This window comes from Diceros bicornis, assembly GCF_020826845.1.
Source record: "Diceros bicornis minor isolate mBicDic1 chromosome 13 unlocalized genomic scaffold, mDicBic1.mat.cur SUPER_13_unloc_1, whole genome shotgun sequence".
Classification (NCBI taxonomy): Eukaryota; Metazoa; Chordata; class Mammalia; order Perissodactyla; family Rhinocerotidae; genus Diceros; species Diceros bicornis.
The window spans coordinates 974,519-1,046,607 of record NW_026690866.1 but is presented as its reverse complement, the minus strand read 5'-3'; positions in this window follow the sequence as shown (position 1 = coordinate 1,046,607).

Here is a 72,089-nt window from a genome sequence, read left to right as displayed (position 1 = left end):
GGAAAGAATTGTAGCTTTATTTTGTGAGATTGATCTGCAAGGAGATGGGGCACGTGTCTGTCTCAGATCTGTCTCCCTGATCCAGGGCTTGGGTTACAATTTATGGGATGAAGGGTAGGGTGGTCTGATGTGTGGAGGTAGATGATTGGAAGTAAGGAGAAGTGAGGTAATTGATGATCTGCGCAAGCAAAGTCAAGCTTCATGGCTCTTCATCAGATGTGTGTTCACAAATTGGCAGTGTTACCATGATCTGAGGATGGAGCTTTTAGCTCGATGTCAAAAAGGTCACTTATCAAGCATTTGCGCAGGCCCGGTTGATGGGTTGGTGGTCTCAACTGGCCTGAACTGGACGAGGGGTGTCAGTTCCTGAAAGAAAATGCGGAACTACTCTGTTGATAAGATGGGGTCAGCTGAACTGGTCCTGGAGGGCCCATGGTTGTGTTGGTATATGCATATATATGCATATGCATGAGATTATCAGGATGTGTGTTAAATGTAGAGTATACACAAAGCCAGAATCTAGTTAAAAAGATCAAAACAGATTTTAATCAGTAATATACCACTGCAGTAGGGAAGAGGGAACAGGGCTGAATTCAATTTGATTTGTACAGAGGTGACGGGGCATTTGAAAGGGAGAATGAGGGAGCAGGCAGAGGGGTGAGCAGGGGCTCAGTAGAGTCAGGGAGGGAACAGCTACAGAGTGTTGGTCAGTGCAGTGTGATCTGGCCAGTTGTGTCTGCTAGTTGGAAATGATCAAAGTTTAACTTCTCTCCTCTCACAGAGTCTGGGAGACTGACACCCTGTCCTCCTCTCAAGGAATGGCTCTCAGAACCTTGAGAAATGCAGTTATAGGAGACACATACACAACTCAAAAAGACAGAGGAAAGATTCACAGTTGTAAGCACTTTTGGGTAAATGCTCTAAGAAAGGGATGTCAGGGGCCAATGATCGAGTGTTGGCCAGAACAAACAGTCAATTCTTTTGGCTGCCTTGAGCTTTCTCAGGCAGGCACTATAAGGGGGCAGGGGTCATCGTAGGGATGTGGATTTGAGCTGTTAGAAACTATGTCAGTGTTTAATTCTTTAATGTGTGTGTGTGGGGTGAAACCATTTGTGCTGAGAGGCTGTAGTTATTATAGGCCAAGATCAAGGCCTAGTGAAGAAGAGGGCTCAAAGGAGCCTGGCTTGAGTTTGGTCAAGTAAAGGAAACTATATATACGAATAATATATGTATTTTTTGAATAACATAAATCATTATATTGAATAATATAATACATTGAGTTAAATAATATAAATATATATTTAATGAATATATATTGAATGTGTATAAGTATGTGCATATATATTTGAATTAAAAAATATAAATATATATATGATTTAAAGGAATATTCAGACATAATAACAGAAATTTCCAGAATTGATAAAATTCTTCTACTCTAGCTTCAGGCAGCTGAATACATCTCAAGCAGAATTAAAAAAATAAATCTAGAGTCAGATCCATCCAGGGAAACCAAAGAACACCAAATACAAAAGAAGATATTCAAAGCCCCGCAGAGGGACAGAACACTTATGGAGACTTACATTTAGACCCATGATACGTGTCTTAACAACGGAAGGCAAGAGAGAGTTGGATTAATTCTTCAGGGTACAGAGAGACGATCACTTTCAGTGTATACCCAATCAAACCATATCTCAAGAACTGGGGTGAATTAAAGATATTTTTATGCAAACATTTACTAAGAGTATTACCACCAACAAATGCTCATTAAGGAACATCGAAGGAATGTACTTTAAGGGAGCCAGCCACCTGGTGTATTGGTTTAAGTTCACCACGCACCACTTTGGTTGCCTGGGTTCATGGGTTTGGATCTCAGGTGTGGACCTACAGCACTCATCAGCCACGCCGTGGTGGTGACCCACATGCAAAATAGCAGAAGATAGGAAAAGATGTTAGCCCAGGGCTAATCTTCCTCAAAGAAAAAATTTAAAAAGTGAAAAAGAATGTACTTTAAGAAGAAATTGATAGAAGAAGAAATGCTAAGATGTAAAAATGGATCGTGAGGATAAAAAAGGGTAAACGTCTGAATAAATCATTGAAAGCATGACTTTACCAAACAATAATAATATTGACAGGGTATAACTGATGGAGTTAAAAACTAATGACAAGGGAACTTCTGGTTTAGAGGAGACTAGGACAGGAAAACACTCTTGCTGCAAAACTGGACAAAGCCAGATAAATTATAAATATATTTTTAGAGCATCAGAGAACTTCAGAACCAACCAACTAAAATTCCAGAAAGAAGAAAACTCTTTTATGTGAGCAGGGATTTTTATCTTTCTTTCCCCTGCAGGCATTTTCTGATTCTAGGTGCTTGCCGAGACTCTGGCTTGCTCAGTCAGAGCCTCGGCTAGGGAAAAGAGAAACTAGCCAAACTTCTAGTTTGGTGTGGCAGAGGAAACCTGAAGGCTCTCAGACACACAACTGCTCTTCCTCACAGCACCTGTGTTAAGTTTTGGTGCCACACAGGAATCTGGGGAAATAGGCCAAAAGCTTCCACAAAGCAAAGCGAAACCTCCAGAAGTGGTGGAAGTGGCCTAAGTCAAACATACTGCTAGTGTGACCTTTTGGGAATTTGCCATATTGTGAACAATGTAAGGTAGGAGGCTGGAGAGCTACGCTGAGATGTCTGACGGGCGTAGCTAAGTTTTCTGTGGGCTCCCAAACCTGAGGAGACAGATCTACCAGACTTAGGACCAGACCCCTGTGCGGGGGAGGGGAGCACCGCAAACAGGAACAGGGGGAAAGTGGAAGGCCTGGGTTTACTAAAACTGAGACCCAGACCCAACTCTGATCAAGGTCTGATTGGACTCAAGTGCTCCAACTTCACTCTGTTTCCCAATGAAGGAAGATAAGGTCATGTGAAACCTCTCGAGTTATGTTACACGGACGTTACAAAGACACTCGTGGGAGGCTGGAGAAGGCAAACCACAGACTGGGAGAAGACCTTTGCAAATCACATATCTGACAGGACTATAAAGAACGCTCAAAACTCGGCAATAAGAAAATTCAAGTTTAAAATGGTCACAGATTTGGACACTTCACCAAAGAAGATACGCAGATGGCAAATAAGCACATGAAAAGATGCTCAAGGTCGTTAATCATGAGAAAAAGGCACATAAAAACCACATTGAGATCCTGCTATGTACATACTGGAATGACTAGAATTAAAGAGGTTGAGCATACCAAGTGTTAATGAGGATGGAAAGTAACTGGAACACCCTTACATTGCTGGTGGGAACACAAAGTGGTTCAGCCTCTTTGGAAAACAGTTTTAAAGTGGAGTTTATTATGCTGCTGTAACAAATTAGCACAAATTTCATGGCTTAAATCAACTCAGATTTATTGTTTTACAGTACTGTAGGTTAGCAGTCTGACACGGGTCTCTTTGGGCTATAATCAAGGTGTTGGCAGAGCTAGGTTCTTTTGGGGGGACTTTAAAGCTTAATCCATTTCCTAGCCTTTTCAAGCTTCTAGAGACCACCACATTCCTTAGCCTATGCCCCCCTCCTCCACCCTCAAAACCAAGAACTCGGCATCTCTCTGGCCCTGCTTCCCTTGGATCTTTTTCTACTCTACTGCTTCTCTTTCCCTTTTAAGGGCCTTTGTGATGCACTGGGCCCACCTGGATAATCCAGGATCCTCTCCCTATTTTCAAGTCAGTTGATCAGTAACCTTAATTCTGTCTGCAAATTTAATTCACCTTTGCCAAGTAAACCAATGTATTCCCAGGTTCAGGGATTAGGACATCTTTGTGGGCCATGACTTTGCTACCACAAAGAGTTTTTAAAATAAAGTTAAACATGCACATACCATATGACCCAGCAATTCCACTTCTATGTGCTTACCCAGGAGAAGAAGACATGTTCATGCAAAAACTTGTTTGCCTTCTCAAATCATAAAGATTTATAGCAGCTTTATTCATAGTCAAAAAAGACAAAACTGAAAATAACTCAAATGTCCTTCAACTGGTGGATGGATAAACTGGTAAATTCATACAATGGATACTACATTCAGCAATAAAACAGAAGGAACTGCTGATACAGTCAACAACATGAACACTCAAATAAATGTATCATGCTAAATGAAAGAAACCAGACTCAAAAGGCCAAATACTGTAGGATTCCATTTATATGATATTCCAGAAAAGACAAACCATAGAGAAAGACAACAGATCATTAGCCACCAGGGGTTAAGGTTGGGGGAAGAGTTGACTAGAAAAGAGCAGCTCAAGGGAGTTCTGGGTGCTGGAACTGTTCTGTATCTCAATTTTGGTAGTTGCACAGCTCCATGCGTTTGTCAAAAGAGGAAAACAAATACTTCATTCCTCACCCATCAGATTGGCAAAAATTTAAAAATCTGACAATGCCAATCTGACCATTCCCAGGGCAAGGATGACTCAAACACTGTTGGAGGGAATGGAAATTGTTAAAACTTCAGAGGATGATTTGGCTGCAGCTCATCAAGAGGCTGATGCACATCAGCCTCTGGCCCAACAATCCAATCACAGGCAGGTGTCCATTCTAGGGAGTTCACACGTGTGCTCGAGGAGACACACACAAGGATGGTCATTAAACATGGCAGGGGAATAAATTAATTGTGGTTAGTAGTTACTTAAAAAAGAAAGGAAAGAAATGCATATGGGAAATAATCGACCCTGCTGGCTATGTATATGATATGAGAAGGTAACTCATTGATTTGTCTACTTAATAGTACGCAGCACAGAGAGCACTGTACTAGGAATCTGGAGACAAGCATCTGAGCATTTAGTTCCAACTCTGCCACTAAAGTAGCAGTCTGACTGTGGACGACTTAACTCAAGAAACCTCACGTTCCATTTCCTGGAAATTGAAGAGGTTAGGCTCTAAACCACTAAAATTATTTCCAACTCAACAATTCTATGATTCAATAAGTCAACAATCAAAAATTATATTCCAAAGTACCTATGTTGAGAAACTGTTTTTCCCAGACACCCTGAAATCAGAAAGTATCAGAGAAATAAAACATCTTATTATATTGATACATAAAATGGTCCAAATGTCTTGGAATGTCTATGACCAGGTTTTTAATCAAGATCATAACTCAGAAAGAGTGTAAAAGCAACTAAACCTGCCATATCGACTTGGGTCACCCTCAGGTAAAATTTATATATCCTCTCCCATTTTAACATTCCAAAAGAAGTTCCCCATACCAATGAGTCCATCTTGTCAAGTTCAGGTCTGTCTAGCCAAAAGTCATTCATGTGTATGGTAAGATTCACTTGATTTTTTAACAAAAATAAATTGATGAATGGCTTTTTGTATTTTTGCCTGTTTCATCTATAAAGAGCTTACATTATAATTTAATAGCTTCAGCCTGCTACAATAATTTAAAGAGCCTTTTGAAACTTGTAACATGCCACGTCCAACAGGATCTAGTAAAAAAATCAGTAGTTCAGAATCCAAAAAAGCTCATTTAAAAGTTTCATTACCGCCAATACTTACACTTCAAAGACGCCAATAACCAACATGTCATTTCTTCCTACTGCAGAATTTAATAGGTTATCAACTTCTGGTATCACCCAAAAGCATAATTAGGATGCTATCATTAAAATGTATTTTTTAATAAGAAATATTAAAACTAATGATTAAACTATTGAACTAAATGATTAACTAAATATGAAAACTAATGACAACTAACGATCTGTTGTCTTTCCCTATGGTTTATCTTTTCTAGAATATTATATAAATGACATCTTACCGTATTTGACCTTTTGACCTTTCCCCTTGTCAGTCAAATCAAAATTTCAAACTTCTTGTTCTATGGGCTTTCCAAATCTAAATTCTTACAATTCTAAATGAGTACGGAGACAAAACAGACACTACATACAGCTTCCAAAATCCTCCTCTTTATCCGATTTTAATTTTAGCACCGACTGCCAAGAAAATCTTTTCAACTGAAACCAAAATTCCATACACATTATGTCAATCATCAATTGATCAGTCATCAGTCTATGTTAACAGAAGGTGAGTTAGTATTAGGAAGCTACACAATTTGCACCAAAGATTGTTTAAAGCTCCTTTCATTAAATGCAGTTTACAACAATTCACAGGCTTCAAAGTTCACCTTGCAAATATAGAGTCAATTATCAGAAACCATGAATGCGATCAGGCTTTTCAATAAAGGTGGTCCCAAGGATGTAGGAACCGTTCATTTGTTTAATGAAGGCAATGAGGAGCCCAATAGCCTGAGCGGAGTCAGGCAGAGGAGCGCTGACCACAGGCCCTCTTCCGGAGGAAAGCGTTCACCCAAAGATGTCGCGACCTGGCCTAGACGGGGTCCCGGGGGGCGCGAACTCAAGGGCGGGCGCACAGGGCAGGCGACTCCCTGCCGCCCCCTGCACCACGGATGGGTGTGACCCCGCTGAGGTGGGGCCCCGCCAAGGCACAGGGACAGGCTGGCCAAGCGGCGCTCTTCTGCTCCTCCAAGGGACAGAGGTTGGGCTCCCCCGCCTGGAGCAGCCCGCCAGCAGCCCCGGCCCCCGGTCCCATCCGCCGCCCCGGACGCCGCGCTCCCGCCATACGCGGCGGCGATCTCCACGCCGAGCCCGCTGCCCACCGCCTACCTCAGCGCCGCTCCTGCCCAGCGCTCCTCCACACTGCAGAAAGGAGAGCTCCCCGCGCTGAAAATCCTGGAGGAAGGATCCAGAAACTGCCCGAGCCCCCCACACAAACTCCAGTGGCCACCACTTCCGCATCAGGGGCTCCGCCCCCAGTGCTTGCGCCCCGGGGCTCTCCAGCTCGGCGGCCCCTCTGCCACTCTGAGCACCGGTCCTGCGCTTGCTCGGGACTCTGAGGATACAATGGGAACCCTTGGGGGGGGCACTGGGAGGGGTGTCGGGGATTGGGGACCGAGGTGTCCATGAGATGGAGAGCAGGAGCCGGCTGACGCTGTGCAGCCCTTGACTCTGCTCTCCCTGGATGACCTTCAGCTCCTGGAGAAGTTCTGCCTTCCCTTGAGGTGGCTTCTCCTGTGCTGAGAAGCCCGTTACACGATCTAACATCTGTTTATAAAAGAACAATGACATCCTTAACACCCAATGTGTTGTGTCTCCAGAAGAATTCTCTGCTTCCCCAGAAGATGATACAGGGAGCAGCTGGGACCGGGTTCTGACCAAGGAAGGAAGGATGCTGAGGGCCCAGCTGACTCCCCTCCACTGGCTCCTTCCCCTGATCCATGGCCCTGATGGGGCAACAGTGCTGGGGACTCCTGCAGGTGACAACTCTCAAGTGTTTGCCCACGGTATTACATTTCTTATGGTTTAGTGGTTAAAACAGGGGGCCAGCTGTCAGTTTTTCAGACGATTTCATTTGCAGAAATGTCTTTGGACAAAGAAGTTTGTTTTCTTCGTCTCTGATTTTTAAAATCAATAACAATAATTAAAACACTTATTTTCTTAATCTCATTGGCATGCAAAAACAAAAAAGTCACTTGGATTTCACAAAATTGGCCACATTTTCATTAAGACTTTGGAAGTATTGCTGATTGAATTAAAGAAAGCATTTGGGAAGAACAATTACCTTCAGATAGTATCTGCCCAGATAAATGTACAAACAGAGTTATGAGCCGTTTTGAGGGGCCTGGCAAATCCAGTTTGCGTTTTACAATGGATCGTCCAGAGTACAGGTTAAATTAGTAATTTTCTGAGGAGTTTTCGAGTAAATGTTCATGTCGGCTTCATCAAATAGGTCTGGTGATTTAAATGAATGTTGAGCTAAAGATAAAAGTTTTCAAGAGACTGAGAAATATTAGGTAAATGTACTTAAAAAAGGGTGCAAATTAAAGTAAATCTGCCATTATCCTCTTTACAACAGATTCAGAGTAACATTATTGTCAAGGTATAAGAAGGAATAGAAATGTTTTATAAAAACAATTCTTCACTTCTAAAGGACCTAACGTGACATTCTAGAAGTCTCCATAGTCTTTCACTCATCTAGATTTAAATTGTTCAATTAATACTTTAAAGACTAATGAATCTGAGGGCAAAATATTCAAGGTCATTGTTTGTTTTTCATTGTTGCAAAGTAGATGGGTATGAACTGTGGCTGAAATTCATGGTCTTGAAGAAGAAAAATATATAGAACTTATCTATCACTCTCACAGTGTGTCCTGACTTAATCCTACACATATCCCCAGAATAAAGCCTCAAGGAATTCCATTATGTTATTAGAAATGACATCTTTCTTTCACCATGAATATTCTCTAATTAATTCTCTAGCTAGTAATTATGTTCCTGATGCAAATAGGCAAGTAAAAGAATCCATGCTTGATTAAATTGGGCTCATAACATGTATACATGGGAGACACATGAGAAATGGAGTCTCTCAAAAGAATGGCAGAGATGCTCCTCTTAAATACTATCTTCAGATAAGACAAAGGAGGATGTTGGGGGTGGGGTTTGGGATGTGAGACTGGAGAAGACAATTCTCATGGAGAGGGACATGTAAATGTTTGTCTGAACCAACTCCCCTGCACTGGGCTCTGGTCCTGAAGGGACGACAGGGAGGTGACCAGGAACAGGCCTCCCAGTGGTGGTGCCTTCCCAGGGGTAGCATGGGGATGCTGGGGGAAGGGGGATGGTGTGTGACATGGCACCAGCGGTGGAGGCAGCAATGCAGAGGTCAGGGATCTCTCTCGCTCTCTCACTCTCTCTCTCTCTCTCTGTGTCTCTCTCTCTCAGGGACCTGAGAAGAGGAAGTTGGCAGAGCCCGCGCCCCTCGCCTACCTCTCTCATGGGCCCTTCTTTCTCTGGCCGCTCGCTATGGAAGCCCTGCGGCCTTGGGTTTAACCCATGAGGCCAAGGGCACGTGCACAGCCAGCGGGCCTAGGGGGGGCCTTGGGGGTCCTCAGTGAAAGCCCCACCTGCCCGCGAGGCCTTGACACGGTGACACCACCTGAAAATAAAGCTAACACATATAAGCATATGTAGTTTTAAAAGGAAAAGCACACAACTAAAAGAATTGATATCATTAAATACACTATTCTATTTGTTTATGTGTCAAATTACTGATAGGAAATAGCCCGGTGTAGTGATAGTAGATTTGATCAATTTCATAGAGAATTCTTTTAACGGTTGCTCATAGCTTGTGTTTTACATCATTGATTAGGGTAATATTTTCATCTTTTCCTTTCCTAGTGTCTCCATCAATCAGCCTTGAAGTGGAACTGAGTACATGCTTTTCAGAAGCGGCATCATTCTCTACTCAGCCAGAGCATTGGGCCTGACAATAGCTGGATCCAGCAGAAAACTGGGCACTCTAGGAGATGTCATGTGGAGATGTGCCTGGCTGGACTAATAGTCACGTGGATATGATTTTTAAAAAAATCTCTCAGAGCTTTCCCAAAATCAAATAATATTCTTAAGTTGCTTTAGTAGACGAGACATTAGTTAGTGTCTTTTTAATTTCCACAGAAGCTTTTTGTATGTTACTAAAGAAACTAAACATTATGTCTTTTTTCTTGTTACCAAAATGGACTTGGTATTAAAAACAAGAAACCTACAAGAAAGGAAACACTCATATGGAATAGAAATTGTGGGTCCCAATTGCTACTTTTTTATATAAAATCATGTTTTATTTATTTACAATTTCTCTCAACTGTGCTTTTGAAAATAACTTAGTATTAGAAATTACCAGTAAGAAGAGGGTGTGCTCCCTTGAGTGTGGTCCAGTAGAAGTCAGGTGACTCAGACCTGAGTTCTAGGCCCAGGTCTGTTTCTGGTTAGTGTGTGACAACGTACTTAGGCTCTCTGGAACGTAGTATTCCTTTCTGTAAAATTAAAGAGTTTGATGATTTTTGAGAACTTTTCTAAATATTAAATGACTTCTCTTTTATATTTTTTATAATTTTATTTATTTATTTTTCCCCCAAAGCTCCAGTAGATAGCTGTATGTCATAGCTGCACATCCTTGATGTATGTGGGACACTGCCTCAGCATGGCCGGAGAAGTGGTGCGTCGGTGCGTGCCCGGGATCCGAACCCGGGCCTCCAGCAGCGGAGCGCGTGCAGTTAACCACTAAGCCACAGGGCCAGGCCTGACTTCTCTTTTAAAAAACAAAAAGATCCTTCTCAAACTTATACATTATCAAAAATGTTTTCTGAACTTTCACTTACCAAGAACAACTGATGTCCCTTCAATTATATTGATTGAAAATAAAGATCATAAAAGTATAAATTTGGTAATCTAATAAATGAATTAGCATAAAAATGAGCCAGGAAAAAATTTATGATCAATCAAGATATTACACTATGAAAATATTACTGTTTGTTACAGTACATAAAATGATGACACTGAAATAGTATCTTTTTGCTGTCTGTAAGTTTATATTGTTACTCATATATCACCATTAATCCTATTATGTTTTACAGGTAATAAAATGTCTTGAAAGGAGAGAACAATAAAGCAGCAGCCCTGCATTACACACGAATGTTGTGTTCTCCCTGGAGGGAAAATGGGGATACAACATTGGTCAAGTACTTCATTTTGTAATCCACTGGTGCCTTTCAAACATATAGCTATTATTGTAAGAGTAAAGATGTTCTTTTTTTTTAAATAATTTTATTTATTTATTTATTTTCCCCGCAAAGCCCCAGTAGATAGTTGTATGTCATAGTTGCACATCCTTCTAGTTGCTGTATTTGGGACGCGGTGTCAGCATGGCCAGAGAACTGGCATGTCAGTGCATGCCTGGGATCCAAACCCGGGCCGCCAGCAGCAGAGTGTGCACACTTAACCACTAAGCCACGGGGCCAGCCCAAGAGTAAAGATATTCTTAAGAATAGTGCCACAAAACAGGTTTTCCCAGCTACTTTTTGTCAGAGCTGAGACAGACATTAGGCTGGGGCACTTGAAGAGGCATGGTGGACTCTGCTGAGGGTGATTTAATTACTGTGAGATGATTAGCCAATAGCGAATAAGACAGAGAAAGATTAAAAAGAGGTAAAGGGAAATAAAGTTGGAAATAATTAAGAAAAATAGTGCCTTCAAAATATCCTCTCATTATTTTTATAGCTTTTTTTTTTTGAGGCATGACTAGGATAGTATGTTAGATTTTTATAAACCCTTTTCTCCTGGGCTTATATTACTGAGATCTTCATTATTTATGATAATGCCAAAGAAAGCCTGGACAAAAGTATTCTGTACTATCAACAAGCACAAAACATGTACAACATTGCTCTATATATTAAGAGTCCAGCTGTAATAGTCAAGACATATATTCACGTGTGTAAAATTATAATGATTTTCTTATTTTCTCTGGCTGTGAACCATGTTAAAATATATAGTAATAAGCAGAAAACCTGAAGAACTAGGTGATTTAAAACACCTGTTGTTACAGCTAGGCCATTCAAGGGTGAAATTAATTTCAATTTCACACTTCTCCTTTCCTTGTAGCCAGTGAAGTGTCTGGAAGACAGAAAACACATAAAATTAATTGAGAGTTAACAGTATTTGGAGGCAGTTGAGGTTAAGCACTCAACAATGATGTCCCTTACTTCAGGAGCCATTGACTGTTTGTCATAAGTTTACTTTATACATGGGTTCTATTCTTAGATTATTTCTGTATGTTTCTTAGAAGAGAGACAGGGCAGGAGAATTAACTATCAATCTACTGTGCGCCAGTTCCTTTACTGTATTCCCTTATGCAATTCTTACAGTAATCCTTTAAAGTAACTGTTATAATTCATATTTAACTGATAAAGAAAACCATGTTTACAAAACTGATCAAGGGTAAGAGGGAAGATGTGAACATCAGTCCGTTGGGTTATGCCTCATATTCTCTCCATTGTGATAAAAATGGTGCTTCAACATGGGTTCTCACCATCTGGTTATTTAATACCGGCTCCTGCCAACAGCAGTGGATGAGATGAGATGAGAAGTTTGTTTCCAAAGTTATTCTATTATATTTAAACTCTACTATTTATGAGTAGGATGTCAAGACATGTTTTAGAGGCATAGAGAGCAACTGATTAGTTCACCTACACATTTTTCAGGTTTACTATAACTTTCGTGTGCCACATTGTATCAACTTTACCAACTTTAGTGCTTCACTGTTCTGTTTTATAAAACTCAGAATTTCACTTTTCATGTAAAGCACTTTGCTGCTCTCTTAGTCACTAAATGGCAGTTCTGTATCTCTGTAAATTACCACTGCAGCAGGAAATGAGAGATCTTAAGCCAGTTTGCTCTGCACAAATGATGGACATAGGAGGACTTCTGCTCCATCAAGACTGCCTGTGTTATTCCGTGGCTGTAACGGGGATGTCCAGGACTGCTTAGTCAGAGGCACGAACCAGAGTCAGAAAGCATCCTCTTAAGTTCTTCTTCACATGTGAGTTCAGGCACCTGTCTTCTCACCTGAGCACATTGGAGTTTATTGAATGTGTTCAGACTCTTACTCTCTCCCTGTACTTAATAAGTCTGGGAGCTCCATACCCCTAGAAAAAACATATGACTCATAAAGCCTTTTCTCAACTAAACAGAGTTGAGGGCTATGGTGTTGCCCGAGAGTCTGAGGCTTAAAGAAAATACAGCCGGTGCTCAGGCGGAAGGAAAGAGCATCAGCTACTCCTGGAGGGCTTTTACTGATGCTCCTATGGAATGAGCAATTTCAAAATAAAACCACATGGCTTAAACCTCACTAACTGATTATTTTATTTTCAAGTAATATGCTCTGAAAATCTGCTATGTCTAAAAAGCTATTTCGTAAAACTGAAACAGTTCTGTTTTTTATTCTCTGGTATTTGAAATACTATTAAAACTGTAAATCCTTTAACATTCTACAATATACAAATAGGCAAATATCAATTATATTCTCTAAAAATGTCTGCTCCCATGTTAAAGTTTAATATATAGCAGCAAAACTGGTTACCACCCAATTTTTAACTCATATTTTGCTTTTGAAATTACATATAAAATTTGTGTTTTGAAGTATTTTCCTAAAACTCAGCATCTTTCTGATATAAATAGACTAGTTGCAAGGTAACTAGAATGAAGTTTGATCTTTAAAACTTTAGCTTTGTGTAAGAATTGATAACAAGAGGCAATTGGGTCTCTCCACGTTATGATATTTATTAATTGTGAATAGCCACATCTATTACAAAGTGGTGAATAATAAAAAGAAATCAAACAATATCAGCACTCTCTTACCCCACACGTACAGTTTATATGCAAATAAATTCTCATAGGTCAGAAAAATGCCTATGATTTCAGATAACCGGTAAAATACTATCTCATTCCAGTTTTAACCTCATTTGAAATTGACTTAAAACTCTTCTCTTAGATTCCTGCTCTGATCAGTGCCCCCTGGTCCCCTCAATGCCTCATTGGATTGCAAACTTATCTGAGGAATTGAATATTCTTTTCCATTTCTTCTCTTTAAGGTATCTGTGATAGTGCTTTTTATGCAATGACCACTTGGTACAATTCAGTATTAGTTTCAGAAACATCTTTAGTTAGGAACAAATCAAGGAAACAGATGTGAGGAATGTGGGGATGCCTAGCTGATGGTGCTTCAGGGATTCCTCACGTGAGTCTTGTCATAGAATAGTTTAAAGAATAAAGCAGCATTAGTCAGTTCAAAAGTGTGGGGTGAACATAATTCTAAATAATGATGGAGACGTAAAAACAAGAAGCCACTTGAATTTCGTTGAAAGGTGTTAGACACATCAAAGGGCTGGGAAAAAACATTGTTTAATGTAAGTTCTTTCTAAACTCTAAGGCAACAAGTAATATGAATTTACATGATAATTATAAACCACAAAACAACAATTCACAAGACAAGTAAACAACTAAAGTAGAAACCAGAGTAAGAAAAATAGAGGTTAAAGCAGAGATGGAGAGAGATGGTTGGGGTCAGAAACCATGGCTTAGTCATCCTTGAAGTCTCCCTCAGACTCTGATCATTCCTAGCGCTCAGTAAAGAGTTTGACCCCATGAGCCTGGGGAGGGCCAAAGTGAGAGGTGGTTGGGAGGGGAGACAATGCAAGGATACCCTTGTGGAGGCACTGACATTGAAAATCAGTGACATTTTTGCCAAGGTGTTTACCATATTCAAGATTATTCTGGAAAGTTAAGGATTTTTCTGGAATGTACATTTTCATTTTATGGAAACTCCAACTAGCCCAGAGAAAGATTTAGACATTTTAGCTTTAGAAATAAAGAGAGGGGCCAGCCCGGTGGTGCAGCAGTTAAGTGAGCACGCTCCGCTACGGCAGCCCCGGGTTCAGAGGTTTGGATCCCGGGCGCACACCAATGCACCGCTTGTCGAGCCATGTTGTGGCGGCATCCCATATAATGTGGAGGAAGATGGGCACAATTGTTAGCCCAGGACCAATCTTCCTCGGCAAAAAGAGGAGGATTGGCATTGTAAGTTAGCTCAGGTTTGATCTTTCTCATAACACAAAAAAAAGAAAGAAAGAAATAATGAGAAACTTTTTTGTCAGTTTTAATAATGAAAACCAATTAGCAACTGGGAAACAGTTACAATTTGAGACGAGAATGTGAAGAAAGAATTAGACGTCACATGTTGTTGCTTTCCTCTGGGGCAGTAAGACTTGCAAGGGGAATGAAGTTCCATCTTTGCTCTATTGAGTTTGAGAAGGTGTAAAATTCATTTGTGCTGGGCAACACTGTTGACCTGTGGAGAAAAACAAATGGTTCAAGCAGTTGATCTAAAGGAATAACTGAACTCATAAAAGTTTTTAGCTTATAAAGTGTGCTTCCACTCTATTTAACTTTACTGGACATCCATTGACCTCTATGTGCAAGGTATTTGTGGTAGGTATCGAAGGAAATATAAAGAATTATACGGTTCCAAGCTCCTCCACATACATGAAATTGTTTGCAAGATATAATTTGATTCTGCCAAGGTATTTAGTGTATGTTGTATTACAGAACCTTAAAAAAAATGAGAATGTTATCGAGAAATTGTAATTAAGGACAGCTTCTTAGGAGAGGTAGACTAGATCAAGTCCTCAAAGGGACCACTTTTGAGCAGGTGGAGGGAAGAAAGAGTGAGGATTTCAGATGGGAGAAGAGAGGAAAGGTACTGAAGCAGAAAGGAACATGGCATTTGGGCATGGGAGTGGGGAGGCCATGACAGGCACAGTCTTCCCGTGACTGAGAGGCAGCTCAGTTTCCTCCTGCAGGAACCCAGCACTGCTTCCCACCTCCTGGCCTCCTCCACCTGCAGACTCCGTGGTTGAGCCAAGGCCTATCTTTTTTGTGTGTGTGAGGAGATCAGCACTGTGCTAACATCTGCCAATCCTCCTCTTTTTTTGCTGAGGGAGACTGGCCCTGGGCTAACATCCATGCCCACTTTCCTCCACTTTGTATGGGATGCTGCCACAGAATGGCCTGCCAAGCGCTACGTTGGTGCGCACCCGAGATCCTAACCGGCGAGGCCCGGGCCACCGCATTGGACCACGCATGCTTAACAGCTTGCGCCACCGGGCCGGCCAAGACCTATCTTATCTGGATCGCTGCCTAGTCTTCCAACAGGTCCCTTTCCTTCAGTCTTAATTTCTTCTAATCTTTCCTTCACAATGCCTCCAGAGTTACCTTCTAGAATCCAAATTTGCTTAAATCTGATATCTGCTTAGACTCCTTCAATGACTGCTCAGAGCATCCGAGAGAACATTCAGACTCCTGAGCTGGACATGCAGGCTTTCTCTTGCTGTCGTCATCTTTAGCCTCATCACCCACTGTGTCCTACATGTTCGCTTTGTTCCAGCCTTAAAAATACCCCCATTTTCTGAAAGCTTTAGCATCCTTTATATCTGTCTTTTTATATGTGTTTCTTCTGCACTCCTACCTCCTTTATTAATCAACTTAATTCCTATTTCTTGATCTAAACTCATATCAAATATTCCTTCCTCTTGGAGACATTTCCTGAGAGGTCTCCATCTAGAGACCCATTTTGATGTCCCCACTCTGGGACCCTGTACTTATTTCCTTTTCCATAACTGTTGTTTTATTCTTGTCTCATAGACAGTGAGCTCCTTAAATCTGAGACGATCCTTCTTCTTGATGAATAAATGGCCAGCAACAGGATACATTGGAGCATATGAGGAAGCCATTTGGTGTAAAACTAATTGGGCCTGACCTTGTTTTTTTTTTCTTTTCCCCAAAAGGGGCCTGTAGCCTCTGTTCATCCATTGTATATCCGCTTTAAGCAATTAACGTGTCCCAAAGACAAAAGCAATGCCCTTAAGGTGTAAATGCAACTTCCCCCACATTAGCATTTCCTTAAGGATAAGCATTTCTCCATAGACTAGGATTTGATTGCTGCGATCATTCCGTGACCACCAAACTTGAGACAACAGCCACGCCCATGGAGACAGCACACCTGATACCCATAGTGTCCATCAATCCACGTGCCAACAGGTCAATGTCGTGGCTATTGTAAAAGGGACATTGCAATCACATGTGGTACATGCTCTTTGATGGTATATAACCACACTATACACCCCACTTCTTTGCAGTGCTCCATTTCTTTGTGAAAAGACTCTCCTGGGCTATATGATCCTCAAAGCTTGGCTCATAATAAACTCACCCCAATTTTGATTTATTGGTTGGTTATGGATTATTTGTGACGATATTCTATTTGTCCCTCCAGTATCTAAACACCGTACCTGACACCTTTGGTGCACTCAGAAAATGTTTGATGAGTGAATAAGTATGTGTGAGACCACACAGGCTGGATCAGAAGGGGCTTTTCAGGGAGTGGTAGAAAATTCGCTCACATTCCTACCATAGTGGTTGAGGCTGTGGGCTTTGGACTAGTTTGTCTGGGCATCAATCCCAGTTATTCCACTTTTAACTGGAGAACCTGTGGAAATATTTACTCTCTGAACCTTAGTTTCCTCATCTATCAAAAGGGGCTACTGAAAACTCCTGTCTTGTAGCGTTTTAGTGAGATTTACATGCATCAACTTATGTAAAGTACTTAGAAGAGCTCCTGGCACATAGTAGGCACTTAAATGTTAGCTGTTATGTTATCATTATTGCTCTTATATATAAGCAATATTCTGGTTTTGAAAAGATGCTTTCATAATATAGTTGCTCCTCATTATTTGTGGATTCCGTGTTTGCACACTTGCCCACTAGCTAAAATGTACTGGCAGCCCCCAAATGAACACTCTCAGGGCTTTCATGTCCATTTGCAGATATGCACAAAGTGGTGAGAAATTTGATTCACTCGACGTGCACATTCCCAGCTGAGGGGGAACAAGGTGCTGCTCTGCCCTCTTGTTTCAGCCCACATTGTAAACAAGTGTCCTTCTTGCAGTCTATTTAGTGCCTCATTTCTTATCTTTTTGTGCATTATGTTGGTGACCTTGCCATTTAATATGTCCCCCATGTGTAGTGCTGCAATGTTGCCTGGTGTTCCTCAGGGCAAGAGGCTGTGACGTGCCTTTACTGAGAAAGTATGTGTGTTCGACAAGCTACTATCAGACACGAGTTACAGTGCTGTTGGTGTGAGTTCAATGTTAATATATCAACAATATATATTAAGTAAGGTGACTTTAAAGAGAACACACAGAGAACAAGGTAATGTACTGATGAGTTGAAGAAAATGTGACTAAGGCTTACAGAAACCTAACACTGCATTTCCCGTAGGAGCAGTGGGTCATATTCACCGATTCAGTGTACACAATGACCTTATAGAATGTCACACTGTGCAGAAAGAGAACTGACTGTATCTTATGTAATCCTCACATACTCCTTTATAGCAGGCAGGGTACGGAACAGGGTGTCCACATTTTACTATTAAAGTAAGGCTATTAAAGACATTGTGAACCAAGTGGAGAATTTAAAATGTCTTGTGTTCAGCATAAGAGTCATGAGTTTTTGAGCGAGGAAGATCTATGATGCACTGATGTTTAAGGAACAGTTACCTGGCAAGAGAATGTAGTATTGAGAGGAAGAGGGAGAACTGATCTGGAAAGGAGAACCAGCTGTTAAAATCTCCACGTATTCCCATTGCTAGGTGAGGAGATTCGGAGCTAAGGTGCTGATGTGATAAAGGAAAAGTAGCAGCCAAAGGATAAAATAATGGATTTGGTAACCATATATAGGGTGCAAATCAGGCTGTGGTTCTCAAAGTGGAGTCCTTGGACCAGCAGCATCAGTATCACCTGGGAACTGGGCTGAAATGCAAATTGTCAGGTGCTGCTGCAGACCTGCTGAACTGGCAAGTCTGGGGTGGGGCCTGGCAATCTGGGTTTCAACAAGGCCTCCAGGTGCTTCTGGTGCCCATCAAGTTTAAGAACCAATGAATTAGGGGCCGGCCCCGTGGCTTGGCGGTTAAGTGCGCACGCTCTGCTGCTGGTGGATCAGGTTCGGTTCCTGGGCGCGCACCAAGGCACCACTTCTCCTGCCATGCTGTGGCCAAGTCCCACATACAGCAACTAGAAGGATGTGCAGCTACGACACACAACTATCTACTGGGGCTTTGGGGGGAAAAATAAATACATAAAATCTTCAAAAAAAAAAAGAACCAATGAATTAGAAAAACGATTCCAACACATCACTATGTCCAGGTAAGCTGCAAGGCAGGAGGTGGTATTTGTTTGGAGGATAAGATGCATTTTATTTTTATTTTTTTGTGTGAGGACGATCAGCCCTGAGCTAACATCCATGCTAATCCCCCTCATTTTGCTGTGGAAGACCAGCTCTGAGCTAACATCCGCTGCCAATCCTCCTCCTTTTATTTTCCCCCAAAGCCCCAGTAGATAGTTGTATGTCATAGTTGCACATCCTTCTAGTTGCTGTATGTGGGATGCGGCCTCAGCGTGCTCGGAGAAGCCGTGCGTCGGTGCGCGCCCGGGATCCGAACCCGGGCCGCAGGTAGCTGAGCGTGTGCACTTAACTGATAAGCCACGGGGCCGGCCCAAGGTGCATTTTAAGTTTCAGGAAATGGTAGTTCAGCATCTATTTCATCGTAAGGATTCCAGAGATGCCATTTTAGCTCTCTGGTGTGAAGCTCTTTTGTCCACAATATGTTCTCCTTTAGAGAGCCCTTGATAAGTTATTTACCACTTCCCACATGTTCTGAGAGTCTCTTCTTTCTTGAAATCCCCTTTCAGACTTGAAAACGTACTTTATTTTTGTGCATAATCTCCTCTATTTAAAATCTGGATTTCTCTTCCTGTAGGATCCTGTGTGGCACATGTAGCCTTACTGTAAATTTGGAATGCCATTGATTTGTTCCAACACCTTAGAATGTTTTAGAACTTAGAACCTGATGAATAGAGAATTTATATGCTTCTGTTTAGGATTCATATTTTTCAGATGTCTAGAGGTATCCCAACTTGCCAGTAATGTGGCTTTAGGTTTAGCAGAACTTGAAAATCTGAATATACTAGAAAACGAATTACATCTCTCATACTAACATTTACAAAATAAATGATCACAATGTTAACTTCCCAATAAGCACTTTCTATATTCTAGGCTCTATATTATGCTTACATAATAAACATGATAAAGTTTCAAAGAGGAGCCAATTAACTTTTGAGCAAAAGCTTGACTTGAGTGTATATTGGCTTCATTTTGACAGTTGTAGCCTTAATATTATAGTAATGTTTTCTTTTTCTGGGAATCAGATAATCTTGTTGTTGGGGGAAGAGGGAGAATCTCCCTCTGCCCTTTCCCTTAAGGTTCTTATGGCTGGCCAAATAATTAACAAGCCAGGTTAGCAGGAGAAAATAATAACAAGTTTAATAACATGTATACATGGGAGAAACTCAGAAATGAGCAACGCATCCCTCTGTCTAAGCTGCCTGCTTAAGTATTGCAGTTAAAGGCGAGGAACGTGTTGGGGGTGGGTAGTGGTCTGGGACCTCAGAGGGCAAGAGGCAACTCACATGGAGATAGAAATGCAAATGTTTGCCTGACAACTCCTCTCAGGGTCATCTATAGATAATGTGGAGGGAGAGATAAAGTTTTTGATATAAGGGGCTTGGTGTCTTTCCTTTTGTAACCGCTATCCTACATTATCTTTACAGCCATCATGATAATAACTCCTTCCTGAAACAGATCTTTTGTTTTAAATTCTTTAGGTAGTCTGGGAGGGGAAACTCAAATATTCTTCCTGAGCTCTCTGAGTCCTTATTGTCTTCAGCTCGAAATAATCTGCATACCAGAGTGGTGTCTCCTGGGGTAACTTGCCCTGAGCACCATCAGTTCCCTCCTCTGAAACTTTCCTAGAAGTTTCACAGTCCTTTTGAAAATTAAAGACGTTTCATAGTCCAAAAGCTGAGTTGGTAGATTGTTTCATCTCACTGAGCACATTTCTTAGTCCTGATAATAGATAGTTCAATTAAGTACATTTTAGAAGGTGGTGATGCAGGTGGGCTCTCAAGGTTACACCTATATCGTGGAAGCAAGCAATCAAGTATTTAATGGAAGCATTTCTATGTAAACGAAAGAAAAACAAGGTTAATGGTTGGAGCAAGTTGTAAAGCAGTTTCTGAGTTTAGAGGACAGCCAGATAAGATTTTTAGATGTCAGCGTCAAAGCAGCTTTTGCAGTTTAAAATGTCTCTGATGATGTCATCGGGTAATCTCTTAAGTTTATAGCAAGTCCATCAGCTTCAGTTTGAAAGGCTTCAGGAAAAAGGGCAGGTTCAGTTTTCAGCGATTCCAAATGAAAATGATGGAAAAAATAAAAAACGTTAGTTTGGACATCTGTAGCTAGATATTTTAGGAGACTAGAAGAAATCAGGATCCAGTCAAGTCAACAATATAAAACAAAAACCTTAAAAGACAATTAACAAAACCAGGATCTAATATCCGCAAATCTACACTATAGTTTTTACAGAAATATAATTTTTCTTTCTAAAATCACCCTCATTTTTATCAAAGATGGACAAATTAAAACTAAGTAGTTTGCAAAATAAGTCTAGTTCCAATAGAGTTGGCCCAATTATTTACATAAGTACAGCAAGAATGGCAATTGATCACATAGGCTCTTTTAAATCTGCTTTGCTGGAACTTTTTATAAGGAATCTCAGATTGAACTTTAAAGGCCTCTCCAGGCCAGGAAAGCCAAGCCAAAATTTTGTTATCAGACTTTGCCTGTAATACCTACAGATTTGGGTGAACTCCTCTCTTCCGAGGTTCCCCCAAAATATTTCGAGGTTCCTTGTGCTTGCCAGATAAGTGACATTCTTTACTTATCCTGGTAAGCGCTGCTTGGAACATAAGGTACCAGGGCAATGTTTCCACGTGGCTTTATTCCATAAAGTCCAATCTTCATTCCTCAAAAGCTGTATGGTTATATCGCAAATATGATGTTCCAGTCACAGCCTTGGTAATAGAACCAGTGTTTCCAATTGTGTCCTGTTATAAGGAGAAGAGATTCTTATTGAACTTATGCAAATAACTATATTGCCATGAAAACAACAATACTCACTAAGAGTTTCCAAATTCGAGGGATCAGATAGAGAGAAAGATAAATATTTCAATTTTACTTACAAAAATATTATTTACCAAATTGTTATAAGTCATAGCTAGCTCAGGAGAAAAGAGAAAAAGTTTTCCTTAAATCTAAAAAAACAAAATATTAAAAATTCAGCAATACTTCAAATGAAAAATAATAAAAATTATAATCATCCTTATCAGTTCATTCAGTCCTGTGTAATCCATTCTTGATCCCAATCTTTTTGTGAGCAGTTTCATGAAGTTATCAGTCTTTCCATCAGCTTTCTGTAATTTCTTACCAAGTTCAGTTTTATTATCAGAAAGTTTGTCAGAAACCTGTACTCCAGTGTAAATGTCAGAGTCCTTTCCATGAATTTTTCTGAAGTTGAAACATTTTGCAAGGGCATTAGAGCAAAGAAATAAGTCTGTAAACAAGACCTCAAAATGGCAATTGACAGAGGAATTTTGTTAATTTTGTGACATACAACACTTTAAAATAATAATAACCAGAATTATGACTGATAATCAGGACAGATCAGAATTTCAGTAATGTTATACAATTTTAAAACACCTATGTCAATAACATTTGCCCACATAACAGCGCCTAAGCAGACTTACCATCACTTGTCTGACAATGCTTTCCATGTAATTTAACATACGGAATAAGCCTAATAAATTTAGTATCTTTCCCTTTGTAGGAAGAGAGCAAATTTCTTTGAGAAGTTCCAGGGCCCTTTGAAAATTCTCAAAGAAAAAAAGTAAAGAAAAAGACTTTATTTATATGAATTTTGGGGAGCTTGTCAAAAATAGAAAACGTTAAAGCAAAGAGAGCATTGACAGTCCAAAAACTTTAATAGAGAGACCTCAGTCTTTTGAACGCAGGAAATCATTTTAACAGATTTTTTTTTTCCGTCTTTTAGGTAGACTTACCCAAAGGTAAAGAAAAATCTTTTATAACCTCTTTATCAAGTTCAAGAAAATTATCCTTTTAAGAGAAAGAAGACCAAATTATAATTTTGTACCAGCTTCCTTCTGATATTAAAACTCATTTACTTAATTAAATTCATTTCAATCTGAGCCAACTTGACCATACAAAAACTGCTTTTCCAGAATTCCTCTTCCACAAACCTATAACTTTCTTTTTACATTCAGAATTTGTCCCATGTCTTTCTTTTCCCTCCTAGTTCTTGAAGACAAATTTATCTTTCTTAATCAATCAAATAAAATATCTCCATTCTTTGTTCCTTCTTTATACATCTTACTTTCCTTGTACACAGACATAATTTTCTTAATATTTAGTAGCTTCAATCACATATACTAATTAGAAATTTTAACTCTTAGAAACCCCAATTTGTAAGTAAAAACTAAGTAAACAATTATAATCTTTCTTTTACATTAGGATCTTGTAGCTTGGAAAATTTATAAAGACTTCATAACTTCTAGAAATATGTTCCTTTATAGTACAATCTTTTAATAAAACACACGTTTACCAATAGTCCCAAAACACCTTTTAGTTTTCCTGTAATGAAAAGCCAAAGGTAGACAAACGTAAGTTTAGCAATCAATGTCTAATATCTTATCTTATTTGGAAATGATAATACTCAGCGAATTTTTATCACAAAATTTAGCAAAACTCTAAAGTTTTATGTCACCAAAAAGAGTTTGGAAGCTGTAACCACCATAACACATAATTATTGTTTAAAGTTCACCCAACATTCATCTTTTTCACAACTATTTAGTTACTTGTTCCCAATAATTATTTAGATTGTCTATAAGACTTCATAAGACATTAGATAAAATTAGCCATCATTTAAATTACTATTTTTGTTAACCAGTTCTGTAATAGAAATAACATCAGTTTTTTGTACAAAACTTCATGTAAATTTCATCACCTCTTATACCTTTAACCATAGTTATCATTAAGATTTTTATTAATAGATCTGGGTCTTCTGATTTGGGACAAGGGAAGAATTCCCAGTCAGACATTTTAAAATATACTCAGGCAAAGTTGATGTAACCTCTTTATATAAAATTAGCTCAAACATTCCAACCTTTATAATCTTATCAACACTTACACTTTTACATGTTCTCAATTCAATTGCAACCTGAGTCAAGCTCTTAAGGCTATTTAAATTTTTCCCCTCCTTTTTCTGGCCCTTTTTTAGGTACCAATTAAACAATTGTGTGAGAGCTCTCAAAACATATTTTTTTCCCCCAATTTAGAAGTTTTCCCAATTCAAAGAATCCGTCATCTGGCCATTGACGAGTAGGATCTTCATTTGTATATTTATTCCAATAGTGACTCGATCCAATAAGACTTTTTAAGAAAGACCCAGAGGTAACTTTCCACGCTTAGAATAAATCTTTACCGTGGACGCAAGAGGCGTCCCTGGTGAGGGCGCAGATGATGTAGCCCCCATGATCCACAGAATTCACTCCCAAAGATATTCAGAGAAAGTAAAGACTTTCGTTGCACAGGCGGTAAGGATGGTGTAGTGAAAACGGTGTCTCCGGTCTCCCACAATAGTGTGGGACGCCTCCAGTCACAGACCCGCTACGCTAATCTGTGACATCGGGCAGGTGATACTGGTATGGGATTTTTCCAGCACTAACAAGCAACGAAGGTTAAGACGACAAAAGCCCTTATGGACTGGGCCCTTTATGACAAACTCCCCTGAGAGCTTGGCACAGCCAGACAAAGAGACAGTTCAGAACCCCAGTCTATTCGACTGGCCACCAAGGGGCACCCCAGTAAATGCACCTTCCATATGGTGGAGACCAAGGAGGATATTCTCACTTGGCACAAAGCCAAGTTGTCTCAGGACACAGAACAAGACAGAAGGAAAAACCTCATCCGGTTTTTTTCTTATGTGCACAATGACAGCTTTAGCCACGCCTTAGGTCTGTTGGAGCCAGAATAATACCTAGGAGGGGAGGTGTCACGGGGTTGGGGACTGTGTGCTTTACAGAGTACCTCGTCATTGCATGGACATTTTCTTGCAGTTGACGGGGGACCTGTGTCATCTACCCCGTTCCATGACCCAACTTATCCTGTCACGGGAGTTTCCTGAAAGTGGCGAGCGCCCTAATGGCTCTTAACCGCTCGACCCGTGCCCACCAAATTTGTGGCCTTTTTGGCTTCCAAGATGCCCTTGGCAATGGCCTTCACTTCATGTGCATATTAACCCACAGCAAAGTTTGTCTAAATAGACGCCAGTCTGGTGAGACCCACAAACTCACCAGTCTGTGGGGCCGGCCCAGACATTAGGCTTATAGGGTCTATGCCTGCGTCCTACACTATGGTATTTCCTTCTTATGACACACGATACAAAAGACAAAGACAAAAGAGAAAAACAGAGACTATCTCTGGGAGGAAAAGGGATCAAGATCAAAACCAAGAGTACTCTACCAAATGTACCAGCGTCACTAAAAGCACAAGAAACTCGTTTCCCAAATATTTTCTCCTGCCAATCTAAATTTAGAAAGAGAAAAAAATTCTCACCACTTCCTTCCACCGGACTCCACAGGTAGAGATTCTGGGAGGCTGACGTGGTAAGAAGTCTTATATTTTGCCGACTTTCGTCAGGCGTTCCCGTATCTCATCATCTGAAGTAATCCAGGGAGAAGGCAGTTCTTCCAGCCAGAGAACGCAACTTGCCAGCCAGTGTAGCCCCACGTTGGGCACAAAAACTGTTGAGGGAGAGAGAGAATCTTCCTCTGTCCTTTTCTTAAGGTTCTTATGGCTGGCCAAATAATTAACAAGACAGGTTAGCAGGAGAAAATAAAACCAAGTTTAATAACATGTATACATGGGAGAAACTCAGAAATGAGCAACTCGTCCCTCTGTCTCAGCTGCCCGCTTAAGTATTGTAGCTAAAGACGAGGAAGGTGTTGGGGATGGGTAGTGGTCTGGGACCTCAGAGGGCAAGAAGACAACTCACATGGAGATAGAAATACAAATGTTTGCCTGACAACTCCTCTCAGGGTCATCTATAGATAATGTGGTCAGGGAGAGAGAGAGTTTTTGATAAAAGGGGCTTGGTGCCTTTCCTGTTGTAACCTCTATCCTACATTATCTTTACAGCCATCATGATAATAACTCCTTCCTGAAACAGATCTTTTGTTTTAAATTCTTTAGGCAGTTTGGGAAGGGAAACTCAAATATTCTTCGTGAGTTCTCTGAGTCCTTATTGTCTTCAGCTCGAAATAATCTGCATACCAGAGTGGTGCCTCCTGGGGTAGCTTGCCCTGAGCACCATCACCTCCATTTATAAGGATGCACCCATTATATAGATTCTGTACAAAATTGCAAAGATCACTTTTTCCTTTTCAACATTTATTTGTTTTAACTTTTAATAGTGAGAACCTTAGTGTTGGGTAAACTGCTGCACAATTACTGGAAATGCTGAGAGTCTTTTTGAAAAGTGCAGAAGTCTAAAGATAATGAAAAGTACATTTTTCGAATGTCAAGTCCCTTGATGATTTGATAAGCATCTGTCTAGTTGTACCCGGAAGAGATGGAAGATTAAACACCAGCACAGCACACAAGGAAACAGGCTGCAAACTTGAGGGCTTCCCATGGACCACAGAGTGCCTGGCTGACTCTTGGAGATTAAATCTGGGCTTTGTCCATGGGTGGACCCTGAGAGGAAAATTTTGCTTAAATGACCAGAGAATAGACAACGTTTTATGTTGATAATAATACTTACCATGTAAATTTCTTTATAAATCTTTGAATAAAATAAAAATTTATAACCCGCATATAAATTAACTCTTACTGACAAGCCCCACAGCCTTCTCTAGAGAGCTCAACAGAAAATATCTCTGCTGACTGTGAATTGTTCTTCTCTGAAAGCCAGCCAGCACTTCACTGATAGCCCTGGATAAGGAAGGCCAGATACAATTCTTTGAAGATGTTTAGCTGAATTCAGAACCAAAAATCCTACCTCCAGTTGGCTCCTCTGTGAGAATGGATGGCCGGCCTTGTTTCACAGCCTGAGCAATTGAGGTTTCAGATGAGATAAATTGCTTTGTTCCCTAGGGATGGAAAAGCTGGACTGTGACATCGATTCAATGCTGAGACTTTGCAGGTAAAGATAGGGTCATAGAGGGGAATAAAGATTTCAGCAAATTGGATTTTTGTTCTCAACAGTGGAAATAATTTAAGAAGCAGATAGTCTCTCACTCCAACTTCTCTTCCCTGTTCTCTGTCATATCACTGTAAAAATTCTCTCTATGAAAATTTCAATCTTTTTTCTTTGTAGTGTGTTTATTATCATCTTCACGAATTCTTTGACTTCACCACCTTTCTGGCAGCACAACATTAGCCATTGAGATATTATTATAGATTCAGTTTTGCAATTTCATCCCCTTATCTCTATTTCGTCTGTCATTTCATAGTTTTAGTTCTTATTTTATCTTATGCTTGAAAACATTTGAAGCTTACAGTGTGTAACAGTTCCTTCTTTTCTCAAATTTTTATCTAAGTGCCCTCAACTATCACTTTTTTTTAGAAAAGAAGTGAAATACATAACAGAACAATACACTGTAATAAATTGACCACTCATAATATTAAGTTCAACCTGAAATCCCTCCTCACTTAACAGAGACCATCTTTTATAATTCACAATGCTTTTGTCTGGGCAGGGTCAGTTTATCAATGATTTTTGGATGTTTTAAACCACATGAGATGAATACAATATAAGGTAAAATTGTTAATCTTGCAGAAGTTGTAGAATTTCCTGATGCTTAGGGGAGTTGGTGGTGGAGAACCTGAATCATATGAAAAGTAGTTAATTAATTAGCACCTGAGTTTGTTAATTTGGTAAAGATGATGATGAGACATACATGTTGAAAAGATAACTTTGCATATCAGAGTATTGTCAGAGGCCACTGGGAAAATTCATAATATTTTCAAATACTACAAAAAAATGATCATTTTTTCATAAAAGATGTGATACATGACGGCATCATATACTTCTGTCAGAAAATTTGCAATGAAGAAAATTAACACTTCAGTCATTTTAATTCTAACAATTTGTTCATGCTTACTAGTAGGTTAAAAAACTTTTTAGAAATAAAGTGAGGGCTGGCCCGGTGGCTTAGCGGTTAAGTGCGCGCGCTCCGATGCTGGTGGCCCGGGTTCGGATCCCGGGCGTGCACCGACGCACCGCTTCTGTGGCCACGCTGGGGCCGCGTCCCACATGCAGCAACTAGAAGGATGTGCAACTACGACATACAACTATCTACTGGGGTTTTGGGGGAAAAATAAATAAATAAATAAATAAATCAAAAAAAAAAAAAGAAAGAAAGTGATAAGTGATGTACTTGCTTAATTTTTAATTTCTTTTAGTAAGAAAACTTTTTCATATTTTTAAAAAATATTTATTTGTATTTATTTTATGCTGAATTTATTCCTGGGCCAAAGATTTTTTTTTTTAATTAACTAACACCAATTCTTTTCAAACTCTTTCAAAAAGTTGAAGAGGAGAGAATACCCCTAAAGTCATCCTATGGGATTAACACTACCCTGATATCAAAGCCAAAGACACTAAGAGAAAAGAAAACTATAGGTCAATATCTTTGATGAATATTGATATAAAAATCCTCCATAAAACAGTAATAAACTAAATTAATCAACATATTAAAAGGATTATACAGCATTTTTCAGTGGGATTTACTCCTGGAATAAAGGATGTTTCAATATATGAAAATGAATCAATGTAATAAACCACATTAGCAGAATGAAGGAAAAAAACACATGATCATCTCAATGGATGCAGAAAAGGCGTTTGGCAAAACTAAAAATGCTTTCATGCTAAAACCACTAAAAAACCCCTCAGAGTAAAAGGAAACTACTTCAACATAATAAAAGCCATATATAGAAATCCACAGAGAACATCATATTCAAGGGTGAAGGAATGAAAGCTTTTTCTCTAAGATCAGGAACAAGGCAAGAAGGCCCATTTTCACCACTTCTATTCAACATGGTATTAGAAGTTCTAGCCAAGGTAAGTAGGCAAGAAAAAGAAAGAAATAGCATCCAAATTGGAAAGGAAGAAGTAATATTATATTTGTTTACAAATAGTATCTTATATGCTGAAACCCCTAAAAATTCCACCAAAAATTTGTTAGAACTAGAAAATTCTGCAGAGTAGTGGGACACAAAATCAACATGCAAAAACTAGTTGTTCTTCTATACATTAATAATAAGTAATCTGAAAAAGAAATTTAAAAACTTTACATTTTTATTTACAATAGCATCAAAAAGAGTAAAATACTTAAGAATCAACTTACTCAAAGAGGTAAAAATTCCAGTGATGGTTTTGCAAAATTAGAAAAATCTATCCTAAAATTCATATGGACTCTCAAGGGACCCTGAATAACCAAAACAATCTAGAAAAAGAAGAACAAAGTTAGAGAACTCACACTTCCTGATTTCAAAACTTACTATAAAGTAATCAAAACAGTGTGGTATTGGCGTAAATACACACACTATGCTAATGAAATAGCACAGAGACCCCAGAAATAAAACTTTGCGTATATGGTCCAATGATTTTTGACAAAGGTAGAAAGATCATTCAAAGGAGAAAAGATCAGTTTTTCAACAAATGTTGTTGGGAAAACTGGATACCCACATGCAAAAGAATGAGGTTGGACCCTTACTTTACACCATATACAAAAATTAACTCAAAATGGATCAAAGATATAAATGTTAGAGTTGAAGCTATAAAATCCTTAGAAGAAAACACATGGTAAAAGCTGTGTGTCATTGGGTCCAAATGCCATTGTAACAATGATTTCTTTATGACACCAAAGACATAAGTAACAAAAAAAATAACAAATTTTACTTCATCAAAATGAAAAAGATTTCTGTATCACAAGATACTATCAACAGAGTAAAAAGGCAAACCATAGAAAGATTGAAAATATTTGCAAATCACAAATCTGATAAGGGATTAATATCTAGAATAAATAAAGAACATCTACAACTCAACAATAAAAAAACAACTCAATTTAAAAATGCACAAAATACTTGAATAGACATTTCTCCAAAGAAGATATAAAATGAACAGGAAACACATGAAAAGATGCTCAACATCACTAAGTATCAGGAAAATGTGAAATAAAACCACAATGAGATACCTTTTCACACCCATTAGGATAGTTACTATCACAAAATCAGAACATAACAAGTGTTGGCAAGGATGTTGAGAAATTGGAACCCTTGTGCTCTGAGTGTGAGAATATAAAACTGTGGAAAACTGTGTGGCAGTTCCTTCAAAAATTAAAAATAGAATTACTATATGATCTAGAAATTCCACTTATGGGTTCTGAAATAATAAAAATCATATTTATCAGCCTCTGTGTCCAGTTCTTGGCACAGAGCTCCTGAAACCTTTGTAATTTCCCCAGTGATAAGAACACTAGGAGAATCTTTTGTTCTATTGAGGCTACTCTGGGTGGGCTCCTGGATGCCTCCTGAATGGGGGCTGGTCACCAGAAAGACCAAGCCCTGATTAGAAGCTTGGAATTTTTAGCCCTACCCCTTATCCTCCAGAGAGAGGAGAGGAGCTGGAAATTGAGTTAATAATTGATCATGCCTATGTGAGAGAGCCTCCATAAAAGTCCCAAGAGAAGGCGGTTCAGAGAGCTTCCAGGTTGGCAATGACAAGGACTGCTTGGAGACTGGTGTACCTGGAGATGGCATGAAAGCTCTGTGTACCGTCTCCATACCTTTCCCTATGCACCACTTCCAACAGGCTGTTCTTGAATTATATCCTCTTATAATAAACTGGTGACCTAGTAAATGTTTCTCTGAGTTTTGTGAGCCACTCTACCAAATTAATCAAACCCAAGGAGAAGGTTGTGGGAACCTCTGGTTTTTAGCCAGTAAGTCAGAAGTATAGGTAACAGCCTGGGCTTGTAACTGGCATCTGAAGTTGAGGCGAGGTTGGGTGGGTGTGCAGACTTATAGGACGGAGCCATCAACCTGTGGAATCTGATGTATCTCTGGGTTGTCAGCATCAAATTGAGTTGAATTATCTGGCGACCAGCTGGCATTCCAAGAATTGCTTGTTGGAGGTGTGGGGAACCCTCCTACATGTGAAAAAGTGAATCTGAGAACACCATTTATGGGTATACACGCAAAAGAACTGAACGCAGAGGTATAAAGACATATATGTACACCCGTGTTCTTAACAGCATTATTCAAAATAGCCGGAAGCTGGAATCAAGCCAGGTGTCCATCAATGGACGAACTGACAAAAAAATGTGGTGTATACACATAGTGGAATACTCTTCACCCTTAAAAAGGAAGGAATTCTGACACATGCTATGACATGGATGAACCTTGAGGACTTTATGCTAAGTGAAATAAAGCCAGTCACAAAAGGAAAAATACTGTATGATTCCACTCATATAAGGTACTTAGAGTAGTCAAATTTATAGGAATAGAAAGGAGAATGGTGGTTCCCAGGGGCAAGAGGGAGGGATAACAGGGAGTTGTTGCTTAATGGGCACAAAGTTTCAGTGCAAGGTGAAAACAGTTCTGTGGAAGGTTGGAGGTTATGGCTACACAACTATGTGAATGTATTGAATGACACTGAACTGTACACTTAAAAATGGTTAAAATTTTATGTTATGCATATTTTATGACCATTAAAAAATTAATTATTATCAACAAATGAACAAACACTAGCTACATGCGATAGCATGGATGAATATCACAACCATAAGGCTGCATAAAAGAAATTATATTCAAAAGACTATATATTTTATAATTCCATTTATATAAAATCCAAGAAAGAAACAAAACCGAGGTCTGGCTTCTAGTAATGGTGGAGTAGCCTGTTGAACTAACACTCTCACAGATAACAATGATAAAATCTGCACAAAATATTATATATATTTATACAGACTCGTGTGGCTATATGTAATACACATAAAATAAATGTGTACTTGTGTGTATGTATAAATCACTTCCAAAAGCAAGCAGAACTGAGAGGGAATCTTCCTTTAAATGATGGGAATTGCACCAGGAGATATTTGCAAGCTTGAGTCTTTTGCCTCAAAGCATTCCAAAATCTGCACATGGCCTAGACAGGGGAAAAACTACAGTCTTACTTGTCATGTTAGAGGATGTATTTTTGGGCTGGCAGAGTAGCTGGAAAGTTAGGGGAGAAATTCTGGAAGGGAGGGAGCCACAAAGAGGAAAATCGCAAAATATATATGTAAGTCTCTCCCCCACACACTCCAAATTGGCAGATCTTTGAACAACACACATGCAGGGTAGGCCCCAGAAGGCCTAGTGTAAAAATAGCAGTTGGAAGATGAAAGAACTAAACTAGGATTTCAGTTATGCCCACTGTAAATGAGATAGGATTGGAATTTCAGTCTAGCCAAGTTGATTCCCTGCTAGAAAAATAACAAAACTCTTCCAAGGAATACAATAGAATCCGGAGCCTCTATACCTATCTTTCATGATTTCCAGTACACAATTTAAAAGAAGCACGAGATTTGACAAAATAGGAAAATGTAATCCATATGTGACCAAAAGCAGGCAGTAGAAACTCTCCCCAATGTGTTCTAATTAGCAGTCAAGAATACGAAAGCAGTTATTATAAAGGTGATCATGGTGGTAAAGAAAAATATTCCCATAGTGAATGAACAGATGTGGGAACTCAGCAGAGAAGTGGAAATTACACAAAAGAACCAAATAGGAAGATGAAATAAAAAAAATACTTTTGAGTTTACCGGTAGATTAGAAATAGTAGAAAAAACATGAAGATACAGCAATAGAAATTATCCAGTCTGAAGAACAGAATGTAAAAATTTTGAAGAAAAATGAAGAGAGCCTTATGACCTGTGAGATGATTGAGTCCCAAGCAGAGAGGGGAGAGACAGAAAAATTAAATGAGGCAAAAAGGCAAATCAATAAGTAATAGCATAAAACTTCCAAAGTTTGTTGGAAAATCTAAAATTTTAGATCCCAGAAATTCAGCAAACCCACAAAATAAAATATAAAAGAAAAGCATACTTAGGTACACGATAGTCAAGCTACTAAAATCCAAAGATAAAAAGAAATTCTTAAAAGCATCAGGGAAATACACACATACAGTGGAAGACATTACATACAGGGAGAAATACTGTGAATGATGGATGATGTACTATCAAAAACAAAAGAGACAACTCAACAACAAAATGACATCATTCAAGTGCAGAAAGAAAACCCAAAAGTCAACACAAAATTCTACATTTAGCAGAACTCACTTTCAAAAAGGAAGTAGAAGCCATAATAAGATACTGCACGCCTATTAAATGGCTGAAATAAAAAATAAAATTGCAAATACGACGTGCTGGTGAGGACTAGGAGCAATTAGAACTGGGAATGCAACATGATAGTTGCATTCAGAAAACAGTTGAGCAGGTTCTTATAAAGCTAAACATACACTTATTATATGACTCAGATATCCCACTCCTAGGTATTTACTGAAGAAAATTGAAAACTAATGTTTAAACAAAAATCTTTGTGGGAATCTTTATAGCCATTTTATTCATACTTGCCAAAAGCTGGAAATAAACTAAATGTCCTTCATCAGGTGAATGGAGAAAGAAACTGTGTTGCATTGGTACATTAGAATAGTACTTGGCAATAAAAAGGATAAACTCTTTTTTTTGTGTGTGAGGAAGATAAGCCCTGAGCTAACATCCAGTGCCAATCCTCCTCCTTTTTCCCCCCAAAGCCCCAGTAGATAGTTGTATGTCATATTTGCACACCCTTCTAGTTGATGTATGTGGAACACGACCTCAGCATGGCCTGAGAAGCGATGTGTCAGTGCGCACCATGGATCTGAACCTGGGCCGCCAGTAGGGGAGCACACGCACTCAACCGCTAAGCCATGGGTCGGTCCCAGGATAAACTCTTGATTCACACAACAACATGGATGATCTTGGCTGCATTTCTCTAAGTGAAGGAAGCCAGATTCAAAAGGCTGTATAGAATATGATTCCATTTATATGACTTTCTAGAAAAGGCAGAATTACAGGGATGGAAAATGATCAGTGGTTGCCAAGGGATGGAGTAGGGGAAGGGGTTGAATACAAAGGGATAGCATGAGAGAACTTTGGGAGTGAAAAACACAGCTCTGTATGGTACTGTGGACATGTATGCATGACCATAAAGTCAAAACCCATAGAACTGTACACAGCAAAGAGTGAATTTTACTCTGCAAATTTTAAAAATCAATCAGGATGCTGGGGAACCCAGATGGAATGCAGTGACAAATGAATCTCACTGTATTACAAGCATGTGACATAACCATACAGAAGGAGTGGGGATGAAAGGTCCTGACCTAAGTTACTTTGGAAGACAGTGTTTTGACGGGATACTGTAAAACTAAAGTACTGGACATAAACACTGTACTCTAGGTGGTCAATTTGTTTTTCATAAGGGTATGGATTAGCAATTCTGAAACTAGTTGACACAGTAAACATATTGTAGCTAACTGGAGTTAGGTTTCTCACTGTTGGTGAAAGAAGTTACAAATAAACAAAAGGAGAATGCTAGAATAAACCCAGTGGTGCTGGCTTGGAGTTGGAAGTATCAGTATGAATCCATGTCTCTTTTAATATATCTATCAAAAAAGATAGATAGATTGATAGATCGATAGACAGATGCGTATACTTGAGTTTATATTCATACATACATTTCCAAGCTCTGCTGAGAGGGACTAGAAGCAGTGACACTCTAATATTAATGAGCACATCTAGCTCCCAGATCTTGTTTTCTAAATATCATTCTCCAATAAAAAGAACCAGGTTTTCTTGGAGAAATGGCTAATTCTAGGGCTGGAGATAGAAAATACAAAATGAGCCTGGATCATCTTGTAGTGCCAGAAAGTAGGAAAGTGCTTTAAAACACACACACACACACACACACGCACACACACAGAAAATGATGGGACGTGTCAAAATGAATCAGTCTAAAAGACTTCCCAATGACTCAAGCTGGAAAACTGTGAGCAACAAAATAAATAATGGTAGCATTGGATTATTACCCAGAGACTAAAATAAATATCCACGAGGCTATACTGATATAAAAAAGATTAAATAAGAAAGGAAGGGAAGGAAGAAAGAAAAAAGGGAAAAAAAAGAATGAGAGAAAGAGAGAAAGAAAGGAAGAAGGAAAGGAGAGGGAGGGTGGGGAATCTTCCTCACAGAGTTCCAAATAATAAATGCGCTAGATAGCATGAAATTGAAAATCCCCACTAGAACGCTACAGTAATAATTACTGTTGGAAAGATTGACTGATGAATGCAAAAACTGTGGAGGAAACTTAAAGAAGAAACAGTACAATTGCAGAGTCTCAAAGCATTTCCTTCCAAACATTTAACTTATTTCTCTTATTTCTTTAAAATACCTATGACTATTTAAAGCAAATTTATAACACTGTATTGTGGGATTTATAACATGGGTAGATGTAAAATTTATGACAACAATAGCACAAAGGACAGACAGAGGTAGATGGAACCGTTCTGTAGCAAGTCTTCCATATTTTACATTGATTAAACTGGTGAACTATTAAGTCTAGGTAGGCTGTGATATGTTAAAGATGCATATTGTAATCTGGACCAACCAGTAAAAATCCAAAGGTGTGTCACTTAAATGCTAATAAAGGAATTAAACACCATACCAAAAAACGTTTGTACAAGACTGTTCACAGGAGATGACCTGCACGTCCCCAGGAGCAAGATGAGCGCACTTTGGGGCATCCACAGAGCAGAACGTCCTCAGCCGTGCCAAGGAGAAAACGCTGACACACATATGCTGAGAGAGACTCATCAACCTCGTGCTGAGGGAGGCAAGCTGGACAGAAACCAACACACATGGGATGATTTCAGCCAAGATGAACCTATGCTGAAAAAACCAGAACAGGGGTTGCATCGGGGCAAGGAGAAAATTGTCTGGGAAGGAACAGGAAGGAGTTTTCTGGGGGTGATGGAACTATCCTATTCTTAAAGGGATGAAAGTTATATGGGCATGTTTATTTGCCAAAACTGTACGGTTGAGATTTGTGCCTTTCAGTGTGCATACATCTTACTCACCACACACGCACAAAGGCTTAAAAGAATAATAAAGTGAGGTGAGAATGGGATGGAGTGTGGATGAAACAAAAATAGCAGATGATTAGTAGTTGTTGAAGCTGGGTGATGGGGCTACTATGCTATTTTGCTTATTTTGTATATTGTTTAAATTGTTCTGTAATAAAACACTTGTATAAGAAGACAAACTCGATATACAGTGTTCACTGGTAAGATATCAGTTACCTTTGGGGAGGAAATAGGGAGAAAGGGATTGTCGGGGCCTGAGTAAAGCTGGTGTTAGTTCTTGGTCACACAAGTGTGTTCGCTTTGTAATAATTCTTTGAGATTTACGTGGATGACTTCTGCATATATTTCTGTACGCATGTTATACATCAATAAACATTTTAAATCCTGCATATTTGCACAAAGATACTAAGTCAATATCTTAGAATAACAGCAGTGTTTTGTTTTAAAGTGGAACACATTCACTCATGACACCATTAGATGGATTTTAATACTCCCAAGTATCTATTAATGCCCTCATCCCTGCGTGGCTCCTGGGTCTTTCCATTTTTGCCTCAGTTTTGTAAGTGGCATGGATTTGAGTTTTTATGATGCCATCTTTCTCCAGCAAGGTCCACCCCCACCACGATGCTCACCAAGGCCTCGACACCTAGCACAGTGCCGTGTTCACAGCATGCACTGAAGACCTGTGAGACTGGGTTGGATGAGGAACAAAATGAGGAGCTCATGATGTTCGTAACTTATGTCTAGGTGCCATACTGTGACTTAGGAAATTGGTAGAGTTTTTCGATAGCTTTGCTATGCCTTCTAATTTTTCCTATTTAAAACAATGGGAAATAGGGTCTCAGAGTTCTTTCTCAGAGAAAGTCTGACATTTCAGGCACAGATTACTGACAATTATTAATGGCATATGACTTTCCCACCTCATCTTAGTGTTAAGTTTTTAATTCCTTACCTTGGAAATGACCTAACATTTCTTCTTCCAAATCTTGTAGTAATACCGATGCTCCAGAAAGTCAGGCCACAGATATTCTGCTGTTGTGCATCCTCCCTGCAAAGAAGTGGAGCTGTGCATCCACCAGTCTAAGAAGTGTGTGGTGCTGTAGTATTTGGAGTCAATCAGAAAAGCTAAATGGAAAAACGACTTCAGAGAATTATCACCATAACCCCCCACAGCAACAAATTATTTTGTGATTCTGAGGGTATATTCAAACAAGGATATTAAAACTAGTTCCCAAGGAGCCAGCCCTATAGTAGAGCAGAAATTGCATATTACCTTCCTGCACAAACTTGCCTAACATTGTGGGAAGGACCAAAGGGACGTTTCGGTGTTGTTGCCTATGTTAACGAGGCCAAGAGGTCCACACTGGGATAAGGAAGTCCAGTGAACCAGCCTGTGTGCAGCGTGGGAAAAGGGACATGTGTGTGGTCCCCTGAAGTGGCTTAGGGGTCACTTACCAGTGCGCCTGAGTTTCCTGTCTGTATAATGCAGGAATTGGGGCTGTCCAATGTGATGTTTTCTCCTTTTTATGACATGGCTCAGGGCAGTCCTTCTAAGACTCCTGACCAAGGTATGGGCCCTTCAGGCAGATTGGGTCCAAAGGGAGGATCTCTGCAGCGACCCTGACCACGGGTCCAGAGCGAGGATCATGGCAGCCTGGAGGGATGGGGGGATGGTAGGACAGTGGCCTTGAAAAGGCAAATTCCAGGATCCCAGGCACCTGGTAGTTCCATTTTAGATATTGAATTCACATTTCAAATACTGGCCAGGGAGCTTCCACCAGGGCTGCAAGCAACCTCAGCAACAGCCAGGCTGGTGAGCCCCACCCCTACCTGAGTCCCGGCCTCAAGGGATGCAGCCCAACTACACTGCGCATACTCTGGGAGGTGGGCAGGGCATGGAGAATGGGCGTGGTATAGAGAAGAGGGTTGGATGGAGAATCAGAGGCGTGGAGCCCAGGGCCCGAGAGACAAGGCACGAGTTGGGGCCACGAGCTGTGCATGCTGGGAGCTTTTCTCTCTTAACCGCTCCCAGCTGGCAACCCGTAGGGCTGCAGGACTAGAACTCCCAGGAGGCTCTGGGCACGAGGCCGTGCCTAGCTCTGGGGGGAGGAACAGGGCAATGTGAGCTTGGCCGAGGGCCAAACCCCCATTGAATCAGGACTCTGGCCCTGCACCCGCTCCAACTGGACTGAGTCCCGGAGGGAATGAGAGGGACCAGGGAGTTAGGAGGGTGTGGCGGCTGCAGTGGCAGCCGCGGGCCTGCCACATGCAACTGCTTTTGTCCAAAATTGAAGCTGGACTGGCGCCTCTTCCCCACCACCTCCCTCCGTTGCTTGATTCCTCCTCCCACCTGCATGCCTGTGGGTCTTTCCACAGCCTCCTACCTAGTCCAAGGCCAGGTGTTTCTCTAAAGTGCTTATGGGAACTGGTTTGACATCCCAGAAACTTTCCAGTTTGCCTGCTGCCCTCTGCCATCTCCAGCCAAAGTGCCATCATTTCATCAGCTTTTGGGAGACATTCGCCCTTGTGGCCCCTTTTGCAAGCACAACTTAAGAGTTTGCAGGGTGGTAGCATTGGCTGTTGCTTGCCTTTTTCACAGGTGTGGAAGTTGAGGCATCCTCGGGGTTAATCATTGGTTTCCCCAGGATCTGCTAAGAGCAGAGGGGAACAACACAATTCCCAGGCAAGTATCTAGTAAGCCGTTTTCACTAACCCATTCCAGTGCAGAGGCCTCCAAAACAGCATCCTTAAGATGAGAATAGCTTAAGCATTTTGCCCTTTAGATTGATCACCTAATCTCAGTTCAGGCCTGAGTGGCCAGTCTCTCAGGGACATGAGTGATGACTCTGATCCTTCAGGAAGAGACCGGTGGTCCAGCTTTGGGAGAGGCATGTTCATGGTAGACAGCACCTGGGCAGCATTTGAAACCCGTCAGCTTTAACATCTCTGCTTTGGATTCTGGCAAGTTTCCAGGATAAACATGCCCAGGGATAGTCAAATGTACCGTATTCTTTAAAAATTGATTAGAGTAGTGAAAGGAACAGAGCATAAAATATCCTGATTATTTGCAAAAGATGAAATGCAAGCAAGACCTTCTTGTTAATTTTTTTCTCCTCATTCTCTTGGCTGTACTATACGCTTGAATGCAGAAACAAAAAATTTGCATTGCCAAGTTATCTTTTCCTGAGATTGGTAAATTAACTTAAAAGTCTTATTGAAACCTGTGGAGGAATGGTTAGCAGCTTTCATGATTCATGTCCTCCCTAAAAACCTGGGTGTTGATCTACATGAAAAAAAGTCCTTGTTTATATTACACATCCCAATAGCTTACATTTCCGATTCCTGAATGTGGGATATCATCAAAACAACTGAAAAAGCTGGTCATGGAAACTGGACCCTGTCACTATGTGAAGAATTTACCTCTTTATGAATTAATGACTCGAATTCTTTAACATTTTTGTAAAGAACGGACGAGAAACTCTGCAGTGTCTCTGAATGTGGCAAGACGGGGAATTCTCCTTAGACCACATCCTCGAGTTCTTCTCTCGTGTTCAATAGACCCGGGTGATAGTCCGTGTGGTCAGGTGCAGCGCCGCTCCCCCAGCCCCCAGTGTTCCATCCTACTCTGGCCTGTGACCTCTTCAGGGGGTTCTGATGACACTCATCCACAAGGGTTGGAAGGAGACATTGTAACATGAGGATATTCATCATCTTAAAACAACGATTAATGGAGAGGAAAGTCTCGGGATCTGTGTGCTCCGATGCAACTGCTGTTGGGGTGTGGCTTCAGTGACCACTGTGCTCCCAGCAGTCCCCACAATGGCTGTCTCAGACATTTGATCTCCTGGTGCAACCACAGCAGCTGTTGACAGAGCTGAGCGCTCGTGGTTCAATGTCTTCCGTCAGATTTTGTGGCTCTGACCCTCCTATGCTCACCCCCTTCCCATTCCTATCTGCTGAGTTGATTGCTTTGTAGTTGTTTCCTAGGAGCCACTGTGTGTAACTGGATTTCACAGTGTCTTTAGAGACCCATCTTCACTACACGAGTCACTGTACAACAGTGACTTATCCTGGTGTAGCCCGTGTTCATCATCTCCAGTGGAGCTGTGAAGAACCCTGCTTACTAGTACCCTGTCTCATTCTCATGCTGCTGGGGCTGCTTATGAAGTTGAGCATCCCGTCTTTGGTCTCATTGCCATTATTCTTTTCATCGATTATTTTGAAGTCGGATATGACTTTGTTAATAATGTGGACACTTGCTGTCACAGGAACTTTTATGTAACTTCCCCAACAGCTCTGTGAAGTAGTCCTGTGATCCCCATTTTACAGGGGGGGACACTGAAGCTCAGAGAGATGGAGTAGCTTCCTTCACGTCACACAATTTCTCAGTATATTTTGTGTCTCCACCTGGAGCTCCGCTTCTCAGGTGAGTGCACTTAGGTGGTGTTCCACTTTATGCCTCTCTGCCAGTCTCCCCAAAGGCACACGCCCCATCCTGAGTCCATTGTCTGCTTGATGGCAGTCACCCTGCACAAACAGTCTCCGGGCAGGGATTGGACTAGCGGGGCGTGGTCCTCCGGCTTACTCTGGGCAGGTACTAGGTTCATGGCGAGAGCTGGAGCAGTGGAAGATACTGACCGTCACTCACCTGGAAGGTTTGTTATGTAGAAATACTCCACTGACTTTTTGCAGGTGTCATGTCTTCTTTGTCTTCATTGCTCCTCTGGGCATTCTCCTACAGTCCAGGCTGTGCAGTAACATAGAGTACAGAGACTGGTGAACATAATACTGTTGCCATGCACCAAATGGTCACATCACTCATTTTTCTAATTATGAAACAAATACACACTGTAAAAAAGTCAAATTGCACTGATCTATGTAGAGTAAAGTGAAACATTCCCCTTTCATCCCCTTCCCTGCAAACTCACTCTCCTACTCAGAAGAAACTATTGTTAAGAGGTTGTGACTTATTCTTCTGGAAATTTCTTATGAATTTATAAATACACAAAATTTTTTTTAAACATAAATTACATAACTACATCGTTTGCAATTTGCTGTTTCCTAAACCATATATCATAGACCTCTCTCCTTATCAGTGCACATCACTCTAACTTACCTTTTTAGAAGTTTTAGAGGTATTCCAAAGAATAGGTATACCATGATCTGTTTATATCTTCTTTGATAGCAAAGGGATTACATCCAGTTTCACTATTATACATAATGCAGCTATAAGATCCTTGTATGGAATTTATTACACTGCTTTCAACTGCTCAATATGCTTTGTTTCCTTTTAGTCAGAGACTATGATATATTTTTAACACTTTTACGGGAATTATTTTATAGGGAAATTAATTTTATCACTGAATAACGACATTTATGCGGAAGCTGGACTTCAAGGTCATCCATGTCAGTATTCTGGAGAAAAATAATGAAACTTAGAAGGTATTATGCTTGCTCCATCACATTCTAACAAGTCATGTTAACAATGTGAGTTGAATCTTTGAATAGCCTCTACTTTCTCTGTTCAGATGAACGATGACTTTTTCTTGTCTTGAAAACTTCTGACTCCAAGAGCTCTCAGTTGGGTTTCAGAGAGGGTAAGATATTGGTGTTGTATCTATTTCTCTTCAGCTGTAGGCTGCGTCTTCTAAAGATCATAGAATTGATCATGGTCCAATCGATATATGTGATTTGGTTCAAAAATTCAAAGTAATGAACTCAACATAGGAATCTATATCTTTTGTTCTTAATAAAGAATTTCCTTTGATATCCTTAAGTCTCTGTGATTACTAGTAAAAACTCACCTATGGGTGAAGAGATGTGGTTCTGCTGACAATGTCTGGCTTGAACATCCCTAGTTAAGCCTGCCACATCTGTAGGTAGGTTACACTTGACCTCTTGATGACCTCTGCCCTTGGTCTTTGACCTGGGAAAAATAAGAATTTAAAAAAGCTGCTGTTATTAGCACTCAATGCTAGAAACGCCCATTAAAGAGTGAGTTTGGTTTGGTAAACCAAAGGGAGTATAAGCAGAACAAAGTCATTAATATCTATAAAATTTCAAAAAATTCTAATTTTTAAAAATATAACTCTGTTTTTGCCACAGTGCAAACTGTGTATATATGAATGAAGTATCCCTCTGTCCATTTCTTAAGTTATTTCCATTGATTTGATGGATTTATCTTCAAACCTGGATTCCAAGTGTGAAAGGACATCTTGGTCCTTCAAAAAAAAGAAACCATTGAGATTTAATTTTCCTTTAGCTCGGCATCCCAAAGGTTTGAGGAATAAATGATCATGTAATGATACAATGATTTTGAAATCTAATTGTTAATTAGAGGGGTGTAAGAGATGACCGAATGGTGGTTCATCACCATGGTCAAGGGTATTGTACACATGGACATGTAAACACGATTCAGGAAGCTGCTTCAGCACCGTGACATCACTGAGAACCACAGTGCAGGGGGATCTAGGCACAAAGCCGTCTGCCTCGATCTCCTGGGTTACATGTAGATCCAGGTGTCTTGACAGTGGCTTCAGAGAAGCTAACTTTTATCTATTTCTCCCCTTCCTTATCTCCAGTTTACCTCAAACACTCCTGACTACCATATTTTAAAGTAAGACCAATTATAGTTATCTATGTGAGATTCTTGTTTATTATTAGAGAGTGATAATCAAGGATACCATCAAATATCATTTAATTGACCTAATTAAATTTGTTGTACCTTATAATTGATTAGAACACTACATTTAGTTGAGCGTTTGATATTCACCAAGTGTATTAATCTGCTTACAACTGCTATGTGCCTGACTCCTCGTAGAAGTGTATCTTTGGCCCATCACAAGATTTTAATGACTCAAATCATCATAAATTAAGATAATGTACTGTCTTTTGGATGATAGGGAGACATATGGGTCCATTTTGGAAGTATGCCCATCTGTCTTTGCTGCCCATGGGAAGTTGCTGGTTACTAGGTCTCCAGGTGGCTTGCACAAGCCCTAGGTCTGTAATAGCTTGGTGCCTCTCCTTCTAATTGGGGTAGAAATAAAAGAGATCAGAGAGACTTATTAAAGTTTTGGTTGCATGAAGTCTTCTATGAAGACCATCCATGCATAGTGTTCTGGATAGCTCTCTGTTCCTAAGACTACTAGTTACTTAAAGGGCTTGTCGGGAACTGTGAAAGGTCTGATATTTTACCTTTCCTGCAAGCTAATAAGTCAGCCTACAATGGTTTTACAGATGCTGGCAAAAGACAGGAGACCCATGGGTCAGAGACAAAGGACTTAATGACACAGCAATAGCAGTGGCCAGAGTATCAGCATTGGCACTGGTTCACTAAATCCCACTTCCTACAGGCTGATACACAGTGGGCCAGGTGACATGCAGAGGGTTGCAAGATCTCAGAGCCTAAGGAATTCAAATCTTTGATAACGGGCAGGATGTCTGCTAACCTTTGCCCTGGGGGGGTGTTATTTTTATTATACTGGGCAGTAAGCAAGGCTACCCTTTGCTCCAAAGGAGGCCACTATTTCTATCTTCCAAGCCTCCCAGCTCTACACACATCCTTGAAAAGATAAGCTGGTCTTACTGGCTTTCAAAGATAAGCTTGAATGAGACTTGATCATCATTCAGTTCTTCTGTTTCCTTTATTGAGATTGTGCAAATATGCTCTTTTCTCTGTAAAGTTCATTAACTTTATTCATACATAAGGGATGCTTTTGGTTTTATTTGTTAAGTTCAAATTGTCTTATTAGAGGAAATGATGAAACTGTTATGGGTTGGATCTGAAAGTATGCTTTTCCAGGAAAAATGTGAAAGAAGATCAGTGCTCACAGAACTTTGCCACAAGGAGCTGATAGCAACTTAAATTATTTTAATTTGAATAGTGTTTTGTACATCTTTCTTCCATTTACTTCATCCTCTCTGCTTCCTGTAACTCTCATATGGGAATGGGGCACTTTCAGGGATTCACTGAACTCATTTACAATATTCAAATGGTTTTGTTTGTTGTGTTTTTTTTATTGAGGTAAAGTTGACATACAATATTATATCAGTTTCAGGGGTACAACGTAATGATTCAATGTTTGAGTATATATTGAAATGATCACCACAATGAGTCCAGTTAACATCCGTCCCCATACATAGTTACAAATGTTTTTGTCTTGTGATGAGGACATGGCATATTTCAAGGTGCAGAAGACTCAACGATGGTGTCATACTTTTCTATATACAGCTTGATGAATTTGGACATAAGTATACACCCTTGAGACTGTCACCACCATCAAGGCCACAAACATTTCCATCACCTTCCAAAGTTTTCTCTCACCTCCTTTATTACTATCATTCTGTGGTAAGAACTCTTAGTATCTACTCTAGTAGCAAATGTGACGTATGCAATAGAGTTTTGTTAGCTGAAGGCACTACGCCGTATCCTACATCTCCAGAACTTATTTATCTTGATAACTGAAACTTTGTATCCTTTGACAATCAGCTCCCCATTTCTCCATCTCCCCAGCCCCTGCCAACCACCATTCTAACCTCTGCTTGTATGAATTTCACAATTTTAGATTCCACATATAAGTATTTGTCTTTCTCTGTCTGCCTTATTTCACTTAGCATAATATCTTCTAGGTCCCTCATGTTGTCAAAAATGGCAGGAATTCCTTCTTTTTTCAAGGTTGAAGAATATTCCATTTCTTTATCCATTCATCATCAGTGACGTTTAGGTTACTTCCATATCTTCGCTATTGTGAATTAGCTGCAAGGAACATTAGAGTACAGGTATCTTTTTGAGACCCTGATTTCAATTCCTGTGTGTATATACCAGAAGTGGGATTGCTGGATCATATGCTAGTTTTCTTTTATGGAGGAACCTCCATACTGTTTTTCATAATGGCTGTACTAGTTTACATTCCCATAAGGGTTCCTTTTATTTACATCTTCACCAATATTCGTCATTTTTAGTTTTTCTGATAATCGCCATCTTAACAGGTGTGAAGTGATAGCTCATTGTGGTTTTGATTCGTATTCCCTGATGATTAGCGATGCCAAACACCTTTTCATAGACCTATTGGCCACTTGTATATCTTCATTGGAAAAAGTCTATTGTGGTCCCTTGCCCATTTTATAAATTGATTTGTCTTTTTGTTATTGAGCCAACACAAAAAAAGGAGAACAAAATTTCCAGGCATTATGGATGCTTCCCAGTTGATGCAGATGGTTTTGTGTTTACAGTGGTACCAAAAGATCATGTTTCGTGTTTTTTCTTCGGCTTGTTATAAGACCCGCAGTAGCTGCAGCATGGCAGATAATCGGGATCTTCTGGGTTTGGAGGTTTACAAAATAAATGAGTGGTAAGGATTTTTTATTTTTCCAAGGAAGTTATTGTGATCATTGTTCATGGAATCCAGGATTAGATAGGTGGAGGAGAAAATTAAGGTCAGGAATGGTGATCTGGCATTACTTCTGATCTTGAGGGACAGGTATTTACTGCATGAGTGTTTGAATAAAAATATTAGAGATCAGGAATTTGTGGTGGGTGAATATGTTTTCTGAATTATTTACTTTTGAACACAACCACTTGGATTATGTGAACATCTGGGATATGGGAGTAAGTCGTTAGCAGGGGGTGGTTGATAATATCACTATTGATTTAACCTCTATGAACACCAAGTGGTCAATGGATTAAGCAAATGAGTAGACAGAAAACACAGAAATGGTAAAAATTGGGATTTAGTAAAGGACTGGGGACTGACTGTCCTGAGTGGGAGTGCCAGGACTTGTGCGGTTGAGAGTGACAAGGACAAGAAGAGAATAGAATCACACTCAAACAAGGAGGGGGTGTTAACAGGATGGAGGGGGAGAAATTATCTGGAGTAGCTTTGAGTTTTGACCTTGAGCTTTCTGTTCTTGATGCAAATCTGCCTGATGACATCCTGGGACACAGGTCAGATCTATCCCCAGGGGATCGAGGGAGGGTGGAAGTACAAAACAGCCAGGATAATTGTCCTAAAAAGGCAGGCTTCCTTTATCATTTGACCCACTTTCATGATTGGTTTATCTAGGGTAAGAGGAAAAGAAAGATGATAAGAAGGATGATAGTCACGTCTTCGCAGACTTGGTGAACACAGAAGGAGCAGCAGGGGCCTGGCTTCCTGAGGACAGGTTTAGGCTGAGGGCTAAACCCACCGCAACAGCCTGGAAGAAGCTACATCCAGCAGGATAGACGAGCACGGAAGCCAGAGACCTGCTGATGGCACCAGCTCGGCAACTCCTCCTGGAACAGCCCAGCCAACACCACTGTGTCCCATGACCAGGGCCTCCTGCCCAAAAATGGCACCCTGCTGCCCATGGGCTGAACAGATCCCTCTGCTTGTTAACCTGGACAAGATAGATGGGAATGTTTCAGAGAATGCTCAAGTGAGAAACTATCAAAACCACAGCCCACTCAGTCCCCTGCCCCACACTCCCCTCCTCTCTTTCCAGACCCACAGCCTCCACTCTGTCTTGGTCATCAGTTCTCTGCTCAAGGACTCGTCTTGGCTATAGAGCTCCTTAAGTTTTTCAGAGCTTTACCCGAGGGGAGGGGAAAGAGGGAAGGATAAATTTAGGGATAATGTGAGGGGTCTGAGTGCAAATCCCTTTTCTTTGACAACCCAAGAGATTCAACCTGCCTGGAGGAGTGTTCTCACTGGGCTCCTCTGAGCGCTAAGGTCTCATGGGACTGGGAGGGGACTCTCCTGTTGGTCACTGGGGTCTCCACTCCCCAGCTCTACAGAGCAGCTCTGTTTTGACCACTATGAGTTTCAACTGACCATAGAGTTCTGTTGCTATAAACACTTGAAAATCTCCAATGTGGCTCAACCCAGTACCTGACATTTAGGGAAACTGAGTCCTGAAGCAGAACTGGTTCACTAAGGACACCAGGAGACTTAGAGACCAACTGCCGACGCCCAGGCCCTGTCCCCAGCATTTGCTGCCTCCCAGGAGTTCCCAGCTGACTGAGGCGCCAATAGCAGTCATACAGGAGATCCCCCATCCATCCTGGTCCTCCTATGGAGAGAGGCTTACCCACGGGGAAACTTCCCCCGATGTGTTCTTCAGGTGGCTTGTGGAAGTTTTCTGCAGAGCAGAGATGACAGTGCAGGGCGAGGAGAAGTTCTTCCAGATCTCGCACTCCTGAGGAAGGGAAAAGAATGAGGTGTGAGGTTGGGCACTGGAGCCCCGCTTGCTCTAGCTTCAGTCCCCTTCTATTTAAATCTCCCCTCCTGGATGAGACAGATGCTCAGGGAGCCCCAGAAGGACATTTAGGACTCAGAGAGTAACACTCACAAGGAGGAGGAGTTTAGCTCAACCCAGGGAATTAGACAGGTAGGAAGTGAGCATCCTCCCACTAGGACCTGGAGTCAAGGTCAGTGGGCCCCTGGCAGGAAGCGCCTAGGGACTTGCAGGAGCTTAGACCACACACTGCAATCCTGGGAGCTGATAAAGGTGGAGAGGCAGTTCCCAAGTCTCCAGAGAGGGGCTCCACTGGGCCTCCCACGGCACGCCTGGGCCACCTGGACCCAGTGCTCTACCACCCTCGCCCTGTCCTGGGCTGTCATGCTCGCATCCCTGAGGCAGGTGGTGATGACGAGGCTGGCCACCCTTCTGAACTGGTCGATGGTGGCCTGGATGGTGGGTGTCTAGTGCTCACTGCCAGGCTTTTTCTTCTTGTGCCAGGTGGCTCCCAGGCACTGAGAGGGCACCACCTTCCAGAAGAGCTCCTGGGGAACAGGGGGAATGTCATCCAGCCCTGCCACAGGTCACCTCTGTGTCCACAGCCCCTAAAGTCCGACACAGGTGTCACAGTTTAGAGCTGGAGCTCAGGAAGCTCAGGATGTGTCCTGAGCCTTGTGAGAGTCCCTGGGTTTTCTTCTCTGTCCACCGAGGGTGCCCAGCACAGGATGACCCAGGACCCAATCCCGGCAGGGAAGGGAGAGGGGCATTTGCACCCAGCCCGTCCTGGCTAACTCCAAGCTCCAGATGGTGGCTCAACTCTGCTCATGTCAAGGAGGCATCTTCCACCACCTTGATCTCCGCTCTGATCCCACTCCCCATTCTGATGCACATTCCCCCGTGGCAGCTACAACCACTGGCCTTGTCTGTCTCCCTTGTAGGGAAGCACACATCAGGTGTCAAGTCCTGAGGCTGTTGAGCCTCCTGAGGAGACGGCAGGGCCACCGTAGACCTGGCTGCACACAGTGAGTTCCCCTCCACCGCTGATGGGCCAGGCCCTGTCCAGCTTTCCATCTCTTCTACCTCATGGAGCCGGCACAGCCACTCTGTGCAGCAGGTCCTGTTAGTGTCCACCTCTACGATCTGCAGGTGGACAGCAAAGGCTTGGGGGTTCCAGAAGTTGCCCAGGTCATACGGTTGGTAAGGGGTGGAGCTGGGATTTGGGCCCAAATCATGGGAGTCTGGATCAGGTCTGGGACAATGATGGCAGAGGGAAGGCCTGTTCCACCCTGCCCTGAGAGCCCAGCTGCTCACCGCATCCATCACGGTCAACCGCTCTACCACCTGCTTAGGAGAGAAGGCCGTGAGGTTGGGCTTCTTCTCACGCTCCTTAACAGCCACAGGTGGAGACAGACTTCCCACTAGAAATGATGGTCCAGGTGACTCCAGCTCAGCAGCTCCCACTCCTGCTGGAGCCGATGTTGGCCCTTGCTCCAGCTCCAACACTGCTGATGGAGGGGACGCTGGCTCCAACGCTAGAAGGGGTGATGTCAACGGAGCTGTAGCCAGCTCTACCTCCACCACTGCCCACTGCTCTGCTTCTGCCACTGGCTGGAGCTCTGCAGCTGGCGCTACAGTGGGATAAAGAGAAAGATTCACCCACATAGCTGACTGTCCATGTGTCCCTCTAAACACAGGAAAGATCCCACTTCCCTTCCAGGAATATGCAGCCTGCAGTCCCCCTTACCCTCTGCCTCTGTCTCAGTGGCCTCTAGACGCTCAAACCGGGCAAGGGTAAGAGGGTCATGGCAGCTCAGCTCCGAACCAGGCAAGGTTACCTGCGTGTACATCCCCTTTAGCTTGAAAAAGGGACAGCCCCAGTCTGGTCATGCCTTAGTTCTGCTCCAACCTGGTTATCTCAAGGTCCTGAGTGTGGAGACCCTCTGCTCCTGCTCTTATCTCAGAGCAGCACTGGATGGTGTTTGTGGCCTCAGGCACCTTCCCCTTGCCTAGTGAGTTGGTGAAATTGAAACCATTGGGCAGCTCCTCGATGACCTTCTGATTGGAGTTCTGCAAAGACTGCTCTGGAGCTGGGCCAGAAGGAATCAGGGGCTGCCTGCACACTGCCACTGGGGTCAACCCCCAAGAGAAAGTCTGCTCCTCAGTTCAGGCACAGAGGGACATCCCTGCAAAGAACTGTGGTCAGGCAGGAAAAGAGATGAAACCTCTATGGCTCAGTAACATAAGAGTAGAGGAGCTCACTTTCTCATGCTGCCAGCCATGACCTGGGCTATGAACATGACAGGCCCACCATGCTTCCGACACCTAACAACCAGCTCCTGCCCAAGAATGGCCTACCCCTCATACCCTGCCTTCTCCCCTCTGCACAAACACACACAGACACACACACACACGATGAAGTGTAAGGGGTGTGGGGCTGATCAGGTGGGATCACAGTTGTGTCCTGGCCTGCACTAGCCTTTCCTGGGCTGCCCCGTGTTACCCTTCACTGCCTCCTGCCAGATGTCCAGAGGCGTCGGGGATGAGGGCTGAGCCAACGTCGGCAACGACCAAAAAGTTTCTCTTTCTGGTTTTTTTTGAGCCTAGATCCTCCAAAATTTGGGATACAACAACAAAATATTTTTGCCTGTTGACTGTCTCCAGTCAAGTGAGCTGAATTGGGGGCTGTGGGTGCCTGGTTACCAGAGTTCTAAGATCTGTTGAGGTTTATGACCAAGGAAGTGAGGTCATTTTTCAAGATTCCTTTACCTGGGCCCCTTCCCTCAATCAGACTTGTCCAGAGCTGCCGCCTGTGCCCTGGCTGCTAACCCTCCTCCCCCATGTCATCTCTTGAACTGTACACAAGGAGCCTACACAGCCCTAGCCACAGCTCCCTGGAAACCTAAGTCGGGTCTTAGCTTTGAGGAGACAGAGACGAATGCAGACCTCCTTTTTCTTACCAGTTCTTCATCCTGAGAAAGTCCCTGTACCTCTCAGGTCCTCCTCAGTCTCTAAACCTGCACCATGGGGATCAGGCTAGAATCTACTTCCTAGGGATGTCACCCGGTGTATATGACATAATATCTATTACCCCTGTGGGCTGGTGTCACATGTACGTAAGGCACAAACTTAGAGATGGAAGAATAACAAGAAGGGGTGACAGGTAGCACAGAACACCACTCAAAACAGGCCTGGGTTCTAGCAATGTGATATTGGAACAGTCGCTTCCAACTTGGCCTCATTTTCAGGTCAGCATCATGAGGGGGTTGAAACTAATGGAAATTTAGATACTGCCATCCTGTGGCATAAAACCATTCAATTGTTTCCTGTTTAATGGAGAATGTGACCCAAGTGCCTCATCTTCGCATACGAGGTGGGCAATCTCCACAGTGGTACCTAGTAAGCGCCACCCATGGTATAGCCATCCCAGTGGAACCACTAAGTAGTTAGTAACTGGCTTCTTAACATAATAACAGCCAAAGTGATGGGATGTCTTGTCTAAATTTTAACTAAAAAAGTCTCTCACTTCCTCTTACTCCCTCTTTCATGTCCCATCTCTCTCTCTCTCTCTCTCACTCTGTCGAATCCCTGTAACTGAGGAATCAAATACCAGTGTTTTTGGGCTGCCCAATATGGACGCCTAGAGAGGAGAGAAGCACGAGATTGCCCAGGCCAACAGACAGAAAGAAACTCAGGCTCTCAGTCCAAACTGAACCCTGAAAGCTGAGAGTGAACTTGGGGGCCAGTCCTCCCCAAGTTGAGCCTCAGTTGCAGGCCACACAAGGGGGTGATGAGGTAAGAGGGAAGAAAGGACTGTGGGAGCTTTCTGCCTGATCCACCTGGAAGAGTGAGGGCGAGAACAGTGTCATGTGACACTGAGTCCTCAGGAGAACCTGTGAGGTAGCTGGAATTCTCACACCTTCCAGATGAGGAAACAGCCTCGGGGAGGCCTGGCCCAAAGCCCAAGCTCACACCCAGAGTGAGAGTTGGAGCTTGGCTTGTTCTAGGATCACAACACCTTGGAGGATGGAGTGCTATTGGTACCAGATGCCTGGAGTCAGATGTCCACGGTCAGAGGCCAGCGGTGCTGGAGAGAAATGGAGTGAGGGGACTATGGTCTTACTGACACTCACCTCGACCCTGGCAGCAGAGGCCCTCCACGTTTGCCCCCCCACAGATCAGCCCTCAGAGAGTGCAGGAGAAGCAGCAGCAGCAGCAGGTGAGTGTGCCTGTGGGGGAGGGGTTCTGCCCTCCCAGCTGGAGGCCCTCAAATCAAGAGAGGAGGCCCCTTCCTCTTGCTGCCACAGTGCCTGAATCCCCCAGTAGAAGTGACCGGGGTGAGGGCCTGGAAGAGCTGGTGCAGAATGGGTTTGTTGTGGGGAGGGCCAGGGACCGCACACCCTGTGATTTGCCAGAAGCCGGCCCTGGGAGGTGAGGAGGAGGAGTGTGGTTTTCTTGGGCTGTGAAAGGAGGAGGAGTTGAGGGGAGGCTGCTAAGGGTCTTGGCTGCTCCCCGTGGGAACCCTGGGGTGGGCCAGGAGGCTGAGGGTGAGGACTTTTCAGGGGAGGCTCTGCAGGGGGCTGACTTGAGAGCAAGGACTCATCCCACCCACACCCCGATATCACAAAGTGTCGTCCCCTATCTTGGCACTTTCCTTGGTCACCTGCTGATGCTGCACCTGCTGATGGGTGATAATCTCGAGATGGGTGCACCTGAGGACCAGGCAGGGAGGACCAGGATCCTGAGCCTTGGGATGGGGAGCCCCCGAACTGAGCTCTGAGCTCTCAGCACTTGGCACATCTCCTGTCATAAGAGCCTCTCAGCCACCCCTGGGAGCTGGGGCATCAGGCCCATCTTAGGGATGAGTGAACAGAGGCTCCACCTGAGACACCCATTCCGGTTCCTCAGGCTGGGGAAGCTCAGAGCTGCCTGACGGCACAGCTGCTTGAGGTTTTATCTGAGCTGGACGCAGCCTCTCCCTCCCACGCTGCCCATGGAGGGAGAGAGATGTCAGACCCCTCCACGTCAGGCAGCACATAAGTGGCTGAGCAGTCCCCTCTGCCTGAGGCCTCAGCCTCCAAGTCTGTCATCAGAGAGGGTTGTGCTGCCAGGTCCCTCAGCCTCTACCCCATGTCCTGCTTCTCTGGAGCCCAGATCCCAGCCTAGGTCCAAGTCCTGTTTTCTGTGCATGCCCGGCCCCCTCTGGGGACCTGGCAGTAGTGCAACATGAGAAGGGGTGGGCCTAGGGGTCTAGTCAGGCTAGAGGGCCCTGTCTGATGGACTCTGGCTCTCTGCCTTCCAGGGGAATGAGATCAACCTGAGAAGAGGACTGAAGTGAACAGCTGCTGCACTCCCTGCAGGGGAGGGGAAGGAGGAGGAAATCAGAGACCCTCTGGGCAGAACAGTCCCTGGCTCCACCCCCTGTATCTTACATTTAGTGGAAGAGTTTGATAACAGAGAAGTGGGAGACCCAACCAATTGGCGGGTGGGTTGAGGGGAAGATGACATCAAGGAAAACATCCTGGAGGAGGGGCTGATTATTCCCATTCTGAGAACAGGTAGAGCCTGGATGGAACTGGAGGGAAGGAGGGTTCCCAGGATGGTCCCCTGCCCCACTCCTCACCACCCACAAGGTCCATGAAGCATCCCCCACCCAGGCCCTATCTGCATCCTCTCCTTCCCTCTGGTCCCAGGAATACCCAGTCATGAGGGCGATCCTTCTGCTCCAGGTGGCCGCAAAGAATTACAACCTAGAGCCCGAGGAGCGATTTGGGGCCTGGTTCTAGGACATGGAGCTGCTCAACGAGAATGATAGGTGAGGCCGGGCAGGAGTTGGGTGAGGGCAGGGGTGGACGCTCCCTGTTGGCCAGTCCAGAGAGCCTGTCTCCGTGGCCCCCCACTCAGCCCCAGGTCTTATTGCATGGCGACCTCTGGGACTCCTAGACTCCAGCTGCTGGGCAGGCAGTGGGGGGACACCTGAGGTGTGTCTCCTGGTAGGCTCACAGGTGCCTTTCTGTCCTGGAGCTACAGCCTGTCCTGCCAGCTGGACCCCCCAGACCTAGTTGGCCAGCAGAATACTCAAGGATAAGAAGAACCCGCCATCATTAAGGTCAGGGGTGAGTGAGTGTCTGGGCCGTGGTGACTGACTCCCAGGGGTTCAGTAAAGCTTCGGGCTAAACGTGCCCTTGGGGAGTTGGACAGCTGGCACTGGGATCCCAGCTCCACTACTGAGCAGTCCTGTGACTGGGGTGACTCTCTTCAGCTTCCTGAGACTCCGTTTCCTCCTCTGTGAAATAGGTGATACCAAATGATCTCTTGCGTGGCAGGGACAAATGGGGTACTGGTGGCTGACAGCACTGAGCACAGAGTCTGGAGCACTCAGTGCAGTGGGGACAGGGTGGGGGCCATGATTCTGAGGGAGGCCCCCCAGGGTAACCCGACTCTTCTACTCAGTCCCCAGGCCCCAACACCGAGCCCTGTACCAGTGGCCGATCACAGCCCCATCCTCAGCAGCGGGGACACAGCTGGGAGGCTTTCGATGCACTGGGCCAGCTCCTCCCACCTGACGGGAAGGGGAGCATTGTAAGCTGATCTCTGAGGTCCCCTGAAACCCAAGAGAGAGGGGACGACCCCACCCCAGCTCCCTGATGTCTCTACCCCAGCACCTATTCACCCATTGGGGAGGGACAGTAGTTATTTGTTGTAAATAATAAATGCCCTATTTGAATATTATATTAAAGTCCTGTTCCCTTTAGAGCTGGGAGTTGTGGTGTGGTTCTGTCGCTTTCTGTAGGCATGTAAGTGAGACACTGAATCTCACATTTCTCCTTGAATCACGAACTCTTCTGGGTTCATCAGCTTATTGTCTGTGGGCGAAGGGAGAAGGGCCAGCCCCTTCCCTGCTTAGTGGGGACACTCCCAAGTCCCCATAATTCCGAAGATCAGTTCATTTCAGTATCATTCAGCTCCTCCAGGAGCAGACATGGCCCCCACCCTTTCTCTTGGGATTTTAAGGTTGAAGGTACTTTCACAGGCAGAGCAACAACCACTGAAATGTGGGTGTCTTTAAAATAGCACTACCCAGGACAACGTCGTGCCACAGGCAGGGGCTGCCTTTCTCCATTCTTGAGGAACAGGGAACTTTTTCTGCTCCTCTTTTTGAGATTTCTTTTGACTAAATTTTAGGAACTTGTAGTTTTCTAGTTCAATTTCTGGAATTGCATCAGCTCTAAGTGATGAAAACAATGTAAAAAGATCAAAACTTTCACGTTGAGAGGACAAGGCCCAAGGAAGCTCATTTGCAAATGGACTAAAGGCAGGCAGGACCTCGCTCCTGAGGCCCCTCTAGGAGCTCCCTGTTCACCCCTGACCTGGATTTGAATCCTGCTGGGATCCTTGTCCAGGACTCTGAATTCCTTCTCCTGCTTGTTTTGTATCCAGGCGGAAAGATTTGTGACGCAGCTTTTAAGGCTACTGCTGGGTCTCGTTCCATAAACATGACTGCTCCCTGTGAACTAGGATTTTCAGCACCCCTGCCTTCCTTATGCAATTCCCTTTAGGGCAGAAATTCCCCAGAAGGCCCCAAGCCTCCTCCCTCGATGGATCCCGGGTGAGCTCTACTTTGCCAGTATAAGGGACCATAATCCTGGTCAGTGAGTGACCTCACACTGTCCCTTGCTGTCCAAGGTGACTTCTGAGCCCGTGTCATTCTGAGGTCCATGGTCTTGGACAATCCTCCAGTTTACACACTAAGTGTTGGTGTTACCAACTCGTCCAAATGGGGCAATTGGGCCTGAGCCCATAAACTGTGTTGCCTCTGGGTTTTTGTGTTTTTGTCCCCAGTCCTGTGCTGTGGTTACATTACCACCACCTGCTGGGGTGTGAACACTGTTTGGAGCTTTCAAAGATGACGCACGACAGAGGTGTGGGGGGCTACAGCAGGGAATGCCACTGAACCGATGGTCCATGGACGTGCATGAACACAGCCTTACCAATTAAAATACTGAAATGCTTCCCATCTGGTGGTGAACAGACACTGCTCTGAGCTCGCACCGAGAACCCACCCCATGACTAGGAGCTTTCAAATGGTTACCAAGTGGCATTTTGAACCTCATCCCTTGGGAACACCCTGTAAGACAAGGACCAGATGAATCGCTTGGCATTTGTGAGTTATCCCCTCATTTCTGATGGCTGCAAGTGTCACCCAGACACACAGGCTGCACTCTGCCAGGGAAGCCTTCTCAGGACAACCAGAAGCTGAAAATGAATCCTGGTTCCCAGCATCCCAAGCCCTTCCTGACATGGCACAGCCACCCAGGAAAGTGATTTGGTAACGGAAAGACTGGGAAGGCTGTACTTTCTCTCCAAAGAGAAAGAGAAGAGCCAACAGTGAAAGCTTGACCCCTCAAATAGACAATTAAATCCCAACAAGCAGTGGGTTCTTTCCGCATTATTGATGCTGAAAAGATCTCTTTTGATAATCGCACGATCCCCCAACTGCCATGTTCATCTCCATGAATCAAATTTCCAACACATATGGATCTAAAAAACTAAGGGAAATCTGGTATTTCCTTAGATGCAACTCTGAATTAGCATGCAACAGAGAACAGAAAAATGGAGACCAAGAAGTAAATATCTAATTTGAGAACATAGACACAAAAGTGCGTTTGAAATAATATTTTGGAATCTATTGGAATATTATACAAAAAGAATAATCCATTTTTAGTAGGTTTTACTGTGACTGTGAGGGGAAAAACTGAATCATCCCGTGACATTGGTAACTCGCTGCTGACTTTAAAGTACAAATAAATAATATACATAGTAAAGGAAAATGAGAGAACAGCATGAAAAAGGAAGATCTTTCTCTCCTCACCTGAAACTCAACCTCTCACCTCAGAAAGAAACTGTTGTCTATATTTTCTATGTCTCGAAGCAGAGTTTAATAAAAGAAAAGTATCAATATATTTTAAAGTTTCAAGAGCTCAAAGCAAGGAAACATTAGGGACGCTGCCAAGAGACCTCACTGAGGTGCCTGCTCCATTTAATCTGCTGTCAGGACGGCCTTCTTAGACCCTCACTTTCTCTGCCTTGCTAGCAAGTGTGTCCGCCATCAGTGCTATCACCAGTCTCGCTCCTGTGCTCTTCACTGCCCTTTCCTCCTTCCTGATACCTCCACAGTGGAGCTGTGGAATGCACAGATCAGTTCCTGGAATCATCTCTGCCAAATCTGAAGACCAGCAGGAGTGGGAATGGGACCTGGAATGCAGACCACCTGCGAGCACACCTGGCAGGGATTCACCTGTGTGACTAGGTGCAAGTTTTTACAAGATTGAAAGGACTTACGTGTTGTCATGCACTGCTGCAGGCCTGGAGTCCTTGCGGTCTCTCGGGCCAGCAGATCTGGTGGGGCTGGTCCAAGTTGTCCTCTCAGAGACCAGAAATTGCCAGGATGGGATGGGATTCTAGTAACTGGCCTCTTGAATATGTCACTGGACAACCTCAAAAGAATGGAAATGCTTAAACCAGGCTTTGGTTTGGACTGGTTCCCACAGTTACGCTGCTTCTTCTGTGAAGACGTGACTTATCATCCTTCTTTTCCTCTTACCCTATAAAAACAAACCATGAAACTGGGTCAAATGATAAAAGAGGCCTGCCTTTTTAGGACAATTATCCTGGCTGTTTTGTACTTCCACCCTCCCTCTACGCACTCGGGATATATCTGACCTGTGTCCTGGGATGTCATCAGGCAGACTTGCATCAAGAACAGAAAGCTCAAGGTCAAAACTCAAGGCTCCTCCAGATCATTTCCCCCTCCATCCTGTTAACACGCCCTCCTTGTTTGAGTGTTAGTCTATTCTCTTCTTTTCCTTGTCACTCTCAACCGCACAAGTCCTGGCACTCCCTCTCAGGACAGTCGGCCCCCAGTCCTTTACTAAATCCCAAATCTTACCATTTCTGTGTTTTCTGTCTACTCATTTGCTTAATCCATTGACCACTTTGTGTTCATAGAGGTTAAATCAATAGTGACGTTATCAACCACCCCCTGTTAGCAACTTACTCCCATATCCCAGATGTTCACATAATCCAAATGGTTATGTTCGAAAGTAAACAACTCAGAAAACATATTCACCCATCACAGATGCCTGATCTCTAATATTTTTATTCAAACATTCATACAGTAGATACCTGTCCCTCAAGATCAGTAGTAATGCCAGATCAACGATTCTCACCTTAATTTCCTCCTACACCTATCAATCCTGGATTCCATGGACTATGATCACAATAATTTCCTTGGAAAAATAAAAAATTCCTTACCACTCATTTATTTTGTAAACCTCCAAACCCAGAACATCCCGATTATCTGCCGTGCCACAGCTACTGCTGGTCTTATGACAAGCTGAAGAAAAAGCACGAAACACGATCTTTTTGTACCACTGTAAATACAAAGCCATCTGCATCAACTGGGAAGCACCCATAATGCCTGGAAATTTTGTTCTCTTTTTTTGTTTGGCTCAAAAACAAAAAGACAAATCAATTTAAAAATGGGCAAGGGACCAGAGTAAAATTTTTCCAGTGAAGACATACAGGTGGCCAGAAGGTGTATGAAAAGTTGTTCAGCATCACAAATCAGGGAATGCAAATCAAAACCACAATGAGCTATCATTTCACACCTGTTATGATGGCGATTATCAAAAAAACTAAAGATGACAAATGTTGGTGAGGATGTGGAGAAAAGGAACCCTCGTGGGAATGTAAACTAGTACAGCCATTATGGAAAACAGTATGGAATTTCCTCCAAAAGTGAAAACTAGCTTATGATCCAGCAATCCCACTTCTGGTAGACACCCACAGGAATTGAAATCAGGGTCTCAAAGAGATATCTGCCCTCTAATGTTCATTGCAGCAAATTCACAATAGCCAAGATATGGAAGTAACCTAAACGTCACTGATGGATGAAGGGATAAAGAAATGGCATATTCTTCAACATTGAAAAAAGAAGGAATTGTTGCTATATTTGATAACATGAATGCACCTAAAAGACATTGTGCTAAGTGAAATAAGGCAGACAGAGAAAGGCAAATATTCCCTTATTTGTGGAAGCTAAAATAGTCAAACTCACACAAGCAGAGGTTAGAATGGTGGTTGCCAGGGGCTGGGGAGATGGAGAAATGGGGAGCTGATGTTCAAAGATACAAAGTTTCAGTTATCAAGATAAATAAGTTCTGGAAATCTAGGATACGACATAGTGCCTACAGCTAACAAGACTGTATTGCATACGTTACATTTGCTAATAGAGTAGATATTAAGAGTTCTTACAACAGAATGATAGTAATAAAGGAGGTGAGAGAAAACTTTGGGAGATGATGGATATGTTTGTGGCCTTGATGGTGGTGACAGTCTCAAGGGTGTATGCTTAAGTCCAAATTCATCAAGCTGTCTATGGAAATGTATGACATCATCGTTGATTCTTCTGCACCTTGAAATATGCCATGTCCTCATCACAAGAGAAAAAATTTGTAACTCTATATGGTGACGGATGTTAACTGGACTTATTGTGGTGATCATTTCAACATATATACAAACATTGAATCATTATGTCGTACCGCTGAAACTAATTTAATGTTGTATGTCAACTTTATCTCAATTAAAAAACCACAACAGACAAAACCATTTGAATACTGTATATGAGTTCAGTGAATCCCTGAAACTGCCCCATTCCCATATGGGAATTACAGGAAGCAGAGAGGATGATGTAAGATGGAAGAAAGTTGTACAAAACAGTATTCAAATTAAAATCATTTAAGTTGCTATCAGCTCCTTGTGGCAAAGTTCTGCGAGCACCGATCTACTTTCACATTTTTCCTGAAAAAACATACTTTCACATCCAACCCATAATAGTTTCATCATTTTCTCTAATAAGAAAATTTCAACTTAATAAATAAAACAAAAAGCATCTCTTATGTATGAATAAAGTTAGTGAACTTTACAGAGAAAAGAACATATTTGCACAATCTCAAAACAGGACACAGAAGAACTGAATGATGATCAAGTCTCACTCAAGCTTATCTTTGAAAGCCAGTAAAACCAGGCTGTCTTTTCAAGGATGTGTGTAGAGCTGTCAGCCTTGGAAGATAGAAATAGTGGCCTCCTCTGGAGCAAAGGGCAGCCTGGCTTACTGCCCAGTATAATAAAAATAACACCCCCCGCCCCCAGGGCAAAGGTTAGCAGACATCCTGCCCGTTATCAAAGATTTGAGTTCCTTAGGCTCTGAGATCTTGCATCTCTCTGCATGTCACCTGGCCCACTGTGTATCACCCTGTAGGAAGTGAGATTTATTGAACTCGTGCAAATGCTGATACTCTAGCCACCGCTATTGTTGTGTCATTAAGTCCTTTGTCTCTGACGCATGGGTCTCTTGACTTTTGCCAGCATCTGTAAGACCATTGTAGGCTAACTTATTGGTTTGCAGGTAAGGTAAAACATCAGATCTTTCACGGTTTCTGACAAGCCCTTAAAATAACTAGTAGTCTTAGGAACAGAGAGCTATCCAGAACAATATGTATGGATGGTCTTCATAGAAGACTTCATGCAACCAAAACTTTAATAAGTCTCTCTGACCTCTTTTATTTCTACCCCAAGTAGAAGGAGAGGCACCAAGCTATTACAGACCTAGGGCTTGTGCAAGCCACTGGAGACCTAGTGACAAGAAACTTCCCATGGGGAGAAAAGACAGATGGGCATATTTCCAAAATGGACCCATGTGCTTCCCGGTCATCAAAAAGAGAGTGCATTATCTTAATTTATGATGATTTGAGTCATTAAAATCTTGTGATGGGCCAATGATACACTTCTAAGAGGAGTGAGGCACATGGCAGTTGTAAGCAGATTAACGCACTTGGTGAATATCAAACTCTGAACCAACTTTAGTGTTCTAATCAATTAAAAGGTACAACAAATTTATTTAGGTAGATTAAATGATATTTAATGTTATGCCTGATAATTACTCTTCAATAATGAACAAGAAGCTCATGTAAATAACTATAATTGGCCTTACTTTAAAACATGGTAGTCAGGACTGTTTGAGATAAGCTGGAGAGAAGGAAGGGGAGAAATAGACAAAAGTTAGCTGCTCTGAAGCCACTGTCAAGACCTCTGGATCTACATGTAACCCAGGAGATCGAGGCAAAGGGCTGTGCCCCTAGATCCTCCTGCACTGTGGTTCTCAGCGATGTCACGGGGCTGAAGCAGCTTCCTGATTCGTGTTTACATGTCCATGTGTACAATACCCCTGACCATGGAGATGAACCACTATTCAATCATCCCTTACACTCCTCTAATTAACAATTAGATTTCAGAATCATTGTATCATTACATGATAATTTATTCCTCAAACCTGTAGGATGCCGAGCTAAAAGCAAATCAAATATCAATGGCTTCTTTTCTTTGAAATACCAAGATGTTCTTTCACACTTGGAATCCTGATTAGAGGATAAATCCATCAAATCAATGGAAACAAGTTAAGAAATAGACAGAGGGATATTTCATTCATATATATACATTTTGCATTGTTGCAAAAATAGTTACATTTAAAAAATTTAGAACTTCTTGAAATTTCATAGATATTAAAGATTTTCTTCTGCTTATACTCCCTTTGGTTTACCAAATCAAACTCACTCTTTAGTGGGCATTTCTAGCATTCAGTGCTAGTAACAACAGTTTTTTTAAATTCTTATTTTTCCCACGTCAAAGAACAAGGGCAGAGGTCATGGAGAGGTCAAGTCTAATCTACCTAGGGATGTGGCAGCCTTAACTATAGATGTTCAAGCCAGACATTGCCAGCAGAACCACATCTCTTCATCCACAGGTGAGTTTTTACTAGTAATCACAGAGACTTGAGGATATCAAAGGAAATTCTTCATTAAGAACCAAAGTTATAGGGCCGGCCCGGTGGCTTAGCAGTTAAGTGCGCGCACTCCACTGCTGGCAGCCCGGATTCGGATCCCGGGTGCGCACCGACGCACCGCTTCTCCGGCCGTGCTGAGGTCGCGTCCCACATACAGCAACTAGAAGGATGTGCAGCTATAACATACAACTATCTACTGGGGATTTGGGGGAAAAAATAAATAAATAAAAAACTTTAAAAATGAACCAAAGTTATAGATTCCTATCTTGGGTTCATTACTTTGAATTTTTGACCCAAATCATATATATAGATTGGACCATGTTCAATTCTATGATCTTTAGAAGATGCAGCCTACAGCTGAAGAGAAACAGATACAACACCAACATCTTATCCTCTCTGAAGCCCAACTGAGAGCCCCTGGAGTCAGAAGTTTTCAAGACAAGAAAATGTCATCCTTCTTCTGAACAAAGACTGTAAGGCTATACTAACATTCAATTTTATTTATTTTGTTTTTTATTTTTGCTTTGTGAGGAAGATCGGCCCTGAGCTAACATCTGCCAATCCTCCTCTTTTTGCCGAGGAAGACTGGCCGTGGGCTAACATCCATGCCCATCTTCCTCCAATTTATATGGGACGTCGCCACAGCATGGCTTGACAAGCAGTGCGTCGGTGAGTGCCCGGGATCCGAACCCGCGAACCTGGGGCCGCCGCGAACCCCGGGCCGCCGCAGCGGAGCACGCGCACTTAACCGCTTGCGCCACCGGGCCAGCCCAAACATTCAACTTTAAATTGTTAACGTGACTTGTTAGAATGTGATGCAGCTAGCATAATATCTTCTAAGTTTCATGATTTTTCTCCAGAATACTGAGATGGATGACCTTGAACTCCAGTTTCCCCATAAATGTCTTGATTCAGAGATAAAATTAATTTCCCTATAAAACAATTCCCATAAAATTGTTAAAAATATATCATAGTCTCTGACTAAAAGGGAACAAAGCAAATTGAGCAGTTGAATAGCAGTGTAATAAATTCCATACAAGGATCTTACTGCAGCATTATGTATAATAGTGAAACTGGAAATAACCCCATCTCTATCAAAGAAGAAATAAACAGATCATGGTATTCCTGTTCTTTGGAGTAGCTCTAAAACTTCTAAAAAGCTAAGTTAGAGGGACTTGCACTGATAAGGAGAGACGTCTATGATATATGTTTTGGGAAACAGCAAGTTGCAAAACGATGTAGTTATGTAATTTATTTATGTTAAAAAAATCTTTATGTGTATTTATAAATTCATAGGAAATGTCCAGAAGAATAAGCTGCCACCTCTTAACAATAGTTCCTTCTGAGTAGGGGAGTGAGTGTGCAGGGAAGGGGATGGAAGGGGAAGGTTTCACTTTACTCTACATAGATCTGTGTAATTTGCCTTTTTTTACGAAGTATGTAATTCTTTCATAATTAGAAAAATGAATGATGTGACCGTTTGGTGCAGGGCAACAATATTATGTTCACCAGTCTCTGTACTGTATGCTACTGCACAACACGGACTGTAGGAGAAAGCCCAGAGGAGCAATGAAGACAAAAAGACATGACACCTGTAAAAAGTCAGTGGAGTATTTCTACATAAGAAACCTTGCAGGTGAGTGACGGTCAGTATCTTCCACTACTCCAGCTCTTGCAATAAACCTAGAATCTGCCCAGGGTAGGCCGGACGACCACGCCCTGCTAGTCCACTCCCCACCCAGGGCCTGTTTGTGCAGGGTGACTGCCAACTAGCAGACAATGGACTCAGGATGGGCCGTGTGCCTTTGGTGAGGCTGGCAGAGAGAGACAAAGTGGAACACCAGCTAAGTGCACACACCTGAGAGGCGGAGTTCCAGGTGGAGACTCAAAATGCACCAAGAAACTGTGTGAAGGAAGCTACTCGACCTCTCTGAGCCTCAGTGTCCCCCCTGTAAAATGGGGATCACAGGCATACTTCACAGAGCTGTTGAGGAAGATACATAGAAGTGCCTGTGACAGCCAGTGTCACATTATTAACAAAGTCGTATCCGACTTCAGAATAATCGATGAAAAGAATAATGTGATGAGACCAAAGACGAGATGCCCAGCTTCATAAGCAGCCCCAGCAGCATGAGAATGAGAGGAGCTCCGAGTAAGCAGGGTTCTTCACAGCTCCACTTTAGAGGACGAACATGGGCTACACCAGGATAAGTGGCTGTTGTACAGTGACTCGTGTAGTGAAGGTGGGTCCCTAAAGACACTGTGAAATCCAGTTACACACAGTGGCTCCTAGGAAACAACTACAAAGCAATCAATGCAGCAGTTAGGAATGAGAAGGGGCTGATCAGAGGAGGGTCAGAGCCACAAAATTGATGGAAGACACTTAACCATGGTGAGCGCCCAGCTCTGTCAACAGCTGCTGTGGTTGCACCAGAAGATCAAATGTATGAGGCAGCCATTGTGGGGACTGCTGGGAGCACAGTGGTCACTGCAGCCACACCCCAACAGCAGTGCATCGGAGCACACAGACCCAGAGACTTTCCTCTCAATTAATTCTTGTTTCAAGATGAGGAATATCCTCACGTTACAATGTCTCCTTCCAACACTTGTGGACGAGTGTCATCAGAACCCCCTGAAGAGGTCACAGGCCAGAGTAGGATGGAACACTGGGGGCTGGGGAGCGGTGCTGCACCTGACCACACGGACTACCACCCGGGCCTGTTGAACACGAGAGAAGAACCCGAGGTTGCGGTCTAACGAGAATTCCCTGTCTTGCCACATTCAGAGACACTGCAGAGATTCTCATCCTTTCTTTACAAAAATGTTGAAGAATTCATGTGTCATTAATTCATAAAGAGGCAAATTCTTGACAAAGTGACAGGGTCTAGTTTCGATGACCAGGTTTTCCAGTTGTTTTGATAATATTACACATTCAGGAATCGGAAATGTAACCTATTGGGGTGTTTGATATAAACAAGGACTTGTTTTCATTTAAATCAACGCCCAGACTTTTAAGGATGACATAAATCAGAAAAACTGCTAATCATTCCTCCACAGGTTTCAATAAGACTTTTAAGTTAATTTACTAATCTCAGGAAAAGAGAATACGGCAATTCAAGTTTTTTGTTTCTGCATTCAAGCGTACAGTACAGCCAAGAGAATGAGCAGAAAAAAATTAACAAGAAAGTCTTGCTTGCATTTTATCTTTTGCAAATGAGCAGGATATTTTATGTTCTGTTCTTTTCACTGATGTAATCAATTTTTAAAGAATACGGTACATCTGACTATCCCAAGGTGTGTTTATCTGGGAAACTTGCCTGAAACCAAAACAGAGATGTTAAAGCTGACGGGTTTCAAATGCTGCCCAGGTGCTGTCTACCACGAATATCCCTCTCGCAAAGCTGGACCACTGGTCTCTTCCTGAGGGATCAGAATCACCACCCATGTCCCTGAGAGACTGGCCACTCAGGCCTGAGCTGAGATTAGGTGATCAATCTAAAGGGCAAAATACTTAAGCTATTCTCATCTTAAGGATGCTGTTTTGGAGGCCTCTGCACTGGAATGGGTTGGTGAAAACGGCCTACTAGATACTTGCCTGGGAATTGATTTGTTCTCCTCTGCTCTTAGTGGATTGTGGGGAAACCAGTGAGTAACCTCACACATGCCTCAACTTCCACATCTGCGAAAAAGGCAAGCAACAGCCAATGTTACCACCCTGCAAACTCTTCAGTTGGGCTTGCAAGAGGGGCCACAAGGGCGAATGTCTCCCAAAAGCTGATGAAATGATGGCACTTTGGCTGGAGAAGGCAGAGGGCAGCAGGCAAAGTGGAAAGTTTCTGGGATGTCAAACCAGTTCCCATAAGCACTTTAGAGAAGCACCTGGCCTTGGACTAGGTAGGAGGCTGTGGAAAGACCCACAGGCACACAGGGGGGAGGAGGAATCAAGCAACGGAGGGAGGCGGTGGGGAAGAGGCATGAGTTCAGCTTCAATTTTGGACAAAAGCAGTTGCACGCTGCAGGCCCGCAGCTGCCCATGCAGCTGCCACACCCTCCTAACTCCCTGGTCCCTCTCGTCCCGTCACATCCCTCCGGGACTCAGTCCAGTTGGAGCGGGTGCAGGACCAGAGTCCTGAGTCAACGGCGGTTTTGCCCTGAGGCAAGCCTTCACAGCCCTGCTCCTCCCCCCAGGGCTAGACACCGCCCCGTGCCCAGAGCATCTTGGGAGTTGTAGTCCTGCTGTCCTGCAAGCTCCCAGCAGGGAATGGTTAAGAGACAAAAGCACCAAGCATACACAGCTAGGGGACCCCACTCCCACCTGTCCCTCCACCCCTGGCCCACGCCCCTCTGCTTCTACACCCCACCTTCTACTCCGCCTCTTCTCTATACAATGTCATCTCTCCATGCCTTGCCAATCCCCCAGAGTTGTGCAGTGTGGTTGGGCTGCATCCTTTGGGGCCAGTACTCAGGTAGGGGTGGGGCTCACCAGCCTGGCTATTGCTGAGGTTGCTTGCAGCCCTGGTGGAAGCTCCCTGGCCAGTATTTGAAATGTAAATTCAATATCTAAAATAGAAATACCAGGTGCATGGGATCCTGGAATTTGCCTTTTCAAGGCCATCTGTCCTACCATCCCCTCCATCCATCCAGCCTGCCATGTTCCTCCCTCTGGACCTCGTGATCAGGGTCGCTGCAGAGATCCTCCCCTTGGAACCCACCCACCTTAAGGGCCCATACCCATCATAAAAACTCAAAGCCATGCCACTTGCCAAATTGAGGCAAAAATGGAACCACCCAGGGGGGCCACTCAAGGGTGAGGGCATTACTAGATACTTGGGAGTATTAAAATCCATCTGATGATATCATGAGTGAACGTGTTCCACTTTAAAACAAAACACTGCTGTTATTCTGAGATATTGAGTTAGGATCTTTTTGCAAATATGCTGGATTTAAAATGTTTATTGATGTATAACATGCGTATAGAAATATACGCAGAAGTCATCCATGTAAACCTCAAAGAATTATTACAAAGTGAACACACTTGTGTGACCAAGAACTAGCACCAGCTTCACTCAGGCCCCGACAATCCCTTTCTCCCTCCTTCCTCCCCAAAGGTAGCTGACACCTTACCAGCGAACACTATATATCGAGTTTGTCTTCTTATACAAGTGTTTTATTACAGAACAATTTAAACAATATACAAAATAAACAAAACAGCATAGTAGGCTCGTCACCCAGCTTCAACAACTACTAATCATCTGCCATTTTTGTTTCTTCCACACTCCATCCCATTCCCACATCACTTTATTATTCTTTTAGTCCTTTGTGTGTGGGGGGGGTAAGAAGTACGCACACTGAAAGGCACAAATCTCAACCTTACATTTTTGGCAAATAAACATGCCCATATAACCTTCACCCCTTTAAGAACAGGATATTTCCATCACCCCCAGAAAACCCCTTCCTGTTCCTTCCTGGGCAATTTCTTCCTTCCCCCGAGGCAACCACTGTTCTGGTTTTTTCAGCATAGGTTCATCTTGGCTGAAATCATCACACGTGTATTGTTTTCTGTCCAGCTTGCTTCCCTCGGCACGAGGTTGATGAGTCTCTCCCAGCATGTGTGTGTCAGCGTTTGCTCCTCGGCACAGCTGAGGGCGTTCTGCTCTGTGGATGCGTCGCAGTGGGCTCTTCTTCGTCCTGGGGACGTGCAGGTCATCTCCTGTGAACAGTCTTGTACAAACGTTTTTTGGGATGCTGTTTAATTCCTTTATTAGCATTTAAGTGACACACCTTTGCATTTTTTAGTGGTTGGTCCAGATTACAATATGCATCTTTAACATATCACAGCCTACCTAGACTTAATAGTGCACCAGTTTAATCAATGTAAAATATGGAAGACTTGCTACAGAACAGTTCCATTTACCTCTGTCTGTCCTTTGTGCTATTGTTATCATAAATTTTACATCTTCTCATGTTATAAATCCCACAATACAGTGTTATAATTTTTGCTTTCAATAGTCATAGGTCTTTTAAAGTAATTAACATAAAAAAGTTATATATTTTGAGGCAGATGATTTGAGGCTCTGCAAATGTATTCTTTTTTTTTAATTTCACCCACAGTTTTTGCATTCATCAGTCAGCCTTACCCACAATAATTACTACTGTGGTGTTCTAGTGGCGATTCTCTATTTCATGCTATCCAGCCACATTTATTATTTGGAATTCTGTGAGGAAGATTCCCTCCCTCCTTCTCCCGTCCTTCTTCCTTTCTTTCTCTTATTCTTTTTTATTCCTCTTTCTTTCTTCCTTTCTTATTTAATCTATTTTATGTCAGTATAGACTCATGGATATTTATTTTATTCTCTGTATAATAATCCAATGCTACCATTATTTATTATGTTGCTCACAGTTTTCCAGCTTGAGCCATTGAGAAGTCTTTCAGATTGATTCCTTTTGACACATCTCATCATTTGCTGTGTTTTATTTAAAGCACTTTCCTACTTCTGACACTACAAGATGGTCCAGGTTCATATTGTATTTTCCATCTCCACCCTAGAATTAGCCATTTCTCCAAGAAAACCTGGTTCTTTTTATTGGAGAATGATATTTGGAAACCAAGATCTGGGAGCTAAGTGTGCTCATTGATACTAGGGTGTCAGTGCTTCTGGACCCTCTCAGCAGAGCCTGGAAATGTATGTATGAATATAAACACAGGTATACACATCTATCTATTCATCTATCAATCTATCCATCTATCTGGATAGATATATTAGAAGTGACATGGATTCATACTGATACTTCCAACTCCTATCCAGCACCACAGAGTTTATTCTAGCATTCTCCTTTTGTTTATTTTTAACTTCTTTGACCAACAGTGAGAAATTTAACTTCAGTTAGCTACAATATATTTCCTAATGTGTCAACTAGTTTCAGAATTGCTAATCCATACCCTTATGAAAAACAAACTTACCACCTAGAGTAGAGTGTTTGTGTACATTACTTTAGTTTTACAGTATCCCATCAAAACACTGTCTTCCACTGTAACTTAGGTCAGGACCTTTCATCCCCACCCATTATGTGTGGCTATGTCACATGCTTGTAATACAGTGAGATTCATTTGTCACTGCATTTCATCTGAGTTCCCCAGCATCCTGATTGATTTTTAAAATTTGCAGAGTAAAATTCACTCTTTGTAGTGTACAGTTCTGTGGGTTTTGACAACTTTATGGTCATGTATCCACCTCCACAGTAGCATACAGAGCTGTTTTTTTCACTCCCCAAAATTCTCTCATACTGTCCCTGTGTAATCAACCCCTTCCCCCATTCCATCCCTTGGCAACCACTGATCATTTTTCATCTCTGTAATGCTGACTTTTCTAGAAAGTCATACAAATGAAACCACATACTGTACAGCCTTTTGAATCGGGCTTCCTTCACTTAGAGAAATGCAGCCAAGATTCATCCATGTTGTTGTGTGAATCAAGAGTTTATCCTTTTTATTGCCAAGTAGTATTCTAATGTCACAATTCACCACAATTTCTTTCTCCATTCACCTGATGAAGGACATTTAGTTTATTTTCAGCTTGTGGCAATTATGAATAACATGGTTATGAATATTCACCCAAAGATTTTGTTTAAACATTAGTTTTCAATTTGCTTGAGTAAATCCCTAGGAGTGGGATATCTGAGTCATATAATAAGTGTATGTTTAACTTTATAAGAACCTGCTAAACCATTATCCGAATGCAACTATCATGTTGCATTCCCAGTTCTAGTTGCTCCTTGTCCTCACCAGGACTTGATATTTGCGATTTTATTTTTTATTTCAGCCACCTAATGGGTGTGCGGAATATTATTGTGGCTTCTGCCTCCTTTTTGAAAGTGAGATCTGCTAAATATAGAATCTCGTGTTGACTTTTGGGTTTTGTTTCTGCACTTGAAAGATGTCATTTTGTTGTTGATTTGTCTCTTTTGTTTTTGATAATATATCATCCATCAATGACATTATTTCTCCCTGTATGTAATGTCTTCCCCTGTATATATGTATTTCCCTGACTGCTTTCAAGATTTTGTTTTTATCTTTGGATTTTAGCAGCTTGACTATCATGTGCCCAGGTATGGTTTTATTTTGTATTTTATTTTCTGGGTTTGCTGACTTCCTTGGATCTAAAATTTTAGATTTTCCACCAAATTTTGGAAGTTTTATGCTATTACTTATTGATTTGTCTTTCTGCCTCATTTAATTTTTCTGTCTCTCCCCTCTCTGCTGGGGACTCAATCATCTCACAGGTAAGGCTTTCTTCATTTTTCTTCAAAATTTTTACATTCTTTTGTTCAGACTGGATAATTTCTATTGCTCTATCATCATGTTTCTTCTACTGTTCCTTTTTAATTTTAATTTTATTTACTTATTTATTTTTTGCCCCAAAGCCCCAGTAGATAGTTCTATGTCATAGCTGCACATCCTTCTAGTTGCTGTATGTGGAATGCAGCCTCAGTATGGCCAGAGAAGCAGTGCATCCGTGCGAGCCCAAGATCTGAACCCGGGGCCGCCAGCAGTGGAGCCCGCACACTTAACTGCTAAACCCCAAGGCCGGCCCTCTTCTACTGTTTCTAATGTACATGTAAACTCAAAAGTATTTTTTTTATTTAATCTTCCTATTTGGTTCTTTTTTGTAATTTCCACTTCTCTGCTGAGTTTCCAGATATGTTCATTCATTATGAGAATATTTTTCATACCACCTTGATCCTCTTTATAATAGCTGCTGTCTTATCCTTGTCAGTTAATTGCAACACCTTGGGGAGAGTTTCTCCTCCCTGCTTTTGGTCATATATGGATTACATTTTCCCATCTCTTCAAATCTCATGATTTTTTAAACTGTGTACAGGAGGGCCGGCCCCATGGCTTAGCAGTTAAGTGTGCACGCTCTGCTACTGGCGGCCTGGGTTCAGATCCCGGGCGCGCACCGAGTCACTGCTTCTCCGGCCATGCTGAGGCCACGTCCCACATACAGCAACTAGAAGGATGTGCAGCTATAACACACAACTATCTACTGGGGCTTTGGGGGAAAAATAAATAAAAAAAAAATTAAACTGTGTACTGGAAACCATGAATGATAGTTATAGAGACTCTGGATTCTATTGTATTCCTTTGAAGAGTGTTGTTATTTTTCTAGCAGGGAGTTAACTTGGCTGGACTGAAACTCCAATCTTCTCTCCTTTACCGTGAGCATAGCTGAAATCCTCATTCAGTTCTTTCATCTACCAATTGCTGTTTTTACACTAAGCCCTCTGGTGTCTACCCTGCATGTGTGTTGTTCAAAGATCTGCCAATTTGGTGTGTGTGTGGGGGGGAGACTTACGTACATATTTTGAGATTTTCCTCTGTGTGTCTCCCTCCCTTCCAGAATTTCTCCCTTAACTTTCCAGCTACTCTGTCAGCCCCAAAATACATCCTCTAACTTTACAAGTAAGACTGTAGTTTTTCCCCTGTCTCGGCCATGTACAGATTTTGGAATGCTTTGAGGCAAAAGACTCAAGCTTGCAAATATCTCCTGGTGCAATTCCCATCATTTAAGGGAAGGCTCCCTCTCAGTTCTGCTTGCTTTCGGAAGACATTTATACATACACACATATATGCATTTATTATATGTGTATTACATATAAATACATGATTCTATATAAATACATATAATATTTTATGCAGATTTTATCATTGTTATCTGTGAGAGTGTTAGTTCAACAAGCCACTCCACCATTACTGGAAGCCAGACCTCGGTTTTGTTTCTTTTTTAGATTTTATATATATGGAATTAAAAAATCTATAGCCTTTTGAATATAATTTCTTTTATGCAGCATTTTGGTTGTGATATTCATCTATTGCATGTAGCTAGTGTTTGTTCATTTGTTGAAAATAATTAATTTTTTTAAATGGTCATAAAATATACATAACCTAAAATTGACCATTTTAACCAATTTTAAGTGTACAGTTCAGTGACATGCAGTACATTCACATTATTGTGTAGCCATAACCTCGAACAATCCACAGAACTATTTTCACCTTGCACTGAAACTCTGTGCTCATTAAGCAACAACTCCCTGTTATCCCTTCCTCTTGCCTTTGGGAAACACCATTCTCCTTTCTATTCCTATGAATTTAAGTTCTCTAAGTACCTTATATGAGTGGAATCATACAGTATTTTTCCTTTTGTGGATGGCTTTATTTCACTTAGCATAAAGTCCTCAAGGTTCTTCCTTGTCATAACATGTGTCAGGATTTCTTCCTTTTTAAGGGTGAATGATATTTCACTGTGTGTATACACCACATGTTTTTTGTCATTTCATCTGTTGATGGACACCTGGTTTGCTTCCAGCTTCTGGCTATTTTGAATAATGCTGTTAAGAACATGGGTGTACATTTATGTCTTTATACCTCTGCATTCAATCATTTTGGGTGTATGCTCATAAATGGTGTTCTGAGATTCATTTTTTCACACGTGGGAGGGTTCCCCACACCTCCAACAAGCAATTCTTGGAATGCCAGCTAGTCGTCAGATAATTCAACTCAATTTGATACTGTCAACCCAGAGATACATCAGATTCCACAGGTTGAGGGCTTAGTCCTATAAGACTGCACACCCACCCTACCTCACCTCAACTTCAGATGCCGGTTACAAGCCCAGGCTGTTACCTGTACTTCTGACTGACTGGCTATAAACCAGAGGTTCCCACAACCTCCTCATTGGGTGTGATTAATTTACTAGAGTGGCTCACAAAACTCAGAGAAACATTTACTAAATCACCAGTTTATTATAAGAGGATATGACTCAAGAACAGCCGATGGAAGTGGTGCATAGGGAAAGGTATGTGAGAAGGGGCACAAAGTTTTCATGCCATATCCAAGTGCACCACTCTCCAAGCACTCCTTGTCATTGCCAACCTGGAAGCTCTCTGAACCTCCTTCTATTGGGATTTTAATGGAGTCTCTGTCACATAAGCATGATTAATTATTAACTCAGTTTCCAGCCCCCCTCCCCTCTCTGCAAGATAAGGGGTAGGGCCAAAATTTCGAACCTTCTAATCAGGGCTTGGTCTTCCTGGTGACCAGCCCCCATCAAGGAGCCATCCAGAAGCCCACCCAGAGTTGCCTCAATAGAACAAAAGCTTCTCCTAGTGTTCTTATCAATTAGGAAATTACAAGGAGGTAGGCCCCGTGGCTTAGCAGTTAAGTGCACACGTTCCACTACTGGCGGCCCAGGTTCAGATCCCGGGCGCGCACCGATGCACCATTTCTCCAGCCATGCTTAGGCCATATCTCACATACAGCAACTAGAAGGATATGCAAGAAT